A 58,588-nucleotide genomic window follows, 5' to 3' on the forward strand; every position below is an offset into this window, starting at 1 on the left:
TTTGTGGCTGCAAAACAATTACATACATACTTTACTTTAATATTGTAACGGAAGTATTTAAGTGTATGGGTAATCTGCCTGCCTGTTCGTCTCTGTACCACTTGTGTGCCTACTGTCCAAGGAGGCCAGAAGAGGGTACCATGCTCCCCAGAACTGGAGTTACAGCTGCTTGAGAGCCACCATGTGGTGCTGGAAATTGAACAAAAGTCCAATAGAAGAGCAGTCACGGCCTTTAGCCACTGAGCCGTCTTCCCAGCCCTGAGTGTACACTTTACAAGGACAAATTTTTGGTATGTGAACCAAGGTCTAGGGCCCCAAGCATGGCAGGCATGTGTTCTGGGGACGAAATGCACCCCCAGTCAACCCATGGTATTTATTTTTAAGTAGAAAACAAAAAAACCCTCCTATGATGTCCTCTCCAAAGCAGGGCAAAATCCATTGTAAGATAGTAGATAGGTGTTTACGAAGGACAGGGTATTAGGAAATGTTCCCTTGTTTAATTATAATCTGGGTTGGAATGTTTGGAGATTTCAGCAATCTGACAGCTAACATTAAGAGGATTAACATGACTTCCTTACTGTTAATATCAATTTAATCTGCATCATTCAAAAACTAGTCACACTGAAATAATTATAGCAGTGACTTCACGAAAAAATCACTAATTAGATTAACAATCTATTAAGCCTGTCATCATTTAAATTTTTACTTCCTGAAGTACTGAATTGTGCCTTAAGATCTAAGGCAAAGGCGGCTCACACCTCTAGCTACATAATCAAAGGCAGAAAAGAGGATGGGTTGGGACGGAGATTTATTAGCCATGATGACATTCAGGACTGGAACACAAAAGGAAACAGGACTTGCGAAATTTAAACTATCTTTAGTGCAGATAGTTAAATAACAAGAACTAAAATCTTTATATCGTATCGTACAATTAATAAGAAACACATAGACATACACAAGACTGCGGTTAGGGGCAGAGTATGAGTAAAAAAAATTATATATATATAGCACCTAACAGCCAGAAAGGTTCTCTTTTGTTTTGGAGCCAAAATAAGAACAAAAATAAAAACAAAACAAAACAAAACAAAAAACCCAAAAGAGGAAAAAACTGAGCCGGCTTAAATCCTTTTAAGAGTAGACTGGATTGCGTCGTAACTACCACGCTTAGTGCGCGCAAGGGCGGAGGACCCTTTGACCCGCTGACTCTGCTGCAGACCCGGCCAACCTCCAGTAGTGCCCCTCACTTTAACCAGCGCGGAGGACGCGCTCTCTTCATGAATCCCCTGATTCGGAAGGAGCCAGTAATTAACCCTTCTAAAAAGAATTTCCAGTCTTTCATTGGAACAAGCACTTGGATACTGCTTTGCAACAGTTAACCAAAACCTGGCAGCAGGGAAGAGAAGTGGGGCGACTGGCCTTTTCTCATCAGCGCTCCAGGCACCCTGGCTTTCGCCTTCAGCAAAACAGCTCCCCCGGCCCGCACTCAGCCTCTCCCGGAACCGACGCGCCGCAGTGACCCCGAAGCAAACGGGTCTCAGAGCGCCCCCAAAGTGGTCCGGGCTCGCCCACTTCACCCCCACGCTGCGGAGTCGTCCCCACGCCCCCTGCAGCCGGAGTCGTCGCGGCTCCTTTAACTCGGCTTGCACAGGAGGGAGAGCCGGGCCAGGTCCTCCCGCCTCCTTCTCCGCCGCTCCCTCCCCCCTCCCATGGCAGTTTCAGGTGAATGGGTCACGGAGGGAGGAGGCCGGCTGCGCCACACCTTGCCGCTGGTGCCCACCCCTGCCCCCTCCTTCCTCAGGCGACGGCGCTGGAGTTGAAGGACAGAGGTCTAGCACACGACCGAGCGGCCGGCCCGGGGCGCAGCAGGTGGGTCCGGAGCGCGCGGCCCCGGCGGGCTCGGCCTGAAATTGGTGCGCATGCCCGGGGGCGGGGGAGGGGGAGAGGACGGAGCTCCGGGCTCAGTGGGAGCCGTCGGCGCGCGGCGCAGGTGCACCCGCCAGGTGAGCGCTCGGGGTTCCCGTCGCCCAGGCGGCCCCGGCCTTGGCGAGTGGGTGCGAGGCAGGTGCGGCGACCGGGAGGGGGGTCCCCTCCCCGAGGGCGACAGCGCGGCGACTGGGAGGCGCGGGGAGGGCACGCGGAGCTAGTTTCGGTGGCAGTTTCGCCCTGGACTTGGGGCTCGCGGGAACCCGAGACGCGCGGGTATCTGAGCGCTGCGTGGGAGGATTTTGGGGGGCTCTCTCGTCGAAGCCGCCGGCGAAACCTTCTCCACCACAAATAACCTGGGCAACTTTCTGCTGTTTAGAGGCGGGCGCCTCGTGGGCGGATCCAGCGCTCAGCTAGGGCGCTGGAGATCTGTGGGCTCTCGGGGTCCCCGGTTAGGGCTGGAGAGGGGCGGCACAGGACGTTACTCCTGGCTCCCGCACTTCTGGGTAATTTCATTCTGGCGGAGGGGGAAGCCGGGGGTCTTCCGCAGTCTCCCCAGAGTCTCGGGCGTGTTTGGAACTGGGGGCGGTGCGTGCGCTCCTGTTGATTTCAGCTCTCCGAGTTCTTTTCGAGGGAGGCTGGATTTCGAGGGAAGCTGCTAACGTTGTGGATTCTCATCCGTGACCGCGGACCTGCCCCGGGGCAGAGCCTGCTCTGCCTCCCTGCTCCGGCCCGGCTGTTGCCGAGCACAGAGCGGCCGTGGGGCGCACGCACGGTCGCGGGGACCCGCAGCTTGCCTAGGCTGCCCACTTTGCAGACATCCCCGGGCAAAGCTGGCCCCGCGAGTCCAGCGGCCAGTGGCCTGCGTTGGAGGAAGTATGAAGGGACAAGTGGGTGGGGACCAAAATGGCTTCTGAATCTTGGCGCTGAAACAACTCCGAGCCCCTTGCGCCTCAGGTGGAGTGACCGAACCCTACCTAGCAGGAGCGGCGGTATCCTCCGGCCTGCCCCCGGCTCACCGGGCAAAGTGCCACTAGGGGAATTACCGGGGGCGGGGAGGAGGCAACTTTCCAGGCAGGTTAGTAGTGTGTGGCTCTCGGGCACAACAGGTGTGTTGCGGGGATCCCGGGAAAAAGAGAAACTTTCCCAATGCGGCGCTTTCAGGTGATGCTCTCTGTGATTGGTGGGTTGTTTCAACTACAAATCCTCGTGTGTAGCCGTAGGTCCTTAAATTTCCACAGGTGGTGGTTTTGTCTTTTCTTTGGGTTTATCTACTTATTAGTGCTGCTTCCTTTGTTAGGTGATGGGATGGCGAGGTTAGCAAGCCAGGTTTGGGGGAGTGGGGGGAGGTACTCTGGTGCTCTCTGTCTTCTGGCGGCTTCCCGGCAGAACCTCCCTGTATGAGATTCTTTGTTAAAAGGATATCCTACTAGAACTTCATCTTAAGGGTTTGGGAATGGGCTACCTCAGAACCAAACAAACACCCCCCCAGCCCTAAAACAAAATGCCTCAAAATTTACATCAGGCGTGATACAGAAAACGTAAGCCAAACCATAAGGATTAGTTAACTGTAGAGAATTTCGAGGCATTTTTAAATCCAACCCATTTTGTACCCCCCCCCACCGTTAAAATGGAGATTTGTGTGTGTGTGTGTGTGTGAGTGTCACTTGCTCATTGGGCAATTTTGCATTCTGGGGAGTACAATTCAGGGCTCTGCTCTGCTAGGTAAATGCCCTACATGTAGCTCAGGTATGTCCTCTCAACTCCCAAGCAAACTTGTTTTAGTTTTTAATCTTTCTTGGCTGTTGTTTGGGGTACCTAGTTTGTTTTTCTTTTTCTGAAGTGCTTGTGAGTTGGAGATTGGGATGGGGTCTTTTATTCTGCCTTTCTAACAAGCCCACAAGTAAGCCTGTACAGTTGCCCCCGCCCCCCACTTTCTTTATCGCAGAATGTAAACACGGACTTTCAGCCGACCTCGATTTGATATATTTACTGTTAGTTTGTGTAGTTGACGACATTCACTGCTGGACTGAAATCCCAACTCAATAATATGGAGCATGGACTGTATTAACCAAATACTGATGGGCCATCCCGAGGTGCTGGCGACCAACAAAGGAATCAGGGAGGGTGATGGTCAGAGCATATATGGGTGCATGCGGGAGCGCTCCTGTGCCACCTGATGTGGAGGAAAATTACTGAGTGGGCTGGAGAGCATCCCTGAGATTGCATTTGAGCTGTGAGCCGAACTTGGGGACTCGACTGGCGACCATCAAGGTCCTCTCTGTGGGCGGGGCAAAGTGTTGCCGAACTTGAGAGGCAGAGAAGGTGGAGCTCTGTGAGTCCTAGGGCAGACAGTGCTGTATAATGAGCTCCTATCTCAAAAAGAAAAACAGAAAAGTTAAGTTTTGGGGCTGGAGAGATGGCTTAGTGGTTAAGGGCATATGCTGCTCTTCTAGAGGACCTGGGTTCAATTCCCAGTGGCTCACAGCTGCCTTCAGCTCCTGGGGGGAATCCAACTTCTCCAGCCTCTTTGGGCACCTGTGCTCACATACTTACACCTAAACACAGATACATACACATAACTAAAAATAATCTTTTTAAAAATTCCTCTTTGGGTAAAAGCACTTGCCAGCAAACCTGATAACTTGAGTTTGGTCCATGAGCCCCACATGGAGGGAATAGAAGCCAAAAGTTGTCCTCTGACCTCAAATGCCATGAGACATGAGTGTAAATTAATTAATGCAAATACAAAGATTAAAAATATCCTCTTTGGAGCTGGGGATATGATAGACTTCGTGATTAGTGTGTAGAATGTCCTAGGTTCAATCCCCAGCAGGAGAAAAAAATCCTATTTGGATTCCTTCACTTAAATATATAGAGTTTTTTTTTGTTGTTTGTTTTTTTTTTTTGTTTGTTTGTTTTCTGAGACAGGGTTTCTCTGTGGCTTTGGAGGTTGTCCTGGAACTAGCTCTTGTATACCAGGCTGGTCTTGAACTCACAGAGATCCGCCTGCCTCTGCCTCCTGAGTGCTAGGATTAAAAGGTGTGTGTCACCACTGCCTGGCTGAGAGATTCTTAATATATTACTTTAGATTTTGTTGCTGTTTGTTTTCAGAACAAGATGTCTCTGTTATATAGCCCTGGCAGTCCTAGAACTTGCTCTGTAGATCAGGCCGGCCTCCAACTCATAGATATCCATCTGCCTCTGCCTCCCAAGTGCTGGTATTAAAGTCATCACCACACTTAGTTTTAAAAAAAATACATGCACAGCCGGGCGTTGGTGGCGCACGCCTTTAATCCCAGCACTCGGGAGGCAGAGGCAGGCGGATCTCTGTGAGTTCGAGACCAGCCTGGACTACCAAGCGAGTTCCAGGACAGCCTCCAAAGCCACAGAGAAACCCTGTCTCGAAAAACCAAAAAAAAAAAAATACATGCACATGTATATGTGTACACAGACACACACACACACACACACACACACACACACACACCATTAGCTGGAAATGCTGGTTTTCAGTGTAACACATTCTGTAAGGATCTGCTGTCTGTCTGTCCTCTATTAGCTATCTTAGCTGTGGTCTTCTGATCCTGCTCATCTCTGTACTCTGAGCATGAAAGTGACCAGTGGGCCCCTTAGGCCAAATCCTTAGAGGCCTTTTCAGTCCTGGTTTTCCCTTCTTCACTCAGCTTGTACTTACTGTAGAGCAGGGTACTTGCTACTTAGCTTCTGGCTATAAGGCTTTGTCACTGACTTAGTTAGGGACCTTGAAATGAATCCCTAAAATAATACAAAGTAACTCCTGCCTGTGAGCAGGAGCTCAAATGGTTATTTGTTTTCCCTGGCGTGGGTTGAGTCAGGGCCTAGGGGATACTTCCCAATGTTGAGATGAAATCTGACCCTGCTGTTTTGGGTGTTTTGTTTTGTTTTTTCCAACCATTTCTAGGACCACAAAGACTGTTCTTATAATGTTTCAGGGCTTTTAGATTAGTCTAAAAGGACATTAAAAACTAGTTCTCCAGGAAAAGTGTTTCCTGTTTTCCAGTTATTTTCTTAAGACTTATTTTGTTTTGTTTTGTTTTAAAGATCCTGAACTCTTTTAGTCGACCTCCTGGATCTGTACCCAGGTTGGAACCTGTTGGTTCCTTCACAGCATTCCTAGATATGAACACTTTTTCTGAGTGTTCTCTAAGATTTGGATAGCCTTTGCTAAAATTCTTACCAAAGCAAATCCACTTTTTGCTGGGGAGGGAAATGCACTTATGAGAATGAACACATGGCAAGTCAGATCCCCTTTATCCTGTATTCTCATGGAGTTTTACCAGTTAAATCATTTATTCATTTTTCCCTGTCTCCTGCACCAATCTCAGCCTGTCAGTTTTCAGGGAGCAGACGATGATGGCAGAACCTCTGGGTTTCAGCAGCAGACTTACTGTCTTTATTTTATTGGTGTTGGGTGTTGAACTTGGGACTGTCACTGCATTACACCCACAGCCCCGAATGCACGTTTCCAAGTGACAATTCATGTCTCCAAATGCCTGAGTGCATGAGCACTTACCTCACTCACTTTCTGGGAACCACTGCAGAGTGTGAATGCGTTTGCTTCTTTTCTCTGCTTTACTTACCCCAGCCAAGGCCAGGGTTATTTCCCCTTTTGACAGAGATCAGTCTCTGGAGCTGAGGAGGTTGTTGCTTATGAGCTAATCAATGGGGCTGACGGAACTGCTATGTGTCTTCAAACTCATTCTGGTCTTGGAGAAACCCCAATCATTCTGGACAGACTGCTAGCCCTCGGGTTATTAGTTATTCTCCCCCGAGTTTGGTCAGCTGATGTTCTGGATAACCTTGTCTGCGGTTGCCACTAGAGACCTCACTCCAGGTGAACATAAATGCCCCCATTCTTTGTGCTAATTAGATGTTATTATTTAGCTCCTTGGGACTCTGCCCAATCCTGCAAGTTTGTACTCCAGATTCCCTGGATTCTTTCCCTGTGTTCTTGCCTGGTAACTTTCTTCAGAAGAGAAACAAAGGTGTAGCAAGAGTTGCTAAAATCTGCTTTCTAAAATTTCACAGTTTAGAAGTCCCTGCTCCTGGAGGAAGCATGACACCCAAACTCCATGAAGGAAATAACACTTAGAAAAGGGATTTTGTTTGATTTTCTGACAACTTAAGCTTGAATTGGAATTAATTTAGTTTTTTGTTTTTGTTTGTTTGTTTGTTTTTTGAGACAGGGTTTCTCTCTGTAAGTCTTGACTGTCATGGAACTTGCTATATAGACCAGGCTGGCCTCGAACTCACTGAGATCCTCCTGCCTTGCCTCCCAAGTTCTGGGATTAAAGGCATGCGCCACCACCGCCCAACTAATTTAGTTTTTAATAACTGACACTGAGCCTGGAATTTGGGGATAGTCTGTCACCACCACACCCCTTCTTTTTTGAGGCAGGGTCTCACTATGTAACCTCAGCTGCTCTAAAACTCGCTCTGCAGATGACTGGCCTTAAACTCACATAGATCTTCCTGCCTCTGCCTCCTGAGTGCTGAGATTGAAGGCATGCACCACCATACCTGGCTTGCCTTTTGTATTTTAAAAAGGATTTATATATTAATGTGTAGGTGTGTGTGCCAGAAAATGTTTATGCACACCACATGTATGCAAGCAGGTACCTGAATAAGCCAGAGAGAATGCTGGGTCCCCTGAACTAGAGTTACTGACACTTGCTGCCTGATGTGGTTGCTGGGAACCAAACCCATGTCCTCTGCAAGAGCAGTAAGCACTCTAAATTCCTGAGCCTTCTCTCTAGCACCTTGTTTTGTCTTTTGAGTCAGTCTTGTGCTGACACTCAGGGTGAACTTTACCTGTGAACCAGCAGCCTTGAGCTCATGGATATCCTCCTGCCCCAGTCTCCCAAATGCTGAGATTTCATAGACGAGTCAGCATGCCTGGCTTTGAGAGTAGTCTTGAGTGACTGAACTATAGGTATAGAAGGTCTAAGACCTTCTGAGGCTGGTATTTGTCACTATTGACATCCAGTCTCAGATATAAGGTCTTACATTCAATAATGTTTAAAGTTTTCTCTTAATAGTTTCTTTCCAAACATTATTTAGGAAGTCAATCTTGACTTTTGCCTTTCGAAGCCCAGTTTTGGCTTAAATTGCTCATCTGTGTATTTCAATATGAGCTGAAGAAGTTGCCTGTGAACTAGAGACAGGGCTGCACACACTTAGGATTTATGTGTGTTTGTTGTACACTGACAGAGTGGTTTTAGAAAAACAAGTGATTGGCAGGAGGTACTCTAGTTACTTCCTGGACTGCTGCCTTTGCAGTTTACCGCCCCCCCCAACCATTCTTAAAAACAAAACAAAACAAAAAAAACAAAGTGAACTTGTCTTTCCTGTGCTTGCTGCCTGTGTTGGTACATCCTGGATTTACATCTTGGGGGTTTTGTCTAATATACAGGGTTTTATTTTGAGATTTGGAATATAAACTATTGGGTGACATGGAAGAGAATTGCTGTGTAGGTTACATAATACATTTAAAAAGTTTAAATTGATTTACTGTCCCTGATGGAGTAATGGACACTTGTACAGACTTCATTTGAAAATGAAAACAAGCCAGGCATGGGTGGCGCATGCCTTTAATCCCAGCACTCGGGAGGCAGAGGCAGGTGGATCTCTGTGAGTTCGAGACCAGCCTGGTTTACAAGAGGTAGTTCCAGGACAGGCTCCAAAAGTCACAGAGAAACCCTGTCTCGAAAAACAAAACAAAAAAAAAAAAAAAGAAAGAAAGAAAATGAAAACAAACTTCAATATACTCAAGTCATAGATCTCTCTTGATTGGCACTTGAAGGTAATACTCTGTTAAGTTGTCCTGATACTTTTTTTTTTTTAAATCACCTTCTCCCTGAAAGCACATGAGGTTTTGCAGGCAGAAGTATCCATGGTCCAATCTGATCCATGTAAATGTTGAGCAAATATTTGCACATCTACTGTGTGCCAGGTGTTTTAATCGGTGAACAACATGCAAAAACTGTTCACATCTAAAGTTCTTTTCCTTGCTAATCAGTTACTAGTGCTGCCTGGAAAGAACTTACTGTTGCTTCCATATGCCCTACCGGAGGGACAGGAAGTGCTGAAAACTGTAAAACTGAAGTTCATTCGCTCCTCCTTTCCTTCCTTAATCTTCCACACACACTGGCGTGCATGGCACAGCATGCGTGTGGAGGTCAGAGGGCAGAATGCAGGTGCTGCTTCTCTCTTTTCGCAGTGAAGGTCCTGGGGACTGAACTCAGGTCCGTATCCTTGGTGGCAAGACCCTTACCCACTGAGCCGTCTAAGTCCTTTCTTGGCTTTTCTAGAATAAACTTCAGCTCTTAGGGCTCACTGGTTAGCGTGTTTCCAGAAGATCTCTTGGGTGTCTCGGAGTCACCTTGGACCAAGGCAAATCGTGACAGATTCACTGCTTCATGGACATCGACACCAGTTGCCCACTTTGGGAGATGTAAAATATTCCAATTGACGTAGAAATCTCTGATGGTGGAAAGGGTGGGAGGTGTGGGTGAGGCTACGTCTCAGTGGTTCTCACTGGCTTCTTCAGCTTTGAGTGTTTTACTTCCCATGTCTTTCTGGTCTTCTCTGGGCTTTTAGAATGGATAGACGGTGACTTGGATTCTGAATTGGAATTGTGTGCACAGTGAGGCACACGTAGTAACTGGTGTTTTCCTTTCTCCCCTGGACCTTCAACCCGGGTCTTCATTGCTTCCAGACTTGGCTGCTGCTGCTCTGTGGTGTCCTCTTTTACCTGGCTTCTTGACCCTGAATCGTTCCTACTTCCACTGCTGAGAATCATAACTGGTTTCCTGTTTCTTACCTGAGTAAGACAGGACACTATCTCCAGACTTTCTAAGCACTTTGTATCCTCATCATAATCTTATTTTAACAGGTTAACATGGTTTCCTCTCTGGCCCATAAACTACACATGACCCCCACACATGTCAGCACCAAACCAGCCTGAATGCCATCCTTCCTCCCAAGACACCAGCTGGTGCTCTCCTCCTTCACGGCTCCCTGCTTACCCCTTACCACACTGGTCGCATAGTTCAGCCTGAAGAAGTTGCTATTTTGTGTGTGTCTCATACTTCTGCAGGCTCCTCTGTGTAGTCAGGCCCTCGACAGATGCATGCTCATTGTTCATTGAGTGAAATCTCCTTTCAGATATGCAGACACTTCTGCATCAAGGAATTTGAGAACAAAACTACTCTGCTTTTCTCTTATGGAAGGACTCTTTAGAATGTGTTTCTTGTTTTCTTTTGTAAAAATGGCATTTTGGAGGCGTAGAGTAGATACGAGAATGAGATGACTCGAAATTATACCATCTGTGCCTTCATCTTGTACTCTCTCTCTCTGTCCTCCCTCTCCATCTCTTTGTCTCTGTCTCTCTCTCGCTCTCAGTTTTTCTTTTCTTTTCTTTTTTTTTTTTGTTTTTCGAGACAGGGTTTCTCTGTATTGTTTTGGAGGCTGTCCTGGAACTCACTCTGTAGACTAGGCTGGCCTCAAACTCACAGAGATCCGCCTGCCTCTGCCTCCCGAGTGCTGGGATTAAAGGCATGCGCCACCAACGCCTGGCTCGCTCTCAGTTTTTCAAGACACAGTTTCTCTGTGTACCAGCTCTGGCTGTCTGGGAACTCCTTTATAGACCAGGCTGGCCTTGAACTAATAGAGATGTGCTTGCCTCTGTCTCCTAAGTGCTAAAGGTGTGCACCACCACAGACCTTTTTGCCTCAGCTTCCTGAGTAGCTGGGGTTTCTGGTATATACCACTGTACCTGGCATTAAAATTATTATTAATATTTATTTTAAAAATTTAAGGGGCTGGAAAGAGAGATGGCTCAGTGGTTAAGAGCACTGGATGTTCTTCCAGAGGACCTGGGTTCAATTCTGAGCACCCACTTGGCAGCTCACAACTGCCTGCACCTCCAGTTCCAGGGGATACAACACTCGCACACAGACACACATGCCGGCAAGATACGCATGTACATAAAATAAAAGTAAATCATTAAGCTGGGCCTTGTGACACGCCTTTAATCCCAGTACTCAGGAGCCAGAAGCAGGTGAATCTCTGTGAGTTTGAGGCCAACCTGGTCTACAGATTGAGTTCCAGGCTAGCCAAGGCTAAACAGAGAAACCCTATCTCAAAACAAAACAAAACAAAACAAAAAAACAAAACCAAAGCAAACCCAAACAAAAATCAATAAAGGTCAATGACTAAACATTTTAGAGAGAAAGCGCACACGCGTGCATGCTCGTGTGTGTGTGTGCGTGTGTGTGTGTGCGCGTGTGTGTGTGTGTATGTATGTATGTGCCATGGCACACGTGTGAAGGTGTGAGAATGACTTCCAGGACTGGGTTCTCTGTCTGTAATATGTATATTCCAAGGATTGAACCTAAGTTTGTCAGACTTGGTGGATGACACCCTTACCTACTGTGCCATCCTACCGATCCCAAATAGTTAATTTTGTGAAAGAAATCCTTCCCTCTCTCCCCCTTTTTTCTTTATCTTTTTGAGACAAGATCTCATGCTAACCTCAAATTTGTTTCGTTTTGTATGCTTTTGTTTTTAGTAGTGACTATTTAATTTTTTTCCTACTATGTTATAGAATGATGTGAGGTTGTCATTACCATAACTCAGATTTTTAAGTTTAAAGATACTTGTGTGTCAGGGCCGTTCAGAGTGCGATACTGGTACCAGGAGAAATGTGATTTTCTGTGCCCAAGGAATTGATGGTCTGTCTGTCTCAGGAGAGTGGCAGTGGACTGGAGAACTAAGTAACTGCAGAGTGAGTGGGTGCTTGAGATTGGAGTCTCTATGTTTCTTTGCAATGTAAACTTCTCTGCCTTCAGTAGTGATTCCATCTTCCTACTTTTGTTGCTTAGGTTTGCTTATCTTGGGAGCCTTGAAGTCTTACTCATCATAAAGATCAGGTGACCAGTGACGTCAGCCATGTCTGTGAGGCCCTTTGAAAGTCCACCTCCTTACCGACCTGATGAGTTGTAAGTAGATATTTATTCTTTTTTTTTCCTAATGGGGCCTGTTACATGTAAAAGAAACCTCCATCCATTAAGTATTTGTTTTTAAACAAACCCATCCCCAGTACTGAACCCCTTCCCTCATCAATACCACCCACCGCTTTTGGGCTAGGGGTGTGGCTCAGTTAGTAGAGTATTTGCCTAGCATTCATGAAGTGGTGACTAAGGGTGGGGTGTGATCTGTAGTACTGTATAAATCAGGCATGGTAACACACACCTTAATCCCAGTGTTTGGAAGGTGGAGGCAGAAGAATCCACAGTTCATCTACATAATGAGATTGAAGCCTGGGCTACATGTGGTTTTGTCTCAGAGCAACAAACAAGCAAGCAAAAAACTAAGCCCTGCCGGGCGTTGGTGGCGCACGCCTAAAATCCCAGCACTCGGGAGGCAGAGGCAGGCGGATCTCTGTGAGTTCGAGACCAGCCTGGACTACCAAGCGAGTTCCAGGACAGCCTCCAAAGCCACAGAGAAACCCTGTCTTGAAAAACAAAAACAAACAAACAAAAAAAACCCCAAACAAACAAACAAAAAAAAACTAAGCCCAGGATGAAGTGCACACTTGCAGTCCTAGTACAGGAGGATTATCACAAGTTTGAGGTAGTCTGGGTCTGTGTATGGAGTACCAGGCTAGTTAGGGCTGTGTGGTGGTGAAACTGTCTCAAACAAGCAATCTGAACAATTTTTGCACTTAATGATGTGAATTGTACCAAAGGTTTACAATGAAAAGTGAATTTCCATCTTATGTATAACTTCCAAAATGATAGTTTTCCCCTGTGGAGACAACTGCACTATCCATTTCTAATATTTGCCTCAAGATACTGTCTAGGGCTGGGTGTGGTAGCTCATGCCTTCAGTGCCAGCACTTGAAAGGCAGAGGCAGACTCAGGCAGATATCTCTATGAGTTTGAGGATGGCCAGGGCTATGTAGAGAGACTCTACATTGAAAAACAAACCAAAAAGCAAAGAGATTAACATCCACCAAGATATTGTGTAAGGCTCAAAGTTCTTAGATTCAATTTGATCAAATGTCAGTGGCTCTGATACACGTTGTCGATTTATGATTGAATTACTGGAATATGCAGAGTAGTTTTTATAAAGGAGATGCAGAATCCAGTCAAACATTCCCTGATGAGCTCTTAATGTATAATTGGTTTGCTTTCTTGCTCTTGATTAATTAACTATAGATTATGGAGTGATTTGCTCAATGTTTTACTCCTTGAGTAATAAATATATAATATATGTAACACACACACACACTTCTTCTTGATGGTCCTGGGGATTGAATATAGGGCCCTACCTCTTGGTGCACTACATCTCGTTGCCCCCAACCCCTTTCTTTTCTAACCCCTCTCTGCTGCCAAGCACAGTGCCCAGCGTAAGCCTGCCTGATAACGCCTGCAGTCAGCCTTCAGAGAACAAATGAACCAGGGAGCTTTCCCGGGGAGAAGGACGAGACTGCTAGGAATGGCCCAAGACTCTGAATAGGCTGGTGTGGGTGTTGTGTTTGAAGGCACTTACCTTGTGCCACACAGACTAAACAAAGCTTGACGCCATTGTTCTAAAGCTATGTGGCCCCCGTCCACATAAGCTATGATTTCACTGATGAGATGTGCAAAATCTGAGTTTTTTTTTTCCTCCAGTGCTGGGAGTGGAACCTAGAAACACTTTGCTTACTGTGCAATATTCTACTGAATCATTTCACCAGCCCCATTGCCTGATAATTTATACATTTCCAGATGATCCTTACATGGAACAAATTTTGGAGAACCTTTGCTCTTTGTCCTAGAGTAGTCATTGTCAAGTATGTTTCCAGGACCTTAAGTTCCTGAATCAGCTGGAAACTTGATCCACCACAGACTTGTTCTCCTACAGAGTCAGCCGTCCCCTTTCCCTTTAGCAGGACATTTAAAATAGCTTCATCTATGTGGCTAATTTTATTCCAAGCAGTTTTTAACTTTGGTTTTTTTTATTTGCCCTTCAGCAAACCCAATCATTATGCACCAAGCAATGACGTGTATGGTGGAGAAATGCACGTTCGGCCAATGCTGTCTCAGCCGGCATACTCCTTTTACCCAGAAGATGAAATTCTTCACTTCTACAAATGGACCTCGCCTCCGGGAGTGATTCGGATCCTGTCTATGCTCATTATTGTCATGTGCATTGCCATATTTGCCTGTGTGGCTTCCACACTTGCTTGGGACAGAGCCTATGGAACCGGTATCTTTGGAGGTAGCCTAGGCTACCCTTATGCAGGAAGTGGCTTTGGTAGCTTTGGAAGTAGCTATGGCTATGGTTATGGCTATGGTTATGGCTATGGAGGGTATACAGATCCAAGAGCAGCAAAAGGTTTCCTGTTGGCCATGGCAGCCTTTTGCTTCATCGCCTCCTTGGTAATATTTGTTACCAGTGTTATAAGATCTGGAATGTCCAGAACAAGAAGATACTACTTGATTGTGATCATAGTCAGCGCTATTCTGGGCATCCTGGTGTTTATTGCTACAATCGTGTATATAATGGGAGTCAACCCAACTGCCCAGGCTTCTGGGTCTATGTACGGTTCCCAGATCTATGCCATGTGCAATCAGTTCTATACTCCTGGAGCTACTGGACTCTACGTGGATCAGTATCTGTATCACTACTGTGTGGTGGATCCCCAGGAGGTATGAATAGCTTTTGTTCTTTCCTACGCCCGTCCTTCTCTCCATAAGATTAGAGATACTCAACTAGAGTCTGTAGGTACTCAGCTAGAATAGTCAGTATGGGAGCATTTAAAAAAAATATGTCAAGGTCCTACTTTTAAATATGTCATAATGTTGGGGAAGGGACTGGATGTCACTGTTAAGCCATGACTAAGATTCCATATATTTCTACCTATTTAAAGAATACCTCAGTGGTAGCCGGCAGTGCTTTAATCCCAGCACTCGAGACGCAGAGGCAGGCAGATCTCTGTGCGTTCCAGGACAGCGAGGTCTACAGAGTGAGTTCCAGGACAGCGAAGTCTACACAGAGAGACCCTGTCTTGAGAAAACAAACAAAAAAGAAAACCCCAAAACAACCCCAAACAAATAAATAAAAACAAACCTCGGTGGTTTGTTTTGTAGTCACAGAATTGTGTAAGCACCCCTACAGTTGTGGAACATTTTTACTGTCTCCCAAGGAAACTTCTATGTCAATTAGCAGTTGCTCACAACCTTCTTAACCCACTCTGGGCAGCCACTACTCTTCCCTTCTAGGTTTGCCTGTTCTCTGGTAATTCATACATTTTTCACAATATATGGTCTCTATAATTGGCATCTTTCACTTAGCATGATTTTTTTTTCCCGATACAGGGTTTCTCTGTGGCTTTGGAGCCTATCCTGGCACTCGCTCTGTAAACCAGGCTGGCCTCGAATTCACAGAGATCTGCCTGCCTCTGCCTTCTGAGTGCTGGATTAAAGGCGTGTGCCACCAACCCTACCCCCATGATTATTTTTTTTAAGGTTTAGCTGTGTTTTTATTATGTCCTTTATTTCTTTTTATTGATGAATGATTTAAGAGGATATGTCACATTTTATTTACCCATCAGTTCATGAACACTAAGGCTGCGTCCTCATTGTCTGTTACTTGTGTTATTATGACCCTTGCTGTGCAAGCTTTTGTGTGACTCTTAGTATCTCATGAGTTGTGAGTCTACCTGCAGGTAGATTGATGAGCCCTGTGTGGCTCTAACTTTTTTAGGTACTGTCGGTTTCCCAGAGAGGTTGAGCCATTTTGCAGTCTCTCCAAAAGCGTGTGAGGGTCCTAACCATCCTACTTCCTTACCAGAGCTTGTTATTGTCAGTCTGTCTGATGCTAGTCATGGCTAATGGGTGAGGATGGAACTTCATTATAGGTGGCTGTGTGTGTGTGTGTTTTAAATAGGGTTTTGCTATGTATCCCAGGTTGTCCCTTGAACTCACACCTGTCCTGCTTTAGCATTCTGGGTCCCTTGACTATAGGTGTGCTCCTATGCCCTGCTTGTGTTTTGATTTGTTTTTCCTTGATAGCCAGTGGTACTGAGTTTTATTTTCACGTATGTATTGGGCATTTATCATCATTGGATATTCAGAATCTTACTTTTAAAATTGACCTGTTTTAAGTCTCTTATGGATGATTTGTAAATATTTGTAATTTTGCCAGCCAGGGTCTTACTGTATAGCTCACGTTGGCCTGTAAATTGTGATCCTACTGTAGCCTCAGCCTTTTGAGCTCTGTAATTACAGACACATGAACTACCTTTCCTGGTCCATCAAAGTGAGTTGACTATATGGGTGGTGGTTATAACTCATGTGTGGAAAGCTTGCTTATTATGCAGAAGGCCCTGGGTCAGAAAAATTTGGGACTGGAGATGGTTCAGTGGGTAGAATGCTGGCCCAATAATGAGGACTTGAGTTTGGATCCCCAGAACCCATGCAAGAGCCCCGAGCATGATGGGTGTACACATGTAACCCCAGTGCTGATGAGACAGAAATAGGCAGCTCCCAGGGGCTCACTGGCTAGCCAGTCTAGGTGAAATGTGAAGCTCCAGGTTCGTGGAGAGACTGCTTCTCAAATAATGAAGAGTGATAGAGTAAGTGCCTGCTATTGACCTCTGACCTCCTCTCATAGATAGGCATGCACACTATTGTCGAGTATTCCCATGTGCACACACAAGGAGTACACTCTTGCTTGTTTATGCATGCAACACACACACACACACACACACACACACACACACCACACACCACACTGGTCATAAATGTGAACATTTATTTTTGGAGTCTCATTTGATTCCTTTAATCTATGTTTCTGTCCTTACACACAAACCACTTTGTCTTTTTATTTTAATATTATAGTAAGTTTTGAAGTTGTGAATTATGGATTCTCTAACTTTGTTCAAAATTATTTTGACCAGATTCTGTGTTTCTTGCATTTCCATCTGATTTTTAGGATTGTCCTTTAGGGTAGCCCTTGTGCATGGTGTGATAACTTTTAGTTTTTGCAAGCCACCTGCTAGGACTTTGAAGAGTTGCTCCAAATCTGTAGATCAGTTTCAGGGAATTTTGTCATCATTGCAATTGGAAGTATTCTTTGTTTTTTCTTTTTTGGTGGGGGTGGTGATGGATTTTTCTTTTTTCTATTTTAGTTAGTTAATAATTTACTTATTATGTATACAGTTTTCTGTCTGCATGTTTCCCTGCAGGCCAGAAGAGGGGACCAGATCTCATTATTGATGATTGTGAGCCACCATGTGATTACTGGGAATTGAACTCAGGACCTCTGGAAGACCAGCTAGTGTTCATCTATCTATCTATCTATCTATCTATCTATCTATCTATCTATCTATCTATCTATCTATTTTTGGTTTTTTGAGACAGGGTTTCTCTGTATTGTTTTGGAGGCTGTCCTGGAACTCACTCTGTAGACCAGGCTGCCCTCAAACTCACAGAGATCCGCCTGCCTCTGCCTCCCGAGTGCTGGGATTAAAGGTGTGCACCACCAACGCCCGGCCAGCTAGTGTTCTTAGCCATTGAGCCATCTCTCCAACCCAAATGGTGTATTTTTCAAGACAGGGTTTCTCTGTAGCCCTAGAATTCACTTTGTAGACCAGGCTGGCCCTGAGCTCACAGAGATCCACTTGCCTCTTGACTCCTGAGTGCTGGAATTAAAGGCATACGCAACCATTGACCAGGGCAATTTTAAGTCTTCTAATCAATGGACATAGAATATCTTTCCAGTTCTTTCATGAGTTAGGGCTTCCAGAGTGTTGGGTACTTTTTTGTCCAGGTGATTCCATGTGTTTGGGGGTGTAAAACCCTAAGAAACTGCGAGTCACCTTAATTACATGAAACCACAAATGCTGCTGCTTCATTCTTTTCCCTGAATGAGTCACTCTCTTGGGCTAGACTTTCTCCCCTGTCTGCCTGTCTGTATTTTGAAGATGGAGTGTTTTCCCTGCTGGTGTAGGTTTTCGAGTGCTTGCTGTTACTGTTCAGACCTGTCTGTGGTGAGCACCGAGAGCTGGTAGAATCGGTATACCTATCTCACCACACTCCGGTCCCTCAGAAGCCTCTGGCTACTTGAAACCTACATTCTTTGAAAAAAGGGTGTCACTGTGAGGCAGAGAGTGGGTATGAGAACCTACTGTTACCATAAGTAGGTAACTGGTACTGGCCTCATATTCAAGTGTGCCCTGACCAGTGTACGTCTGCCAGACACTGGGTGAGCCATCAGGAGGAGGAGGCTTCGCTGTCACAAGGCATTGAAGATAACGGAACTTGCCAGACCAAAAGGAATCACTTGTCCATTTGCTCTAATTTATAGGTTTGTAGATTCATACCGTTATCATTTATGTTAAGACAGATCCCTGTGGCCTACCTTACATACAGCGTAAAAAGAGTTGTCAAGCATGTGCCATGAACAGAGTTATAGGTATGACTGAGTATCTAAAGCTGTTTCTGAAATTAGCAGTTTTCAAACTCTTTAGAAGTAGGTATTGAGGCTGGACATAGGTCTGTAATCTTAGCACTGGGGAGATACATGTAAGAAGACCAAGAGATTAAGATCATTTTCAGCGGCCAGGCGGTGGTGGCGCACGTCTTTAATCCCAGCACTCGGGAGGCAGAGGCAGGTGGATCTCTGTGAGTTCGAGGCCAGGCTGGACCGACAGCCTCCAAAACAATACAGAGAAACCCTGTCTTGTAAAAACCAAAAAAAGATCTTTTTCAGCTACATAGGGTTTGAGGCTAGTCTGGGCTGTTTGAGACATTGTCTTAAAAAAAAATTAAATCTGCGTGGTGGTGATGGCAGCAGTGGCAGCGCACGCCTTTAATCCCAGCACTTAAGAGGCAGAGGCAGGATCTCTGTGAGTTTGAGGACAGCCTGGTCTATAGAGCAAGTTCCAGGACAGCCTCCAAAACAATTCAGAGAAACCCTGCCTCGAAACACCAAAAATAAATAAATAAATGAAAAAAAATCAAAACAAAAGCATTGGTTTATTACTTTACTGACTATTTTCACTTATAAAAATCTGGCAACTACAGAGGCACATATGTTCTAGAACCTGTTTCTTGTGACTCTGAAGTGTGTGCTGATAGCTCTGCCTTTAAGCAGGGCTTGCGCACGGACTTGCTTGGTGTGTGTCCATTTCTGTTTATGAGCAGCTGTGCATACTTTGCCTGTGTTTTGTTAACTTTAGTCCAGTTGGTATGGGTTAGTTTTTAATGAAAGAACTAATCTGTAGCAATTTGCTTTAGTTTTGAACCCATTAAACCACAAGTACCCAGGCCCTTTGGTAAAGGTTTTAGCTCCTAGAAGGTGAATTTCAGTTAAAGCAATGAAAATTAATTGTGCCAACATCTTTCACCCCCTTTTAGGCTATAGCCATTGTCCTGGGATTCATGATTATCGTGGCCTTTGCTTTAATCATTTTTTTTGCCGTGAAAACCCGAAGAAAGATGGACCGGTATGACAAGTCCAATATTTTGTGGGATAAGGAACATACTTATGATGAACAGCCCCCCAATGTTGAAGAGTGGGTAAGTGTAAACAAAACAAACCACTTTTAACCTTTTATTAAATTTCCAGTGTCTGTCCCTAATTGTTTTTGTATTTTGTTAAACTTCATGCTTAGAATTTTTGTGTTTGTATAAGTTGTTTGTTTTTTGCTCAGAACTTTTGAAAGATGGGTAAATGGAAATCACTTTTTTAAAGGGTGAAGTCATTTCTGTTTTCAGGGAGTAGATCCAGGCTCTGGAAGGGATTCCTCCTAGAAAGTCACAGAGAAAGCTTGGCCTTTGCAGAGTACAAGCAACTCTTCTCCACCCCTTTATTTCTTTGCTTTACTGTTTTGAAGAAAACCCTGTTGCCCTGGGGATGAGGGCAGCTGGGTCAAGATTAGCAGAGACATTTTGGGAATGATCACTTTGGTAACCTTCTCAACTTTTTATGTTGATAGCATCATGGTTAACCTCAATGACTCATTCTTTATCCCATTTACCTATCAAATACTTCAATATGACAGACAGATTATAGGAGTTTCTGTTTTAGGAAGGAAGGTAATATACTGTAAATATTAGCAGACTTTAGCCAGGCTGTGGTTGCACATGTCTTTAATTCCAACACTTGGGAGGCAGAGGCAGGCAGATCTCTGTGAGTTCAAGGACAGCCAGGGCTACACAGACAAACCCTGTCTTGGAAAGAAACAAGAAAAACAACAACAAAAAACCCAAACAGACAACAACAACAACAAAAAACAAGCAATCGAGGTAGGTGAAGGTAGGTGTAGGAGTTTGTGTGTGTGTGTGTGTGTGAGTGTGTGTGTGTGTGAGTGTGTGAGTGTGTGTGTGTGTGAGTGTGTGATGGCACACTTCTTTAATCCTAGCACTCTGGAGGCAGAGGCAGGCAGGCAGATCTCTGTGTGGAAACAGATCTTGTTTCTGTAGGGATGCTGTGAAAAGCAGCTATAGAAACTTTTTTCTATTTTTCTTGAATATTTTTTTCAGTACTGGGGATGGCCCTAGCCTTGTGTTTGCACGCTCACAAGCTGTTGCCCTTATATCCCTAGGTTTTTGTGCTTGCTCCCTGTTTAGATCTTTGTGAATCTGTGTCGTGAACTGTGTGTGTTCCTGCTTGTGAGTGCAGGCTTGTGCACTTGTTGTGGGTCTGTGGGGCTGGCAGAGGACAGCCTTGGGTGTTGGTCCTCATCTCCCACTCGTTTGGGGCAGAGTCTCTGTGCTTCACCTGCCAGGCCAGCTTGCCCTGGGGCTGCCTGGGATCCTCCTATCTGCCTCCATCTTATCTTAGAAGAGCTTCCATTACAGATTTGCCACCACGTCTGGCTTTTACCCGGGTTCTGGGGATCTAAACTTACATTCTCCCACTTCCAAGGCAAGTGCTTTAACCATCAGTCTCCCCCACACCCCTGTACTTCCCATTTTTGAGATAGCATCTCCTTGACTTGCCCAGGCTGGATCTGAACTCACTCTGTAATCTATGCAGGCCTCCCAAGTAGCCAGGACCCTAGGCCTTTACCACCAGATCAGCTCTGGCCATGAAAATTATTGGGATTACTGGACCCTGGCTGACTCTAGGGTAGGGTTGTTGTGGCCACTGGCAATGGGGTATAGGAGGCTTCAAAAGAGCTGTTGGATACAGATAAAGTGCCCTTTAGCTCTAGCATTCTAAATGCCAGAATTGTTAGGAAATCTACAAGCTTAGATGCAACTATTTCTAGCTGTTGAAGGGGGCAGACAAAGGCATGTTAAGAGCGATGGGTGCTAACCCCTTTCCGTAGGAAGCCACTTGTCTGTGAAGTGTGAAGTTGCTGTACAGGAAGCATTCTCTGTCGATCTTTAGCTCCAGGCGAGGCCACCTGTAGATGGACTAGGATAGTCCATTGTGGACTACGAAGTAAATGTTTTGCTGAGAGTTTCTGGGTGTGTCGGTTTTCACTGGCTGTTGGATTTGTTTACTTAAGGTTTCGAGAGGACTTTAAAAAAATAAATAAATAAACTGGCTCGAGGGAGACCAGTAATATTAGAGTCACCGTGAACTTTAGTCTCTTGCCTGATCTACTGTCAGGAAGGTTTAATCAGTTGTAAGTGTTTTGATAACTTGGCGACAGGCAGTAACTCATGAAGTGTGGTGAGGGAGGGAAGGGTAGTTCTCTAAAAGGCATCACTTGTGGCTGCTGGAGTAGCTCTGTGGTAGAGAACTTGCCTAACGTGTAGAAGGCCCTGGGTTCAACCCCCAGCCCAACATATACACACAAAAAGGTATTATTTTGTATGTAGTGCCTTATAATAAGTGACTTGGGTATTTTAGCATCAAGCAGTTTGTTTTTTCTTCTAGTCTTCTTTGCCTCCCCAAGCTCATTCCACTGACCTTAGTTACTCATTGCATTTCAACCCCAGATGCTCCCTGTGCCTTTCTCCTCCAGTGGTTTTCACTCTGCCCTCAGGCTGCTGCGTGGAGATGCAGCTCTGCACGTGAGTGCAGCAGAAAGTCTTTGTCGATTTGGCCTTAGCAAAGCGTAATGGCTTGTGCTAAGTGCGGATTAGAATTTGACTTTATACATCATGGGACCTTGAGTTAAGTCTCCAGTGCTGGGGGAAAATAAGGATCTTAGTAGTTGTGGACCCTAAGACAAGGGTGCTAAGACAAGGGACTTCTTACATATTGGTGGCATGGGGGTGGGAATAAAGTGTTATTCAGTATGCCCTGCAAATTGGAATAGGTCTGAAAATTTATTGCCATTCTAGATCTTGTCACCTCTTCTGATTTAGGGTCACTCTCAAGGTTGTCAGGCTTGGTAGCAAGCTCCCTTACCTACTGAACCATCTTGCCAGCCCTGTTTTGATTTGCAATTTTTTTTTCTAGATAGGTCTTGTTATATAGCATAGGTTGGCTTTGAACTCTTTATGTAGCCCAGGCTGGCCTTAATCTGTTAACCCCTCTTTTCTCAGCCTCCCAAGTAGCAAGGATCACAGGTGTGTATACTACCACTTTTGTGTTATTTGTGGAAATTAGGCCCCTGCCAGCTTATGGAAACTTTCTGCTTTCATCTTACCTGTTTTGCTTTATGAGGTATCTTGGTGAATGTTCCTTACTGCTCACATGGCCCGATGGTGTGATTATGCTGTGATTTGCTGATGGGTAAATTTCCCATTTCATATTGCAAACAGAGGTAAGAATAAAAAAAAAACTCCTTTGTATACCTTTCATAAATATCTACAGTTATAAAGGATAGATTCTCCACAGTGGTACTAGTAGGCTAATGGGTACAAATTTGGAGTCATTAGATACCAAGAAATTGCCAATTTTAAAGCAGCATCACTTATGAATTGCATGACTGTGGGGTTTAATTACCATACATTTACTTTTTCCTTTCTGATTTTTTTTTTTTTTTTTTTTTTTTTTGGTTTTACGAGACAGGGTTTCTCTGTATTGTTTTGGAGGTTGTCGGTCCAGCCCGGCCTCGAACTCACAAAGATCCGCCTGCCTCTGCCTCCCGAGTGCTGGGATTAAAGGCGTGCACCACCACCGCCTGGCTTTCCTTTCTGATTTTTAATTAATTCTTAAAAAATTAAAATATAAAATTATATCATTTTCCCCGTTCCCTTTTCTCTCTCTAATCCTTCATGTGTATTTTCATCCCCCACAGTTTTGCTGGTAACATTCTCTTTGTGGACATACATTAAGCCAAAACTAGTTCTGCTGTTGCTATTAGGTTTTGTCAGTTTTGGGTATTCTAAATACTGACTCTTGTTTGTGATAATTTGTCATGAGTTCTTAGTATAAAAGGAATTTTTTCAAGGTGTCTGGCACACACCTTTAATCTCAGGAGGCAGAGGCAGGATGATCTCTGTGAGCCTGGTCTACATAGTGAGTTCCAGGTCAGCCAGGGCTGCATGGTGAGACACTGTCTCTAAAAACCGAAAACGAAGAAACAAATGAACCTTTGTGTGTGTGTGTGTGTGTGTGTGTGTGTGTGTGTGTGTGTGCATTTACGTGCGTGCGTGCGCGCGCTCTCTCTCTCTCGTGTGTTTATGCTCCTGTGGGGCCATTTGAAGGCATTGGATGCAGGTGCTGGGCATGGAGCTCCAATTCCCTGGAAGAGCAGGAAGTGCTGCTAACTACTGAGTCTCTGCAGCCCTTGTACCACAGTTTCTTCATTCACTAGTTGATAGACCCATAGGTTATTTGCATTTCTTTAAGAACATTTATTATAATTTTCATGCATATGGTGTTTTGCCTGCATGTGTGGTGATACACCATATGAATGCCTAGTGTCTGCAGAGGCAAGAAGAGGATGTCGAATCCCCGGAACTATTGTAACCCATGGTGTGGGATGTTGTGTGGGTGATGGGAATCCTGGGTCCTCTGAGAGAGCAGCTGTGCTCTTAGCTACTGAGCCATCATCTCTCCAGCCCCATTAGCATTTCCTGAGTGTTGTGAGTAGCAGCGGAGTAGATGCAGAAGTGCAGGCGTCCTTTTCAGTATTCAGTATTCGTGGTGTATTCCTTGAACCATGCTGTGGCTCTGTCTGTGAGGTTTTTAGGAACTTCCCTATTGTTTTTTATATGACTGTACAGGTTTACTTCCCCAACAACTGTGCAAGAATTCCCATTACTCTGTATCTGTGCCAGCATTTCTCTAAGCAGCTTGTCTCCAATTGTTTCCATTTGCCTTGGTTTTAAAAGCTCTGCAAAATCCGCTTGCTGATTACATGTGGAATTGCTCATTTTCCAACATGTTTTCCTGGTCTGGATATTATCAGTCTTTAATTTCTGTCAATTTTCCGAGTTTCGTTTAAAACATTTTGTGGTTAAGCAGGTTCATCTGCCACTCATGATCTTATCACTTACATAGCTCGGCTTAGCTTTCCTTTGGACTGTTCTGTCTTTGCTTCCTGCCAGGCTCATATAAAGATTATTATGTTAATGTTGCAGGATACATTTCCAGATTGCTGAGGTCGCTCCTTTGTCTTCAGTGTTCTTTTAAAGCCGGCTCCGTGGAGTACGATTGACAAGGCTTTCATTTTTTGTGTTCTTAGATTCTCCGGTCTGTTCTTTGTGGTTCCTGCTGTGCTTTGTTAGAGTTTCCTCTTGCTGTGCTCCGTGGGGTCAGGACCCAGATCCTCATACGTTCTAGACAAACACTGCACACTGAGCCAGTCCCTAGCCTGAGACACTCACTCTCGAACACAATATGAAATGGGCCATAACGTAAATTCCCCCACATGACCAAGCACTTACACTGAACTTGTACCTCCTAAAAGCCTTCACATTTTTGGTGAAGGTTGACTTCGTCTTTTTTTTTTTTTTCAAGACAGGGTTTCTCTGTACTGCTTTGGAGGCTGTCCTGGAACTCTCTCTGTAGACCAGGCTGGCCTCGAACTCACAGAGATCCACCTGCCTCTGCCTCCTGAGTGCAGGGATTAAAGGCATGCGCCACCAATGCCAGGCCGGAGGTTGACTTCTGTTCTTCCCTTTTATGAACACATTTTGACCAGAGCACTTATGGAAAAGGCCGACAAATCATTTTCTAGAGGTGGGTATACAAAGTGTTAGAGAGTGGAGAAGATTGGTGTTGAACCTGAGTGTATCAGCTGGCAGCGTTTTCATTCTTAGATACCGGGTCACAGAGTCTGGCAAAGTTTGACTTGAAGCTGAGTGTTTTACCTCTTGGGACCACCTTTTACATGGGTTTGTTTTCTTTCTGACTTGAGGCACACAGAAGTTGTTGATGCAATTCTTGGTTCATTGTAGTTATCTTTGGTACATGCACAGCATTCTTGTTACTTCTGTTTGCTTCATAATGAACTCTTAGGGACCTACCTTCCCAGCCAGGAATTACAATAATAACATCATCACATTGTGCTATTCCATTCATTATTATACTTTCTCGTCTACTGGCTCACAGCTTCCTCTAAAAAGACCTGTTGATCTGGGCAGTGTGTGAGAGATGTGTGTATGTGAGGGGCGGCTATCCTTGCAGATACGGTCTTACCACATTTTAATTCCATTATTATACTTTCTCATCTACTGGCTCACAGCTTCCTCTAAAAAGACCTGTTGATCTGGGCAGTGTGTGAGAGATGTGTGTATGTGAGGGGCGGCTATCCTTGCAGATACGGTCTTACCACGTTTTAATTCCTTTGTAGGTTAATGAGGTTCATCTGCACTGTTGTACTTCATGACAGTTTGCCTAGCTCTGTAAATGGGCTTTTCTAGAAGAGCAGCGTTGCTAGACCGCTGCTATGTAGCTCAGTTGTAGTGTGTACCCAGAGTGCTGTACACACAGCACTGCCATAAAGCAAAACAGAAACCCCGTGGTCTTGTCACGAACCTTTTGACACTCTCACGCTTGTGCAAATTTCTCTTGGACCTGGACCTACACGTGAAACTCCTGGGGTGAAGAGTTTGTGAGCTCACTTCTTTATAAAATAATGACATGTTTTCCAAAGCTCCCCCACTTACTATCTCAGCAGCAACTCTTGATGCTGTTAGACTTTGTCTGTAACGGTAGAACTGTATTGCTAGTGTGTGTGTGTGTGTGTGTGTGTGTGTGTGTGTGTGTGATGTGTTTTCTTTCTGCTTCACACTTTAGCAACTGTCGAGGTAGCACAAACCCAAGCAGTGTCTGATACCTTGATTCTTCTAAGAGTTTTGATGGGGGCAAAGGGCAACTTTTATGAGGCATGAGATAGTCTAATCCCCCTGTTTGATGTTTGTGTGTCATGCACAAGTGACTAAACATTATAGTTATGGGGACATTGTCCTTCTCTGCCTTTGTCTGGATTGTGTGATGGTGGTGCTTCTCAGTCTTTGCAAAGAGAGTGGAAACTGCAGGCTGGGGGCCGGATCAATGTGCCAATGTGCGTTGGTGGCTCATGCTTTTAATCCCAGAGAGGCAGGTGGATCTCTGTAAGTTTGAGGCCAGCCTGGTCTACAGAGTGGGATCCAGGGCAGCCTCCAAAGCAATACAGAGAAACCCTGTCTTGAAAGAGAGAGAGAGAGGGAGAGAGGGAGGGAAGGAGGGAGGGAGGGAGGGAGGGAGGGATGGAGAGAGAGAGAGAGAGAGAGAGAGAGAGAGAGAGAGAGAGAGAGAGAGAGAGAGAGAGCAGGACCCCTTTATAAGAGCAAGCACTATGCTCTTAGGGGTTGAAAGGGACAGAGGGGGGACTCCATCTGTGGGTGTTAGTGATGACTTGAGAATGACAAGCACCTTGACTCCTCAAAGAATAATTTTTTGCTCAAGTCCCTTTACCAGTCTTCTAGAAGGTTGTAAGTATAGAAAAGGAGTATTGAATGCATACTCACTTCCTCTGGATAAATACAACAACACTGGCTCTGGAAAAGTTTACACCTCTAGGGTAAATATTTAAAAGTTGATTGTGAACATGTGCTTGAGATTGCGTCTTGTTTAATTTTTAATTTTTCCGAGGTGTGTGCCGACATGCCTGGCCTTGAGATCAGTTTTTATTGCCACATTATCTAATGAAGTGGCAATTGAAATTCAGAGCTCGAGTTTCAGGTTCTCCTGTTGTAGTTAAAGAATCTGAGCTGAGTCTACGGTTATGGGGAAGATGAAGATCTGAGAGGCAGGCACACTCCTGTGATACAATGGTGACTTGTGACAGATGGGCTTAGATGCTGCTTAGTCAAACTCTCCCTAGTGTAGGGCAGCAAAATGACTTGGGTTTGAATTTTATAACTTAAAAATTTTGACAGAAGAGTTTAAATAAAACAAAACAAAAAGCAAAGAGCCACTAAAATGTAGACTTGGGACAGGATTTGTGCAGCTTAGACCTTGCTGCTTGCCGTCATTCTATAATAGCTTTCAGTGTCCTTTTTTTCCCTTCGAGACAGGGTTTCTCTGTAACAGTTCTGGCTGTCCTGGAATTCGCTTTGTGGACCAGGCTGGCCTTGAACTCACTGGGATCCACCTGCCTCTGTCTCCCAAGTGCTGGGATTAAAGCATGAACCACCACCACCCAGCTGTCCTTGACTTCTAAGGAGGGTTTTAATATAATAGGTTAGTTCTCTGTAAACAGGGAAAATGAAAGTTCCATCCATAATTAAGCTGGTGTAGCAATGAAAGGCCAGCCAATATAATTATACACAATAATTTTTAAAACAGCTTCAAAGAAGTATATTTGACATATAATAAACTACATATACACGGATGCTTCTTGATTTATACGGGGCTGGGGGTTATATCCTGATGAAAATCATTGAACATCAAAATTATCATAAGAAATATATTGAATACATCTATACCCAATACATTGCAGTGTGACTTACTCTATCAACTCTGCTACAACTTTACAGTAAAAACAGATGTTTCCTCCAACCAGCATGCAGATGTTCACAGCGGGAGGTTGTGGCTAAGATGGAGTAACCAGCAGTATTGGTCATCAGCAAACTGGCAAGACTTGAATCGCTTTTTCACTCTTGCCCGGTACAGCATTCTTGCCTGTACCGTTGGTATACTAGACTCACTGCTGTAAAGATGATTGGTTGTCTGTGGCCTCTGGTGGAACAGGATGTAACGGGACTAACAGAAGCCTATCTGGCTTTCTGAACCACCCAAGTGGAGTGGTACAGTAGGCTCTGGCTGTTCAGCTCCACTGAGAGAGGAGAGAGTTAGAGGACAAGAAAAGGCTGACTGTTCAGGGAGCCTGTTTTTGAGAGGGAGGTGTGAGTGTGTGTGTGCGCGCGCGTGTGCGTGTGTGTATGTGTGTGCGTATTGGGGGTGGGGAGGGAGTCCGTGTTAGAACTAGAGAGTGCTTTTGTAGTTCTCTGAAAGCCGGAATTCCTAGATTCCCAGCACCAAGAGTTAATGTTTGAAACTCAGCCATGTGGATAGGTGTAATGATCTAAACAGGGTATGGCTGTCTGCAGCGCGGAGCCTCTGTCCTGCATCAGCAGCTCTCCTCCCTGTCCTCCCTGGAGGGCTGTTAGAGCAGTTTACTCTGCCCCCACCCCCTAGTTTCTGATTTAGTGGGTTTGGATTGGGGTTGAGCAGATAGCATAGATGTGGGAGCATGATTCGAGAACCCCTGTTCTCTGAAGTCTAGCCACAACGGTCAGTCTAGCCACTGCAGGCCTGTTTAGCCTTTGGGTTAATGTGGGCAGAAGTCCTTCCTGCACCGTGGCATACTTTGTAAACTGAAGGGCACTGAGGGCATTAGAAAACTGAAGGGTATTTGGAACATCAGGTGATGGCCGGCTCGGGTATTTCTGGCTTTTCCACCCGCCTGTAAAGGAACCATAGCCTGAAGTACCTCTGTATTAAAGTATAAGCCTTCCCCAGGCAGTGGTGGTGCATGCCTTTAATCCCAGCACTTGGGAGGCAGAGGCAGGCAGATCTCTTTGAGTTCGAGGCCAGCCTGGTCTACAGAGTGAGTTCCAGGGCTATATAGAGAAACCCTGTGAATAGAAGCCTTCACCTGGATTTCTGTTTCTGTAGCAAGCAGCCATGGATTAGATAACCAATAAGGTTTATTCAGAATAAATTTCTCCACTTTGACTGCTCCCAAACGTCTAATGACCCTTCCCTGACTTGCTTCTAGAGATCTGATAGCCGACTTACTTAGAATTTGCCTTTGTTGATACACAGACAGCTTCTTTGGGCAGCCTGCTGCTGGAGCTGAATGAAGACCTTAGGGCAACTGAGTAATTTAAACCAATCAGTGGTTCCAACTTGGTCTGTGACCTCTTCATTTGTGGGATTGGTTCATGTGGAACCCAAACAACCCAAAGTGTTTAAGAAAAGGGGGGGGCAAGAACTTTTGAGAAGGTATTGTGAGCTTTCTCAGGGGTGAGCATCTGCAGGTATAAAATACCAGGAAACGGGAAGAACAAGTTGGACTACTTACTGTTGAGAACCTGCAAGGGTGGTAGCTCATAAAGGTGGGTTGGGCAGGTTGTAAAACTGGAGATGGCACTTTGAGATTAGCCTGCTTCTCTCTGTGCAGGGATATTTCTTCCTGTCATCTACCAAGCAGGAAAAGAACCGTCTGAGGGTAGAATTCTCACAATCACTAGTGACTAAATTCTGTATAGAAATTTCCTGCCCTCACGAAGTTAGACAAGTAGAGGTTCTACCTTGCATCTCATTAGGACGAAGTGAGTTCAAGTCTGTGACAATGATTTGCCTTGTTACAAGCATGGGTGAAGTACCTAGACACAACTCACACCTGGAGCTGAGGTTGAATTAGAAGGGACAGCTTGTGAGATGGGACAAGGCTCAGGTTCCACAGCCATCATTTCGCCTTCTGTTTTCCTTTGAGCAGGTTGAGTTCAATTTCCTCAGGAAATATTGATAGTCATGTCTACGTGGGTGGTGCTAACTAAACGTGATTAGACTGTTTGGCACATGATAGACATTTGACAGACGAAGTGGATGACTTTTGTAACATTGCTAGACTGGCTGGATGTGGGTCCGGTCTGACTGTCCACGTGTGAACTTTTGTAATAAGGCAGGGTAGAGAGGAAAACGGAGAATGGCTGTCATTGCAGCATCTTCCTCACTACAAACCACAGGAAGTTGGTTTTGATAAGAAAAAGTGTTTTCCAGCTCAACACTGACCCGAATCTCTGGAATCCAGTTGCAGAGAGGGAGGAGTGATGAGCAAAGGGGTCAAGATCAGGCTTGGGAAACCCACAGAAACAGCTGATCTGAACAAGAGGGAGCTCATAGACCCCAAATTGACAGCTCAGAAACCAGCCTAGGATAGAACCAGGCCCCCTGAATGCTGGTGTCAGTTAGGAGACCTGTGCAGTCTAATGGGCCTCTGGTAGTGGATCAGCATTTATCTCTAGTGTACAAATGGACATTGGGAGCCCATTCCACATAGAGGGGCACTCTCTCAGCTTAGGTTCTGCCTCAAAGAATGTGACAGACTTTGATGATTCCCCCATGGAAGGCCTCACCCTTTCTGTGGAGCAGAAGGATGGGATGGGGGTCGATGGGGAGGATGGGAGGGAGAGGGAACTGGGATTGATATAAAATAAAATTGTTTCTAAATTAAATAAAAAGTTAAAATATAGAAAAAGAAAAAGCGTTTTCCCCAACCTTTGAGTTTTATTGGCTTTGACCTCAGGGGGCAGGGTGGAGAAGATGGGGTTGGAAGAACTCTGTTGCGCGCGCTCTCTCTCTCTCTCTCTCTCTCTCTCTCTCTCTCTCTCTCTCTCTCTCTCTCTCTCTCCCCCCATCGAGGAAGACAGAGACTGGGGAGCACCTACGCATCTGCATTTCATTGCCCTCTCTTTGTTTTCTTGGGTATTCCACAGGGGTGCAGGGTGTTTTCATCGAAGGGGGAGGGTTAAACGTAGCCAAGGGGTTTTGTTCACAAGAGACATAACTGGCGTCCTTCTATTGAGTATAATTAAAGTTTGAATAAAACTTGTCCTCATCATAATTATTTCTTTTTTTTAAAGATTTTTTATTTATTATGTATACAATATTCTGGCTACATATATGCCTGTGTACCAGAAGATGGCACCAGATCTCATTACAGATGGTTGTTCACCACCACATGGCTGCTGGGAATTGAACTCAGGACCTTTGGAAGAAGAGCCAGTGCTCTTAACCTCTGAGCCATCTCTCCAGCCCATAATTATTTCTTTTATGGCTCTTTGAAATAATATATTATGGGAGTGGGGAAGGGTCTCACTGTATAGCTCTGGCTCTCAGCCTGGCTTTGAATGCACAGAGTGCCTCTGCCTCCCAAGTGCTGGCATTAAAGGCGTGCTCCATTATGCCCAGACACAATTCTTTTTGTTTCGTATTGATCTACCTGTGTACCTCCAAAAATTATTCTATTCTTTAGACTTCTTTGTGTGAGATGTGTTTTTGAGATAAACTTTTGAATTTGATCTCAAGAGTGAATCTGAGGCATTCCTTGGTTGGCTGGACTCTGCTGTGTAGATTTCCATTCCCTTTCTCTGTTCTTTTTCACGCGTGAAGACCCTGGAGTAGAGAGAGAGAGAGAGAGAGAGAGAGAGAGAGAGAGAGAGAGAGAGAGAGAGAGAGAGAGAGACCCAGCCCAGAGCTTGCTGGAGGCCGCAGTGGAGCGGCGAGGCCAACACTGGCCCTGGGAATTATGACTCAAGCTTTTCTGCTCCCAAGACAGATCTTAATTTGTAATTTCCTCTACCTTCTTTGCCTCTAGTTGTCCAGGCAGTCTTCTTACGGCAAGTCCCGGGTTCTTTTTATTGCGTTTATTTATTGTGTGTGCATCTGGGGGTGCACTTGTGATACAGCGTATTGTGTAACTCAGAGAATTGGTGCTCTCCTCCCACCGCGTGGGCCACAGGAGTTGGACTCAGGCTGACTGGTGCAGACACTGGCCAGGGCTCTGGGGACTCAGGCTGACTGGTGCAGACACTGGCCAGGGCTTTGGGGACTCAGGCTGACTGGTGCAGACACTGGCCAGGGCTCTGGGGACTCAGGCTGACTGGTGCAGACACTGGCCAGGGCTCTGGGGACTCAGGCTGACTGGTGCAGACACTGGCCAGGGCTCTGGGGACTCAGGCTGACTGGTGCAGACACTGGCCAGGGCTCTGGGGACTCAGGCTGACTGGTGCAGACACTGGCTAGGGCTCTGGGGACTCAGGCTGACTGGTGCAGACACTGGCCAGGGCTCTGGGGACTCAGGCTGACTGGTGCAGACACTGGGCAGGGCTCTGGGGACTCAGGCTGACTGGTGCAGACACTGGCCAGGGCTTTGGGGACTCAGGCTGACTGGTGCAGACACTGGGCAGGGCTCTGGGGACTCAGGCTGACTGGTGCAGACACTGGCCAGGGCTCTGGGGACTCAGGCTGACTGGTGCAGACACTGGCCAGGGCTCTGGGGACTCAGGCTGACTGGTGCAGACACTGGCCAGGGCTCTGGGGACTCAGGCTGACTGGTGCAGACACTGGCCAGGGCTCTGGGGACTCAGGCTGACTGGTGCAGACACTGGCCAGGGCTCTGGGGACTCAGCAGCAAGGCTGCCCACATTACCGTTTTTTTCATTGGGTCTATCCTGGAAGTTATCCAGTCCCTTGAGCCACAGCTTCCTCATTTCTGAGAGAGGTGTCATGCCTGTAAAATTGTGCCTAGGAACGAGCTGCCTGTTGAGCACTGTTAGCAGTGCAGTCAGGGCTGACCGCTTGTGAACAGTTGTCTCCAGGAGTTAGAGATAAGTGAGTGAGCCATTATGTGGCAGTGAGCAGGTGTTCTGACTGGCCATTTATGGAGACAGATGTGGAGAGATAGGAGAAGTTTGTTCCTCATCCTGCAGGGACTTAAGTGAAAGACCCCTAGGAGGTCTTTTTTTTTTTTTTTTAGATAAAACAGTGATTTATTTTTTTCGGATATTTTAAGTGTAAACTCCTTCATCAAATAAAAATTTGAATATACAATGTATATGTACAGCATCAATCAGTGACTTAGAGGTGGTTGCTCTTGAACCAAGATTTGGAGCCCAGTGAGGGCTTAGCAGGCAAAGAAGGGGGAAGTGCATTCCAAGGAGTACAAAGCCTCTCTAAGGACTAGGCCTCTGGTAAAGTTCCTGCTGGAGGCGAAAGGAAGGGGAGTGGATCCTGGAGAAATGTTAGACAGGCTTTTAAGAAAAGGAAGCCTTTTATAGTTCTGATGAGGTCTCTAGAGGAAGGGCAGGCCTTTGACTTGGCTGAGCATCGGCCTGAGAGGGTGTTACGTTCTGTTGTAAGGAATTCAGTGGGAGCCAAGAATGGTTCCCACCCGGGCCCCCTGCGGTGGAATCTGAGTACACTCCCTGGAAACCCACCTGCTGGCCTGGCCGTGGCCCTGAATTCCACTTTCAGAGGGAAATGATCCCATTCCTTTCTAACCCTGAATATGAAACAATGAAGAAATCACTGCGTTCTCCCCTAGCAGAGAACACAAGATAAAAGGTGTACCTAATGCAAAGACACACCCTATATATAGACGCTGATAATAATTGCAAGGGTGTAAAATTGCAGAAAAATCAAAAGCTCAGTTGGATGTAAAGGATTTTTCCCCTGAGACAGGGTTTATCAGTAGTCCTTATTATAATAAAGCGAGTGAGGGACCTTGGTGGATTCCATGGCGGGCGAGGAGGACCGACAAACATTCCAGGCAGACAGAGCTTAGTGAGAAGTTTTATTAGAAAGCTGAGGGAAGGGGGAAGGAAATAAAAGAGGTAAAGAGACACAGAGACAGAGAGAGGACAGAAGAGGGAGACACGAAAAGTCCTGTCTGCCCCAGGGGAGCCCTGGGAAAGAGAGCAAAGTGGGCGGCATCTCTCTTTTAAAGAGCCAGGGTACATACACCTGACATGCTCAGGTGGGTGAGAGGCGGGGCCAGGTTTGCCTGAAATACTACAGCCCTGGCAGTCCTGGAACTTGCTCTGTAGACCAGACTGGCCACCTGCCAATGCCTCCCCAGTTCTGGGATTAAAGATGTGAGCCACCAACACTTGGCCTAAAGGATTTACTTGTATCCAGTATATTAGGAGTTTATTTCTGTGTTCAGAAGACATTGGGGTAGATAAGATTCTTCATGTCCTTTAATCATTCAGACACCCTTATGAAGTGAGTAATTGTCCCCAGTTTATGCAGGTGAGGACACTGGGATCTGGAGGGGCCCTAACAGCCTGATGCCATTATTATTATTTTAGAAAGCTTTTTTAAAGAAATATTTTTATTTGTTATGTATACAGTGTTCTGCCTGCATGTATCCCTGCAGGCCAGAAGAGGGCACCAGATCTCATTACAGATGGTTGTGAGCCACCATGTGGTTGCTGGGAATTGAACTCAGGACCTCGGGAAGAGTAGTCAGTGTTCTTGACCTCTGAGCCATCTCTCCAGCCCCCATTATTCTTCTTTTAAGATTTATTTTTAGTGTGAATGTGTGTGTGAAAGTGTGCACATGTGCATGGAGATGCCCACAGCGGCCAGAGGACAGAGCTGGATTCATAGATGTTGTGAGCTGCCTGACGTGGGTGGGGGCAACAGCACTTGTCCCCCCATCCATATATGAGCTGGTCCTTCTGATCTGGGATGGGTAGCTGCAGAGGATTACTGCAGCTAATTATTTCATTTAATTACATCCTGAACTAAATAAGTATTAGTGTAGGGGTGTCTTGCCTTTGAACCTGTAACAGTGGCCACAGCCCTTTGAGCTTCAGGTGGACGGAAGCGGAAAGAGGGAGGTGTGATCTTGCTTGTGCACTCTTTCTCTTGGGTCAGCTGATTTGACAGGAAGGACAGAGAAGCGCTCCTGTGGTTCTTTATTATGATCTGTGTAAGTGTTCCCCAGTAAACAATCCATTTTTCATTTAGCTTGGGTCTGGTGAAATCATTACACCGTCGCCTTCATTCACTACCCCTTAGTCACTGTCCAGTCAAGGACTGTTTTTCACGCCCCAATCTTTGCGCTGTCTGTCTTTGTCTGGCTGCACTCTTTCACCAGAAGCATTATGCCTCTGCCTCCTTCAGCAAACACTACCGCGTGCACCGCTACAACCGGCCACTCTGTTTCCTTTTAACCACCTTACCCTTTTTCTTTTCTCTCCCAAGCCTACATATATTTTTTAGAACACGGTAAACCCTTTAGAGGCTTTCATCTGAGTCTGTCTTTACTGTGTATCTCTATCCTTCTCTGGCTACTTGTCTTTTATCCGCTGAAGACCATGGCTAAAGTTTGCAGAGGCTACTGGGCCATTTTTTGCCAATTGAGCCGAGTGAGGAAGCCTCCCTGAAAGGAGCCTCGAGCCTTTGGTTGTCTCTAGCAAACAGAACCCACCCAAGAAAATGCTACTACCAAGAAGCCACGCTTGACTTGGTTCTTTTGTTTCTAAAACCCCTCTTTAAGCTTTTGTCAGGTTCTGTGTGGAAATTCATGCCTCACATCTGGGCATCATTTTGTTGCAGGAGGTTCTTTCCCGCCAGCCTGGTCCTGCAGCTGCCTCAACCCCAAGTAAACACATGGGTGCTATATATTAATTATAAAACTGTTAGCCGGTGACTAGGGCTTCTTATTGGCTGGCTCTGTCTTAATTATTAACCCATAACTACTAATCTGTATTTCCACGTGGTCTTGGCTTGCCAACCCTCTACTCCTTAGGCAGCCTGTATCGTGACTGGCTTTGGTGGGCTCCCTCTGCCTATCTTTCCCAGAATTCTCCTTGTCTTCTAGTCCCGCCTACCTTTCTGTCTTATTGGCCAAAGCATCAACCAATAAGGGAAACATATATACAGAAGGACATCCCTCAATCATATTAGCTGTATCATATGTAATAACTTTCTCCCATTTCTTTAACCCTTTCCGTTGTGAGTAGATAATGACATAGTCTCTTGTTTTTTGTTTTTTAAGGTTAAAAACGTGTCTGCAGGCACACAAGACATGCCTCCCCCGCCATCTGAGTATGCAGAGAGAGTGGACAGTCCGATGGCGTATTCCTCTAATGGCAAAGTGGATGGCAAGCGATCATACCCGGAGTCTGTCTATAAGTCGACACCCTTGTAAGTAGCACTTTAGTTTGGTAACGTCTGTCTGAGAGGAATGTTGGCCCATCGCTTTGTGCCTTCCTCCCTTACGTTTTGAGTCACCAGGCCGAGAAGCGACAGAACCGCTCTGCTTCCTGTTGCGGTGATCTTTGCTTGGCCGTGTGGGATGAGGAGGGTGAGACCCCTCCCTTTCATCTGCTAATTGTATGCAAAGGTTAGGTATGTGGATTTTCACTAGGAGTGGGGTTCAGTGTTCTGCTCTGTGGTGATACATTATTTATGATTGCTAAAGCTTCAAGCCAAAGATCAGAGAAGCAAAGCAGCCAAGCCAGGAGATCTTACCTCTACCCAGCTGAGATGACAGTCCTGTCTCCATGCATTCTCAGAGGCAAAAGGCTCTGAATTCCTGTCTCCTCCTCTTTATATTCCTTTCTCTGCCCTGTCTCCACCTCCCTAGTGATGGGATTAAAGGCCTGTGATCCCAGGTGCTGAGACCACCTTTGTGTGATCTCTTTCTTTAGGACTGGGTCAATTTCTGTAGTCAGTGTGGCCTTGAAGCAACAGAGATCTACCTCTTAATCCTGAGTCCTGGGTTAAAGGTGTGTGCTGCCACTCCCTGGCTAGCTAGTGTGGCTTGTGGCTGGCTTTGCTCTCTGAATCCTCAGGCAAGCTTTACTATATCATGAATACTACATCACCGCAGTGCTCGGAAGTGAGTATGGAAGTTAACTGGGCAGAGGTGTGTGCGCCACTTAGGTGTCTCCCTTCGTCTGTGATTATTAGGTTTCATAGACAGGAAAAGTTGCATGTTAATAGGGTCTGACCACACACATGCCTGGTAAACTAGAAAACGCTGAATTTTGCTTATTCGTCTGTTTTTCGCCGTTTAACAAAACATCCAAGGCAGAGTTCCTGGGTACCCTCATAGTTGGGGAGGGAAGGACACTGCTTGGCTCTGGTGAGGAGCTTCTGGTGATGGCAGTGTAATGGCAGGGGCACCTTTGGGGTCAAGAGAGAGCGAGGCACAGGCTGAGATGGACCTCAGGCCTCTTGAAGGGAAACACTAATCTTAGTGACATCAGAAGCCTCCCAGTGGGCTCCACTGCTTGAGGGCCCACAGTCATACCAGACATCACCGTCTTAAGGATGAAGCCTGGCATAACTAAATGCAGGGAGGATACACTGGGACCACCTCCAAACCTTAGCACTTCCTTTATGCTTTCCATGTTGTTGGAATGTGTGAAACCTCACAGTTAAGATGTGCCAGTTCCCCATCATACTCCTCTAACTGCCTTGAAGTAACTAATAATTTAATGTATATCACCATCTATTAGTTTAATTTTTAAAAAAGTAAGATTTATGTTAGGGGTGAATATAATCAAAATTTATTGAATGAAGTTATCAAAGAAATAATAATTCTCTAATAATATTTTTAGAAAGATTTGTTTTCAGTTACCTGTGTGTGTGTGGGGGCGTAGGTTGTGCAGATGAGTGCAGGTGCCCGTGGGGGCCAGGCGTCAACTCCTCTGGAGCCGGCGTGACAGATGGTTGTGAGCTTCCTGATGTGGGTCCTCTGGAAGAGCAGCAAGCACTTTTAACGGCCGAGCCATCTCTGCAGCCCCGGATGTTGTTTCTTCTCCTTCACTAGTGCATGTCATCAGAAAAGGAGGGCTCCTGTAAACAATCTGTTTTCAGTTCCGCATTGTCTTGAATACCAGCCGTTCATACAACACCGGGCAAGGGCTCCTTCATCTTCATGTTTTCAGAGTTTGCCAGACAAAGGCAGGCAAAATGCAGAGCACTTGCTCAAAGGCCACAGCAGGGGTAGCGAAGGCAGGTGAAGGGAGTGTGTCAGGATGAAGACTGAGTTCCAGGTTTACAAAAATGACCCTCTACAAAAGACAAAGTGAGCTGGGCGTGCGGCGCACGCCTTTAATCCCAGCACTCGGGAGGCAGAGGCAGGCGGATCTCTGTGAGTTCTAGGCTAGCCTGGTCTACAGAGCCAGTTCCAGGACAGCCAGGGCTACACAAAGAGAAACCCTGTCTTGAACCCCCTGTTCCCCAAGTCGACAGTCTCTTTAAAACCTAAAATCTCTTTAAAAAGTCAGTCTCTCAACTGTGGGCTCCAGTAAAATAAACAATAAGTTGAATACTTCTTTACTTCAAGAAGGCAATGCCAGGACAGAGTTACAATCAGATCAAAGCAATGTCTAATACCTGGGGTTCACTCATGGTCTTCCTGGCTCCTCCTCCAGCTTTGCCCTCCGCAGCATATACACTTTGTCTTCTGATCTTAGGCAGACTCTACTTCAAGGCTCTGCTGTTCTTGTGGTCATCCTGTGGTGCTGGCATCTCCAAAAAGCTGGCATCTGTGCCTCAGCTGGCTGCGCCTTCACCTCTCCTAGGCACTCTTCGTGGTGCCGGACCTCAGCTTCCCTGCACGATCCCTTCAGTCCTAGGCCTTTGACCGCTATGGAGTCTCTCCTGGCCTCTCACAGTGCCAAGCCTCAAATGTTTTCCATGACCCCTCCATGCCTTCAAAACCAGCACCACCTGGGTGACTCTTACACTACCAAGTTCAGCTGCCAGCATGAGGTACAACCATGGTCTCCTCTGGAACACAGCTTCTCTGTGCTCTCTGGAAACATTTCCCTGAAGATATTACCTCAACGATTGCCGGCCTACTTTGTCTGTCTGTCTGTCTGTCTGTCTGTCTGTCTGTCTGTCTGTCTGTCTGTCTGTCTGTCTTTTCTTCCTCACCACTAATTTCTCAGCTTCAGCTAGCCAGCATTGATGAGCCTGGTAAAACAAAGGTTTCTCTTTAGTGCTTCAGGTCTCTTGCTAATCGCAGCCAATTCTTCATCCCTGACTGACCAGAGCTACAGCTTCTTCACACAAATGGCCTGAGTCTTTGCTTTGCTTCCCTTTGAAATGTCACAAGTCAGGCGTACCCATCTGCTCTCAATCTTCGAATCTCCAGGGGAGCAGCTCACTGAGCTGTCAAACAATGACTTTTCTAAAGACCTCCCCAAAACAGCATGGTCAGGTCTGTCACAGGAATATCCCACTATCCTGGTACCAACTTGTCTTAGTTAGGGTTGCTATTGCTGTGATTAAACCCCATGACCAAAGCAACTTGGGGAGGAATAGGACTCATTTGGTTTACATTTCTTCATCAGTGAAGGAAGTCAGGACAGAAACCAGGACGCAGGAGTTGATGCAGAGACCCACAAATAGGCTAACCATATTCAGAAGGTTTTATTTGAAGCCTGGCATGGGGGTTCATACCTGTAGTCCTAGCCCTTGGGGAAGTGGAGGCAGGAGGATCAAGAGTTCAAGATCATTCTCAGCTGCATTGTGAATTTGTGGCCAGGGTCACACAATACCCTGTCTCAAAAACAAACAAAACCCTTCAAAACAAAGGACAACAACAAAGTCTTGCTTTACTGTCTCAAAGTAAAAAAGCACATACAGTAGCTGGTATTGTGGGTAGATTGTTGGAGAACTTGTTAATCATTGACACTCATGGCAGAGTAGCATTAGCATAACACATACATTGGCTGAATCTTTTTAGACAGAAGAAATAAATACCGCCACCCCCGTTTCCCCAACTGCATATCCATTCCCGAAGCTTTAGGGTTAATAGAGCTTTAAGTGTGATTAGAATGCTAAGGCCCTTACGATAGTGAGAGCCAAGTAGCCCTAGAGACCAGTAACCCTGACGGATAAATGCTCAGCTTCTGGATTCTGTAAGTTGGAAGCGATAGGAGGGGGAAAGGGGCTGGAGATACAGCTCAGTGGATGAGTGCTGCCTGCCCAGCATTCATGAGGTCCCAGGTCCAACCCTCAGCATCAACAGTGAAGGAAAACAAAAAGTGTGAGAAAGGGGGGAAAAGCTTCAGATATTTTAAATAGTTGGTTTGAATAGCCAGGCCGATACCTTAGATAACTTTGTTCATTTCTGTTCTTACTGTTTACAGAGCAAAGTAGAACTGTTTCTGTTATTCAGAAGTAATGTACACTTGTCCCAACCCTTATTTTTTATTGCTGCATTGGGCTTTGTTTTCATGCTCGTGACTAGAACATTACATGTAACTTAAAATCTGATGCAACGTGAGATAATTACATTAGAAGCATAATAAGTGTTATGGTAAACCTCCTGTTGATTCTAGATGCCTTAAGATCAACACAGAGACAGTTAAAAGAATGCTTAATGAACTCCTCTCTTTGAATGGTGGGGTTTAGACAGGGTGTCACTGTGTAGCCCACCCAAGATGACCCAAAGATTCTCCTTCTCCAACTGCTTGAATGCTGGGTTGACAGGCATTTGTCACTATACTCAAAAACCAGGAAGCATTTTAGTTTAAGTATTGTAGTTTTTCAAACTTTCATCTTGAAAGGATAATGTATATGTGGTAACATAAAGTTAACCTTGCAAAGGGCCTGTCTCTATTGGATAAGCTGCATCTTTGTCCTCACACAGCATTCCACAGATTCCAGGGGACTGGAAGAACCTGTAGGAAAGAATTGTGCTCATATTCCCCGACAGCCTTTTATAGAGTGAGTCTCTGGCACTGGGCAGATAAATACCTCTTCTGACTTAGTTTGAACTTCCTCAAAGGAAGAGTGAGATGCATTTTTCTTAGAAGTTTGAGCATGGATGCCCTCCCCCAAGCAGAGCTGTAAACCTTCTTGTGTTACAGGGCTCTGGATTGTGCCAAACTGACTGCAGGAAGCCGGTCTCTCTGCTCAGCGTAGCAGATGAACTCTCGGATGAGTGCCCGAGTATGGCTGCCTCCTGGTGCTGTTCTCACAGCCCTCTCAGTTGCAGGGTGGTGGCAGAGTCAGAGTGTCCTCCTTGGTCTCTGAGCAGTGGCCTCTGTTTTCACTAGGGTACCTGAGGTGGCCCAGGAGCTTCCTCTGACTTCGCCCGTGGATGACTTCAGGCAGCCTCGGTACAGCAGCAGTGGTAACCTAGAGACACCTTCGAAGAGGGCTCCCACAAAGGGAAGAGCAGGAAAGCTGAAGAGAGCAGAGCCAGACCACTATGAAACAGACTACACCACAGGTGGCGAATCCTGTGACGAGCTGGAGGAGGACTGGGTTAGGTAAGACCTTTCTCCTTTTCGAGAGCCTCTTACGCCTTCTGGTTATCACCGTGATTGACCAGCCAGGTTTAGGGGTATTGCCTTTGAAACTGGGGTCATGTTGCCATCTCATTTTTTGCCCCCCAGGCCTGAGGACAGTTTTGGGGGTTGTATTTTTCTTTGGTGCCCTTTTATAAAACAGAAGTAGAAGGGTCTGTTTGGTTGTAACTGTCTCTCTCTTTCTCTGTCTGTCTCTCTCTCTCTCTGTCTCTGTCTCTCTCTGTCTCTGACACACACACACACACACACACACACACACACACACACACACACACACACACACACCTTCCTGAAATGGCTCTTCTACCACTAGACCCCCAAGGAAGGCTTTCAAAGAAATGAAACATGGGTTTAGGGGAGTTGTGTTCCAAGTCACATAGGCTTTCCTTTGGCAGTTTCCTTCAAGTTACACTTTCATGGTAAGCCCTGAGTTTCTTTTAAAGTTTAATCCAAAGAACTCTGTGACAGTTTTATAAACAGTTAAAGAAACAGTTTGTTGTAGCAAAAGTTATAGTTAAGGTCTTTGTGTCAGTGACTGGCTTTAGTCTACCATCTCCAAATATACACGTGTATGACGTGTAGCCTTGCCCTGTCAGTCATTCTGACGCTGGAACAGACCTCAGGAAAAAATCTTTTCTTTTCTTCTTCCTTCCTTCCTTCCTTCCTTCCTTCCTTCCTTCCTTCCTTCCTTCCTTCCTTCCTTCCTTCCTCCCTTTCTTTTCTTTCTTTTGAGACAGGGTCTCTCTGTGTAGCCTTGGCTGTCCTAGAACTCAATCTGTAGACCAGGCTGGCCTGAAACTCAGAGATCCATTTATCCCTGCCTCCCAAGTTCTGGGATTAAAGGTGTGCGCCACCACTGCCCACTCATCAGAAATTTGCAGTATGAACGGTGGTTCATAACCCTTGCTTCTCAAGGTGTTAGGAGCATGCATAGCTTGACATCCCTTACTTATGTTTCTCGTGTTTTGCATTCTTTGCCCACAAGAGTCTTACTGGCCTGGTTTACTCATCTATCTGTGAAATATTTGTCTAACTTGTATGATAGAACATTTAACTGAGAAATCACCAGTTTCTGTTTTCCTTTTAATTAAAAGATACAATTTTCCTCTCTGTAAAATGAAGACATTTTACTGACTGTTAGTGCTAAAATTTAAGTCCCATATTCCATGAAGCTTAATCTTTCTGTGAAATAATTCCCAATTTCCCAGTATTTTCCCATGGGATGTTTTGATGTGTCAGCTTCCTATACAAGGAATGGCTAACATTCAGAGATAGAGAATCCATTTTAGAGATTGTTTATTGCATTGTCTTTATTTGGGTGGGGCACTGTGTGTGTGTTTCTGTGTGTGTTGTGTCTTTGTGTGAGTCTGTGTGTGTCTGTGTGTGTGTGGGCCTGTGAGTGTGTGTGAATGTGTGTGTGTATGTGTGTCTGTGAGTGTTTGTGGGTTTCTGTGTGTCTATGTATGGGTCTGTATGTGTCTTTATGTGTGTGGGGGTCTGTGTGTGAGTGTATGTGTGGATCTGTGTGTGTGAATGTATCTGTTTGAGTGTGTGTGTGTGTGTGTGTGTGTGTGTGTGTGTGTGTAGCTTAGAGGACAATGTGAGGGAGTCAGAATCACTTACTTCTCTCCTTATACCATGTGAGTCCTGGGAATCAAACTCATGTCTCCAGGTTTGGAGGTAAGCTCTTCTGCCTGCTGAGCTATCTTGCTGGCTTCACAATTCCAGCTTTAATTCATCCTATTTTGATGAATTGCCAAATTGTGTATGCAATGATCATGTTTTTATAGTTTTTGTTTTTGTTTTTTTAATGCTGGAGATTGAACCTAGGATGTTACACATACACTAATCACACATATTAGTGCTGAGCTTCTGTGTGTGCATTTTAAATGCATACTTTTCTAATGACAGAATAAGATAAGCTGTTTCCACTTGGGAAAAATAAGACCAAAAATAAACAAATAAGCTGGTCTGAAGATGGTAGCTGGCAGCAGGAAACAGCCACTCCCAGCCAGCTGTTCTGCAGCAATCAAGACAGGCTTTGTGTTCAAGAATTTGTTTTCCGACTTTAAGTGTTCTGTTATCCTGTGGTGTCACTAGTGAGAATCAGTGCATTCTTATTAATTGGGAACCTTAAAATTCATGACTTTCTCTCTGTGAGTTCGAGGCCAGCCTGGTCTACAAAGTGAGTTCCAGGACAGCCTCCAAAGCCACAGAGAAACCCTGTCTCGAAAAACCAAAAAAAGAAAAAAAAAAAAAGAAAATTCATGACTTTCACCTTCGTTTGTAAAAATATGAGGAGTATTAATTTAAAGGGAGTGGCAATATACAAAGCATAATTATTCTTTTTGTGTATTAGTGGGGTTTGAACTCAGAACCTTGTACATGGTGTGGCCAGATGGTCTGCCACTGAGCTGTCTCTTCAGGTCTAAAGTCATTTTAGAGGGCTTATATCCAGAACGTTAAGCAAGGGAGTGCAGCCGTGTGAGCATGTGATGTTCTCCCTTGCAGAAGGATGCCCCCTTGACAAGCCTGTGGCTTTGGGAGGTGTGTGCTTGGGATGGTGAGGCAGGAGGGGAGATGCACTTAGCCACTGCAGACGAGTGCCTGAGCAGCGAAGGGGGCGATGGGTTCCAGGCAGACCACCCTCAGCCTCTGTTGTGGTTCTTCGTAGAAGTTAAATGCATTCCACCTCTGTCTCCTAGGACACGACAGAAAACAAGTGTGCACGGTCTCACACTCCTGACCAGTGCGCTGCCTTTGAGGGAAGCCACCGGCTTCTTCTGTGTGCGAAGGGTACTCACGTAACCATTTCCTCCTCCGCTTCCCAGGGAATACCCACCTATCACTTCCGATCAACAAAGACAGCTCTACAAGAGAGATTTTGACACAGGCCTACAGGAGTACAAGAGTTTACAAGCCGAACTCGACGAGGTCAGTAAAGAGCTCTCTCGTCTAGACAAAGAACTGGATGACTACAGAGAAGAAAGTGAAGAGTACATGGTGAGGTCCAGACCTAATTTGTGTTGGCTGTGTTTTAGTTTGGTGTTTTGTTTTTAAAGACAGGGTCTCACCTCCCTGGGGCTCACTGTATAAGCTGAGCATGGCCTTGAATTCTTGATGCTTTTGCCTTCACCTCCCAAGTACTGGGATATCACACGTGTGCCCCATCCTGCCTGGCTTCAGCCCACCCCCTCCCCCCACAGAGATTAAATAGTTACAAAGCAATGATCTAAATGCATAAATGTATCCCTTCCTATTTAAAAGAAAATGGCCATATTAATTTTTTCTATTCATAAATATAATTCATTCTTATTATAAAAACCTCAACTCAAAATTGGACCCATAAAAGTATATCCTTTGGGTGGGGCTCGGTGTCACATACTTTTAATCTCAGCACTTGGGAAGCAGGGGCAGGATTTCTGTGAGTTTAGCCATTTTAGTTTACATACTGAGTTCTAGGCTAGTCAGGGATACTGGGGGATGGGGGTTGGGGGGTTCCCCTTAAATTTCTATCACATATTCCAGAAAAAACTTTGTTACCAGGAAAACTGCAGGAGTGCAGTTAGCTAGACACAGTCTTCCATGAGGACTGGTTTTGAACAGTTAAGAGCAGTGGTCTTGCAGAGGATTGGGGATCAATTCCCAGCACCCACTTGTCAGTCACACCATCTGTAACCCCAGCTCCAGGGTATTTGCTGCCTTCTTCTGGCCTACATAAAGACCAGGTATAAGTGATGTGCAAACTTAACCTGCAGGCAAAGCACCCATATACAAAAAATGTAAATTAAAATTAAGCCGTGCGTGGTAGTCCATACCTTTAATCCCATCATTCAGGAGGTAGAGGCCAGCCTGGTCTACAAAGAGAGTTCCAGAACAGCCAGAGTTGTTACTCAGAAAAACCCTGTCAACAGCCCCCCCCCCAAAAAAAAAGGAGAGAAAGTTTGCATCAAAACATCCACCAAGAATTGACTGGGTAAGTCCCTCTAAAGGCAGCCAGCTGGAGTTCCTGGGCAGAGCAGGGAGGTAGCCTTGTCAAACTGGGGGCTTGCAAACATGCAGCAGCAACATTGGGGAAGCCTCTTTAAGACTGTTGTTCCCAACTGAGCTTCCCATGCTGAACTTCAGGGATAAACAGTAGCCTCTGTTGGAAATGGTTCGCTCTCTAGCTGCTCCCTGTCACACAGTATGGAGCTGGTGAGTCCATTCCCCGAAGGGGGTTTGGAGGACACTTGACACAAACGCGCTTGGACTGAGCTAGCTTCTCACCGAGCTCCAACAGTATGTGACAGTTTACCAATAGAATGTACATTATAGTGGCTCGAGTTGTTGTGGTTTGACCACAGGGACGCCTTTGGTTCCTTCCTGTGTACTTTTACCCTCCTCCTTTGGGTTCACTTTTTTTTTATTTTGAGACAAGGTCTCATATGTTGCTGTGTAGCTCAGCTGGGCTTGAGGTCGTCTTGCTTAGTGCTAGTGTCACAGGCATGTGTTGTCATACCCGCTTTTCTTCTTTCCGTTTGCAGAGAGACAACATGCTAGCCAAGCTCTCTACTGCTGCTTAAACACTATGCTCTAGCACTGTTTGTTTCCTCGTCCTTTACAAGAAACGTTTGTGCTTATTGTTTTGTGTCAATGATAAATGTCTACTTTTGGGGCTGGAGAGATTGTGCAGTCGTTAAGAGCACTGGCTTTTTCCCCATAGGATCCAGGTTCAATCCCCAGAACCCACATGGCAGCTCATAACTGTATCTCCACTTCTAGGTGATCTGACACCTTCATACCAATGCACATAAAATAAAGTTAAATAAATTATATAAAAAATAAATGTCTACTTTTATTGACGCAGGATCTGGCTCTGTAGTATAGGCTGACCTTGAACCCTGAATCCTCCAGCCTCCTACCTGCTGGGATTTCAAGTTTGTGCCATAATGATCAGCTTTTTAAAATGTTTATGCATAAAAGTAGCTGTAAAATTTTCAATTTTATGATTGTGCCATAATTTCTTGAAGGATATATAATACTCTGGAAGTATAGTCATATCAACAAGAGACTGGCAAGCCTTTTGTTTCGTACTCTTGTGTTCTTATGCAGTGAATACAAGTGCCAGAATGTGAAACTGTTTCTGGAGAGGGCGAGCGTTTACAGACTACGTTTCCCCAACCATTTGACTGCCTTGAGCGTTAGTAAATAGCCCTCTCCCATCACTTCATGTGCTGCCTGGGGCTTTGTTCTGAGCACTCGTTACAGTTTCCACCTGAGAAGATCTGCTTTGGTTTTGAAGTGTGTGCGGTTACTGAACCTTGGTTTATATGTTGTTTTCTAGCTTTTATCTGACATTTTGGTAAAGCTTTCTCAAGTCATTCAACATTTATTAATCAGTTATTAGAAAGATAAAATCCCATGTCCTCTGCAGAGAACTCAAATTCTAATCAGAAAACTGACATCTGAACGCCATAGACAGCATGAGACTGATCATGTTATGTGTACAAGGTACTGTCTGAGTAAATATGGAGTGGGAACCCAGGCAGCCCACGACATAGACAGTTTGGAGGTTTCACTGAGCTGTGATCCACTGTTAAGAATTGTATAGAGTGAGTGTGTGGCTTACGCTTGCCCTTTTAGATACTTGTAAGGCCCACGCTCTTGATGACTAAGTTTCAAAGAATGCTGTTTTTTTGAGACAGGATTTCTCTCTTTAACAGCCCTGAATGTCCTGGAACTGACTGTCTAGTCCAGGCTGGCCTCAAACTCACAAAGCTCATCCTGCTTCTGACTTTCTACTGAGTGCTGGGATTAAGGGCTTGTGCCACCACCGTCAGGCAAGAATGCTATTCTTGAGAGAGAAAATGCTTCAATAAGCATTGTCTTTTTTTTCTCATTCGTAGGCTGCCGCTGATGAATATAATAGACTAAAGCAAGTTAAAAGAGTAAGTATCTGATTTTAAGACTCTTATATTTAATGTTTGTGATGACTATACCATTTATGTATATATACACTGATTATAGACAAAAGCCCCGCCATTTGCATATGAGCATTATAACTGAGAAGTTGGCACATTGATTTTGTTTGTATTTGTAGCTTATACTTATTTTCATTGGGTATCCAGCTGGTCTGGAATTCAACTTTGTAGACCAGACTGGCCTTAAACTTGTAGAGATCCACCTGCTTCCCAAGTGCTGGGGTCTTTCTTTAAAGTTGAAGTGTAGTCGAAAGTAAGTAAGTGCCTAAGTCATAGTGGGCAGTTGGTAAATTTTTACTGAGTGACTATATACCTGTATACCTGGCACCCGGAAAAAGAAATAGTTTTTTTTGTTTTTTTACAAAATTGATTTTTATGTATTCATGAAGGCCGGAAGAGGGCAGCAGATCCCATTACAGATGGTTGTGAGCCACCATGTGGTTGCTGGGCATTGAAAAGGACATCTGGAAGAGCAGGCAATGCTCTTAGAAGCTGAGCCATTCCTCCAGACCCAAGATACATTTTTTAGTGAGCCTAATAAATCATCACGTTTACTCCTTTCCTGTTCTTATACTTCCCCAACATCATAGATTAGTTTTGCCTATTTTGTAATAATTTATGTAAAAAGAAACCCTGGGCCTGGAGAGATGGCTCAGAAGTTAAGAGTATTGACTGCTCTGGCAGAGGACAAGAGTTCACTTCTCAGCACCTAGGTGGTGCCTCATAATTATAACTCCAGTTCCAGGGGATCCTGTGCCTCATATATACCCGAAGGCATACGGCACACACACACACACACACACACACACACACACACACACACACACACACACGCACACGCACACACGTTTTTGTTGTTTTGTTTTTGAGACAGGGTTTCTCTGTGTAACAGTTCTAGCTGTCCTAGAACCAGCTCGGTAGACCAGGCTGGTCTTGAACTCACAGAGATCCGCCTGCCTCTGCCTCCTGAGTGCTGGCATTAAAGGCGTGCGCCATCACTTCTGGCCACCTATTTAAGTGTTTACAGTTATTTGATTCCTTAGTTTTGGACTTTTCAAACAATACAGCAAGAATATGCACATGTGTATGTCTGGGATGTCTACACTTAGTAAACTGTAAAATCATTGGGCCTGTATGTGTCTGACTTCGGTAGACTCTGCCATGTAGCCTTCCCAAGTTCACAGGCTAGTTCACATCTCCTGAGCAGTGTAGCCTTCCCAATACACACGCTAGTTCACACCCCTGAGCAGTGTAGCCTTCCCAAGTTCACAGGCTAGTTCACATCTCCTGAGCAGTGTAGCCTTCCCAAGTTCACAGGCTAGTTCACACCCCTGAGCAGTGTAGCCTTCCCAAGTTCACAGGCTAGTTCACATCTCCCGAGCAGTGTAGCCTTCCCAATACACACGCTAGTTCACACCCCTGAGCAGTGTAGCCTTCCCAAGTTCACAGGCTAGTTCACACCCCTGAGCAATGTAGCCTTCCCAAGTTCACAGGCTAGTTCACATCTCCTGAGCAGTGTAGCCTTCCCAAGTTCACAGGCTAGTTCACATCTCCTGAGCAGTGTAGCCTTCCCAATACACACGCTAGTTCACACCCCTGAGCAGTGTAGCCTTCCCAAGTTCACAGGCTAGTTCACATCTCCTGAGCAGTGTAGCCTTCCCAAGTTCACAGGCTAGTTCACACCCCTGAGCAGTGTAGCCTTCCCAAGTTCACAGGCTAGTTCACATCTCCCGAGCAGTGTAGCCTTCCCAATACACACGCTAGTTCACACCCCTGAGCAGTGTAGCCTTCCCAAGTTCACAGGCTAGTTCACACCCCTGAGCAGTGTAGCCTTCCCAAGTTCACAGGCTAGTTCACATCTCCTGAGCAGTGTAGCCTTCCCAAGTTCACAGGCTAGTTCACATCTCCTGAGCAGTGTAGCCTTCCCAAGTTCACAGGCTAGTTCACATCTCCTGAGCAGTGTAGCCTTCCCAAGTTCACAGGCTAGTTCACATCTCCTGAGCAGTGTAGCCTTCCCAAGTTCACAGGCTAGTTCACACCCCTGAGCAGTGTAGCCTTCCCAAGTTCACAGGCTAGTTCACACCCCTGAGCAGTGTAGCCTTCCCAAGTTCACAGGCTAGTTCACACCCCTGAGCAGTGTAGCCTTCCCAAGTTCACAGTCTAGTTCACACCCCTGAGCAGTGTAGCCTTCCCAAGTTCACAGGCTAGTTCACATCTCCTGAGCAGTGTAGCCTTCCCAAGTTCACAGTCTAGTTCACACCCCTGAGCAGTGTAGCCTTCCCAAGTTCACAGGCTAGTTCACATCTCCTGAGCAGTGTAGCCTTCCCAAGTTCACAGGCTAGTTCACATCTCCTGAGCAGTGTAGCCTTCCCAAGTTCACAGGCTAGTTCACATCTCCTGAGCAGTGTAGCCTTCCCAAGTTCACAGGCTAGTTCACATCTCCTGAGCAGTGTAGCCTTCCCAAGTTCACAGGCTAGTTCACACCCCTGAGCAGTGTAGCCTTCCCAAGTTCACAGGCTAGTTCACACCCCTGAGCAGTGTAGCCTTCCCAAGTTCACAGGCTAGTTCACACCCCTGAGCAGTGTAGCCTTCCCAAGTTCACAGGCTAGTTCACACCCCTGAGCAGTGTAGCCTTCCCAAGTTCACAGGCTAGTTCACACCCCTGAGCAGTGTAGCCTCCCCCTCTGTCCTTGCTGGCACTTGACATTGCCAGGCACTGTGGACTTAGACTACTTCTTTGTTTTCAAAAGACTTGATGCCAAAAGTTTTATTGTAGTTACACAGCATAATGATTTTAGGTAAGGTGGTTTTCTGTGTTTGTTGTTGTGTATTTGTATTCCCTATTGCTCTTTCCCTTATTTTTTGAGAAAAGGTCTTCTGTTGAACCTGGAGCTTAACTATGTGTATGTGTGAAGGTGTGTATGTGTGTGTGGAGGTGCTTGTGTGCCATGCACACGTGTGGAGTTCAAACGATATACTTTGTAGGAGTTGATTCTCTTTCTACCATGTGGGTTCTGGGGTTTGAACCCAGGTAATCAGGCTCTGCAGCAAGTGCCTTTATCTCCTTAGCCATTTTACTGGCCCGTTTTTTTTTTAAAGATAATTTATAAGCAAAAAGGTCTGTAGGTTCTCCTGGCGGCTTTTCTAGAAATGAGCATACCATTTGTGAAAAATTAGCTTAAAAGCATTTTATTGAGGAAAAAGAATCATCTGCTTATGTGGTTAGTGATATTACCCAACACCTTAAACATATTAATTTAATACTTAGCAGTTAAGGCTCAGAGATCAAGAACACTACTTGGTGTTCCAGAGGTCCTGAGTTCAATTCCTAGCAATCACAGGATGACTCACAACCATCTGTAATGAAATGAGATCTGGTGCCCTCTTCTGACTTTCAGGGGTACATACAGACAGAACACTGTATACATAATAGATAATAAATCTTAAAAGAAAAATACTCAGCAATTCTTTTTTTTTTTTTTTTTTGGTTTTTCGAGACAGGGTTTCTCTATGGCTTTTGGAGGCTGTCCTGGAACTAGCTCTTGTAGACCAGGCTGGCCTCCAACTCACAGAGACCGCCTGCCTCTGCCTCCCGAGTGCTGGGATTAAAGGCGTGCGCCACCAACGCCCGGCCTCATCAATTCTTTATGACTAGTATTTTCTTGTTTATTGCTGCTTTCTCAGGAGAACTACTTTTTCCTTCTAAAGATTTTTTTTATTTTAGAAATAATCTTATTTTACATATCACCCTGCCATCATTCTAAAGATTTTTACATACAATATATTTTGAGGTTTTCCCCTTCTTCCAACTCCTCCCAGATCCTCTCCACCTCAGTATCCAGCTACCCAACTTCATGTGTTCTCCCTTAATCTTAAAGAAACATAAAAGAAAGGAACCACACACACAAAAGAACAATAAGACAAAAGAAACCTGGCAAACCAAAAGTCCACAAGAACAAAAACAAACAAACAAACAACCGTGGAGTTTTGTGTAGGTCAGACACTCCTGGCCATGGGGTCTGCCCTGGAGTGTAGTTGATATGCCCAGTGAAACTTCAGGAGACCTGTTAGTTAGCTTGTTGCGTTCATCTGATTCATTTTCTTCCTTTCAGTCTGCAGATTATAAAAGTAAGAGGAATTACTGCAAGCAGTTGAAGAGCAAATTGTCGCACATCAAGAGGATGGTGGGGGACTATGACAAACGGAAAACCTAGGCAGGTGCCGCTGTTGGAGAAATGAAGCACATCTGTCTGCCGATGCCTCTGCAATTCTCGCCAGAGGCTCCGTGACTCTGACTCTAATCTGGGAAGTTAAGACTTTGTGACCATGACAAAGTTTCCATAGCTTTAATACCATCAGTTTCATATCATCAGTATTGGAACATTTTGTTATGACTTTTCATAATCTACTGGGCTGAACACTCCGATTACAACATTTAGACTTTCAACATTGATTCTTGTAATTTAGAATGAAATGTTGTTTGAAGTTCTAAATTTAAAGACAGGTCCTGGTGTGTACTGTGTTGTGAACATTCACATGCCAGACAATGATGTCTTAATACCCAAGTGTGTTCCTCCAGGCAAAGGCCACCTTCTTAATCATCTCAATAGTCACCTTCCCAACTGGTGGTTTTTTTCCTTTGTTTGTTTGTTTTTTTTGTTTTTCGAGAAAGGGTTTCTCTGTGGCTTTGGAGGCTGTCCTGGAACTAGCTCTTGTAGACCAGGCTGGTCTTGAACTCAGAGATCCGCTTGCCTCTGCCTCCCGAGTGCTGGGATTAAAGGCATGCGCCACCAACTACCAGCTCTGGTGTTTTTCTTATATTGTCTTTAACGTAAGTGATTGGGATTATTTTGGCTTCACATTTTTCCTAATACTTAAGATCGTGTAAAATTAACACATGTGTGAAATTTAAAATTGTAAATATATATTGACTTTTGAAAGATCATTTTTAAATCCAGGGCTAGAGTTTTGTGCATTTGTATCTTTGATAGTTTATATGCTTTTTTTTTTTTTTGGTAACCCACTACATCTTTTCACTGTATCAGAGTATCCAATTACATTTATAATTATGACTTGAATTGTATTTCACAGGAATGTTCAAGTTCTGTACATATTTTGTAATGCATTAAACCTAGTGTTCTCGTGTGATTGTTTGATGTCGTTAGTGTTATAGTCAGCTGTGCAAAACTATACTCACGCGTTTCCTTTGTGTGAACCATCTTGGCCTATACTCATGCGTTTCCTTTGTGTGAACCATCTTGGCTTCTGTGCTACTTAGTAGTTCCTCATCCTTGGGCAGTGAAAAACTAATCTGGAAATGGACTAATGTTCATTGAACAGCCCTGTCTATAAATCTCATGGTGTTCTTTAAAAATTAAAGCTCTTGTTAGTGGCATGACGTTAATTGATAATAGTGTATAAACCAAATTGATTGTGTACATCCAGCCCAGTTTGGCCTATTATTTTAAAAAAATGTTTTATATACCTTCTAGGCATTGAAACATGTGTTTTATGTATACAACTTTGAATTATTTTCCAAGATAAACTTTTAAATAATGTTTTTGTGCAATCCTGGTTGAAGAGAAATTTTTCTTTCTGTATGCTAAACATAATACAAAAAGTATTCTCATAGCTTTGGGATGACACCTAAGTAGAAAGGGCTGCAGGGCCAACTTCCCTGACTTAATGGTAACTAACTCTTTGTTCTTGGCATTGTTTTGTTTTGGACAGATTTCTCCAGGTAGCTCAAGCTGGCCTTGAACTAATGATTAGTTCAACTAGGCTTCAGCTCTTCAGGCCTCTGGCTTCCACCTCCCAGGTGGTGGGATTACAGTCATCCTCCATGTCTGACTCATACTTAGTTTATGAAGCCAGCTTGGTGTCCTCACAAAGAAACCTGTTTTGTTGAATGAAGAAAATGAAGTGACAGGAATTATAAAAGTGTGCCATGGAATTAGAAGGTGGACTAAGAGAAAGGATTCTTTCACAGTGTGGTGCTGCCACCTCAGGCCTGATGCCGGTAACAGGATGTGTCTGTTGGTGCTGGTGTTAAATAGCTGGATCTCACCTAGAATCTGCTTTTAGGCAGTTTCATAACAAATAATAGGTTTAGATTAAACTTCGGAGGTTCCTTATACATGCTGACCCCTGGTTCTGATATCTGCTTTCTGCTAATAAACTGTTCTGGGGGATAGTTTGTGAAAACGTAACCCTTCTTACAGAAGTTTCCTGGAAAAGGTGATGCCTTATGTGTGTGATTTTATTTTAAAATTAAAAGTATGTAGAAGAAATGTTTTCTATTTGAAAAATTGGTATAGACGTACATGAACCCAACACCCAGAAAGAAGAGGTAATACTGTTTTGTTTGTTTGTTGGTTTGTTTCTGAGACAGAGCTTCTCTGTGTAACAGCCCTGGCTGTCCTGGAACTCGACTTGCATACCAGACTGGCCTAGAACTCAGAGCAGAGATCCACCTGCCTCTGCCTCTGGAGTATTGGGATTAAAGGTATGTGCCACCACTGGCTAGCAATAATGTTTTGTTACATGTACTTTATATTTTTGAAATAAAGTCTAGTATTTACAATAAATATTAGTCCAGTATTTGTAGCTAAAATTGTATATACAGGTATACAGGACATCTCATTTAATTATCAAAACAGTCTTTTGGCATGCAACTGTTCCTCATTATTTTGTGGACAAGGAAATTAATAGTTTGACACATCAGTGGGCTGAGTCACATACCAGTGTGTATAGAACTGAAGGTGGAGTCTTGATCTGTGGACTAGTAAGTTCTATCTCTTCTTCCAGCCTAGATTGACTGCTAAGTGATGCATTGTGTGATGTAGGGCTACAATGCCCGGGGTAGATGAAGTATCTTCTTTTAGTTTTGAATGCCCTCGAAGAACTTCACACTAACATGAAATGCTTCGTCCAAGATCTGCAGAGTCTGCTAGGACCTGAATGGGCCAAGAATGGTCAGGGCAGAAGCCTGCTTTCCCAATGGACTGTGGGACTCTGGCTTCAGTTGGTGTTTGGGAATTCTTCATACAACGACAGATCCCTGCTTCAGCCTAAGATTGAAGTTTCTTCTGTCTGAACCTTTTCAAAGTTTTATCTGGGGAAACCAGAATTAGGATTTATGCTTGATCTCCTACTCTACTGCCCTATAACCGCTTATCTGAAAGATAAATTAACTAGGCAGAACTTATTTATTTATTGAGATATAGGGTCCGACTTTGTCCCTCAGGCTGACCTTGTACTTGTCATCCTCCTTTCTAAGCCTCCTACGTGGTAGGATTACAGGTGTGAGCCACTATACTCAGCTATCCTCAAGCATTTATGTTCGCATTTCTCATAGTGGGAAGAAATGGCAAATCAAGTAAGTTGGGGTAGTTTTTAGAAAATACTGTGCTAGAGAATTGTAATGATGACTTCTTGAAGCTGAGGGAAGATATATCTATTATCTATCTATCTATCTATCTATCTATCTATCTATTATCTATCATCTATCTATCTATCATCTATCTATCTATATATCTATCTATCTATTATCTATCATCTATCTATCTATCTATTATCTATCATCTATCTATCTATCTATCATCTATCTATCTATCTATCTATTATCTATCTATCTATCTATCTATATCTATCTATCTATTATCTATTATCTATCTATCATCTATTATCTATCTATCTATCTATCTATTATCTATCTATCATCTATCTATCTATCGATCTATTACCTATCTATCTATTATATATCTATCTATCTATCTATCTATCTATCATCTATCTATATATATATCCAGGGTGTTTTTATGTGCTATGACAAGATACGGAAGGGTGTGTCCTCCTAGTCCCCCTGTTGCTACAGGACCTGCTCACTGCTGTTTTCTGTGTGTATTGTCTCATTCTGGATGTGCTCTATCTGGTAAACTGCTTAACTCCTGTACTTCAGACTTTTGGTATCTCTAAAAGACACCTGAGAACCAGGCATGATTATGTACTCCTATAATCCTGTCATTTGCTGAGGCAGGAGGATTACTTTGAGTTTGAGGCCAGCCTGGGTTACATGATGAAACTTTAAACATGGGGCGGGGTGAGGGTTACTGGAGCAATGATTCAGTGGTTATGAGCACTTCATCTTCAGAGGACCTAGGTTTGAGTCTCAGCACCCACAAAGGGTGTTCCATAACTGCCTGTAACTAACTCTCCTGGCCTCTGCTGGCTCTGCGATTAAGAGTTAGAGATACAACACAGTGCTAGAATGCTTGCTTGCTTAGCACATACACGATTCACTGTCTGCTCTACAGAAATGCAAAGATACTTGTAATCTTAATATGCAAGTAATGTGCAATTTAGAACTGACCCTGTCAAAAGTGAAATAATAAATGTATCCAGGTAACCCTGCCTTCCAAAGTTAGTGAAACTTTAGCTGGGTGGTGGTGGTGTACGACTTTAATCCCAGCACTTGGGAGGCAGAGCCAGGCTAATTTCGATAAATTCAAGGTCAGCCTTGTCTACAGATAGAGTTCCAGAACAGCGAGGGCTACACAGAGAAACCCTGTCTCAAAACACAACAACAACAAAATATTAAACTTTAACAAAAGTTTTAAAAAAGGAAACTATTTTTTTAAATTATATCACTGAGGCTGGAGAGATGGCTCAGTGGTTAAGAACATTGGCTGTTCTTCCAGAGGGCACAGGTTCAATTCCCATCACCCACATAGCAGCTCCCAACTGTCTGTAACTTCATTTCCACAGGATCTGACATACACACCATCTCAGACATATATGCAGACAAAACACGAATGCACATGAAGTAAAAATAAGTTATTAAAAATACTGTGTTGCATTGATGTGTGTGTGTGGACTCGGGAGCCACTGCATGCTTTTGGAAGTCGGAGGACAACCTGAAGGAGTTGGGTTTTTTTTTTTTTTTTTTTTTTTTTTGTCCACTGTGTGGGTCTTAGGAACCAAACTCAGGTTTGTCAAGCTTTTCAGCAAGCTCATTTGCCTGCTGAGCCAAATGGCCTGCACAAAAATTGTGTTTTAAAAGTATGTGTGTGGGGCTGGAGAGATGGTTTAGTGATTAAGAACATGGGCTACTGTTCCAGAGGACCCAGGTTCGATTCCCAGTACCCACGTGACAAGCTCACAACTGTCTGTAGACCCAGTTCCAGGTATCTGATACCCTCACACAGAAATACATGCAGGTAAAACACCAATGCATAAAAAAAAAACCAATGCACATAAGAAAAATTAAAAAGTATATGTGTAGGGGCCAGTGAGAGGGCTCAAAAGATGGAGACAGTAGGATTATTGTAGCAGAGCCTTTATGTGCCTTGTAAATTGCAGTGTGTGTGTGTGTGTGTGTGTGTTGGGGGGGTGTGCTGGCGATGAAATCCAGGTCACACATGTTTTTACCCTAGGCATAGAAGTTTGAGCCAGCCAGGTAGTGGTGGTACACGCCTTTAATCCCAGCACTTGGGAGGCAGGTGGATCTCAGTAAGTTTGAGGCCCCACCTGGTTATAAAGTGAGTTCCAGGGCAGTCAGGATTGTTATACAGAGAAACCCTGTCTTGAACCACCCTCTCCCAAAGTTGAAGGTGAATTATTTTTGCTATAATCATTTAATTTCTACTTAAAGGTGTTGGGATGGGGGCTGAAGAGATGGTTCAGCAGTGTCTGCTCTTCCAGGAGTCCTGAGTTTAATTCCCAGCACCCACCCATACAGTGGCTCTGGCATAAAGATGTACATGCAGATAGATCCCTCCCATACATAAATAAATAAATCTTTTTAATCTCAGCACCCAGGAAGGCAGAGGCTGGCTGAACTCTGTGAGTTGGAGGCCCATCTACAGAACCAGTTCCAAGACATCCAGGGCTATGCAGAGAAACCCTGTCTCAAAACCACCTCCCCGCCAAAAACAAGTGTTGGAAAGGTTCACTTCTCAGTCTTTCAAGTTAAAACACTTTTTGTGTTTCAGTTACATCCCACTAGCTGAGCTAGTCACACATTTCCTTTCTTCTTTCTTTCTTTTCTTCTTCTTCTTCTTCTTCTTTTTTTTTGAGAGGCTTTCTCTGTATCGCTTTGGAGCCTGTCCTGACACTCGCTCTGTAGACCAGGCTGGCCTCGAACTCAGAGATCCGCCTGCCTCTGCCTCCCCAGTGCTGGGATTAAAGGCGTGCACCACCAATGCCTGGTTTACAGTTGTTCTTAGTTTTACAGACTGAAAAAAGTATTTCCGTAGGCAAGATAATTTTGTTGTTATCTTGAATGTGGTTGGAATATTAGCAATAATTATACTAGAATTACCATGCATCTGTGAACATTTGTTTTGCTTCAGCACCTTTTTTGGTTGTTGTTTTGTTTTTCATGACATTTCTCTTTGTAATAAACGTGGCTGTCCTGAAACTCAGTTTGTAGAACAGGCTGGCCTTGAACTCATAGAGATCCACTTGCTTCTGCCTCCTGAGCTCTGGGATTAAAGGGGTGTGCCACCACACCTGGCTGCTTTTAATACCCTTGTTAATGTAGTTTTAGTGCAAAACAGTGGAGTTCCAAAAGACTATGTTTGACCACCTGTCTCAGTAATGATGAATGGCAGAGAAAGATTTTTATCTTCTAAATTATTTATTTTTATTTCATTTATATTGATGTTTTGCCTGCATGTATGTCTGTATGAGGTGTCAAGATCTTGGAGTTACAGACAGTTGTTAGCTGCCATGTGGGTTCTGGGAATTGAACCTGGGTCCTCTAGAACAGTAGTCAGTGCTCTTAAACACTGAGCCATCTCTCCAGCCCCGAGAAAGATTTTTATTAAGGTGGACATGATGGGGAAAGCAGATGAAGGGGTTTGCTGATACCCAGTCTGTCTTCAGGGGGCTGAGAGGGACTTTGAGATTTCATAGAGAAAAGGGAGAGGCTTGTGGTTTGCATAGGTGACAGAGCAGGCGTTCTGGGTCAGGGCACGGGTCTGGTTCTGGAGAACTTGTTACTAATATCATCGCTGTGGGGCAGTCTGTTTACCATGAGGTGATTGTGCCCGTGCCCGTGCTGCAACCTCACATCATAGGTAATGGCCCTCATTTGGGAGGTAATCTGTCCTGCCAGGCTTCTCCTGGGAGTTAGTTTTGGTTCCTTGTCATAAAGATGTTTACGGATTAGACTTGTCATTCCTGGAATCCAAGAGAACTGCAGAAGGGAGCGAGAGAGAGTATAAGGTCAGTGACTGGTGCCCTTCATCTTCCTACATTAGTCTTAAAACATATTTCTAAAATTAATAGAGAGCCAAAGTTAAACAAAGCTAAAGTTATGAATGTGTCCCATTTCACAAGTTTGCTTGAAATGTATTTTAAATTTATTGGGGGAGGGATCCTCTTCTACTTTTGGTTTAAGGCGCGCTTGAGGTGTGTGTGCGGTGGAGATGTCAGGGGACCCGGCTTAGAGATGGCTTAGCAGTT

At 44.8% G+C, this 58,588-nt stretch overlaps 1 protein-coding gene across 4 annotated transcripts; it reads left to right on the forward strand.

Moving 5' to 3' along the window:
• The first annotated feature begins 1,696 nt into the window (after nucleotides 1-1,696).
• On the forward strand, nucleotides 1,697-53,706 carry Ocln (occludin). 4 transcript variants are annotated; one of them, XM_013125136.3, is made up of 9 exons: nucleotides 1,697-1,866; nucleotides 11,850-11,966; nucleotides 13,985-14,663; nucleotides 19,377-19,538; nucleotides 35,876-36,024; nucleotides 40,902-41,117; nucleotides 43,988-44,159; nucleotides 47,045-47,086; nucleotides 51,232-53,706. In XM_013125136.3, the coding sequence occupies exons 2-9, from the start codon at nucleotides 11,917-11,919 to the stop codon at nucleotides 51,331-51,333; spliced, it is 1,572 nt and encodes a 523-aa protein (XP_012980590.1). In that variant the 5' UTR covers nucleotides 1,697-1,866; nucleotides 11,850-11,916; the 3' UTR covers nucleotides 51,334-53,706.
• The last annotated feature ends 4,882 nt before the right edge of the window (nucleotides 53,707-58,588 follow it).

The sequence above is a fragment of the Mesocricetus auratus genome, unplaced genomic scaffold, assembly GCF_017639785.1.
Source record: "Mesocricetus auratus isolate SY011 unplaced genomic scaffold, BCM_Maur_2.0 Super-Scaffold_100020, whole genome shotgun sequence".
Lineage (NCBI taxonomy): Eukaryota > Metazoa > Chordata > Mammalia > Rodentia > Cricetidae > Mesocricetus > Mesocricetus auratus.

What these genes read in the sequence shown, in the direction of transcription:
- Ocln (XM_013125136.3), top strand. Translation starts at nt 11,917, where the DNA reads ATGTCTGTGAGGCCCTTTGAAAGTCCACCTCCTTACCGACCTGATGAG. An exon ending in CCTTACCGACCTGATGAGTT is followed by an intron (nt 11,967 to 13,984) that starts GTAAGTAGATAT and finishes TTTGCCCTTCAG; the next exon opens with CAAACCCAATCATTATGCAC. An exon ending in GTGTGGTGGATCCCCAGGAG is followed by an intron (nt 14,664 to 19,376) that starts GTATGAATAGCT and finishes ACCCCCTTTTAG; the next exon opens with GCTATAGCCATTGTCCTGGG.